Source organism: Vigna unguiculata, chromosome 1 (assembly GCF_004118075.2).
Source record: "Vigna unguiculata cultivar IT97K-499-35 chromosome 1, ASM411807v1, whole genome shotgun sequence".
NCBI lineage: Eukaryota > Viridiplantae > Streptophyta > Magnoliopsida > Fabales > Fabaceae > Vigna > Vigna unguiculata.
Genome location: NC_040279.1, coordinates 2,901,303 through 2,973,391, shown reverse-complemented (window position 1 = coordinate 2,973,391; position 72,089 = coordinate 2,901,303). Strand labels below are relative to the sequence as shown.

Genomic DNA, 72,089 nt, shown 5'->3' with positions numbered 1-72,089 from the left:
ATGAGAAATAATAATAAAGATAATGAGTGAGTTTGTATTTAACTTCTTTTATAAAACATATATAAATAAAAAAATCTTATTAAATTTTTATTTTTTATTATATTTAATTTTATGTTTTATTATTTATTAATATTAAATAATATACTTTATAAAAGATTAAGAATTTATCTAATTTAATTTCCATACATTTCTATTATACATATACAAAATTTTCAAAATTTGGGGCCGTCGCATCCCAACCCTAAAAAATTAGTCCGATGAAATCAGTTCAAAAACTTCAATGTGTTCAATCAATCGCACTATTTTATCTAAATTTTCCCCATAATTATAATAAAAGAGAGCAACAACAGTATGAATATTTTTTATATTTAGAGATATCTAGAAAAATGAAATTATAAATAAAGTACAAAATCAACATGTAGCAACCACCACTTAAAAACTTGTTATTATTTATTTATTTTAAAATTCAGCTAAAAAAGATAAAATAATTGGATAGGGTTGGTCCCATCATGTGATCCATTTCTGATAAAACATGGAAGGTTTTCTTAGGACCACTTTCTGACACACTTTTAAATGTAGTGGGTTTTGGGTTCATGCACATGAGTTTCTATATTTGTATTTATAAGCATTGCTTTATTTATTTTATCTATTTTATCGAAAACCTAATTCTAATACAACTTGGTAGGTCTCCCTCTCAATTATTCTCTGCATAATTTTATTTGTATTAAGCTATTTGGTATGGAAAATAGTGACATGCACATGAGTTTTTCAATTTGTACTCGTATAATGGTATATACAAAACTCTTTAATTTAACCAAATAATTTTGCTTTTACCAAGAAACATTATTTTTCCTTTTTTTAATTGTTATGTATATACTTTTCGTAATTATAAACACAATTTTTTTAATTTTTTATTATTCTTTTATCATTTTTTACAAAACTACTTTGGTGTTAAGCCATAAAAGTGTTATATTTTGTGTTGTAAGTGTTTCTTTTTAATTTAAAAAACTAAAATATGTTTTTATTAGTGTAAAATGAATGAGTGGATTTTTATTTTAATCTTTATAACTTTTCTTGTGGTTGATCCCTCTAAAATGTAAAATTGTCACTTTTGACGTTAACGTTATATGATAAGTAAAAGTACGTGTTGAAAAAAAGTTTAATAATCATTTTATATGATATATGCTAGTATTGTAATATAATACTGGCATGTGTCGATTTAAAAAGGAAAAAAATAAAATTTATAAAAAAATATTATTCATAATGTACATTAGGGATTAAACATCGAGATTTAAATTTTGAAAGAATGAAAATCAATTTAAAATATTTTATAAAAATGAAAATCAAGATTGATATATTTTTAAAAAACAAAAAGAGTCATTTCAATTCTTTTATGAAGACTAAAATCAAAATTAATTAATTTTATAGATATTTAAATATATTTCTATAATAATTAAGATAAGTAAAAAGTTTCTTTATATGTAATTTAAAGTGGTAAATAGAGGAAGTCTATTTAGCAATGTCTAACTTATTTTTTGTTGGAAGGCTGAAGCAAGGGTCTTTACTTGATTTTTTTTCTTCCCGCGCCTCCATCATTACTAACTACAACCCCACATTAAGCATAAAGACTAAAGTATCCTTCTTCATTGTTTCATGTCACCTCTGTGTTATACCATTGTTTTTCCGTTCTCTACTGGAAAGGAAAAAGAATAAGAAAGAGAAAGTTCATTCTAAAACCCATTACATTATATGTATTTCAAAAAGCATGTTTAGGAAAACTTATTCTGAAAAGTATAATATATATTTCAAAAATATCACATTTTGTTCTAAATTTTTTGTTTCAGTATCTAGAAATACTACTCCAGAAATAATATCTAAAAATTCTATCATACTTTGAAAATTATAAAAAAACATGTTTCGGGACATTTTCAAAATAGATAGTCTGAAGTTCTTTTTATGAAAGATAAAATGGCTATATTATAAATGATGAGATGTGTTTAACAATTATGGGAGTGCAGAAAGAAAAGCCCTTTACTTGCTTTATGGATGAACGAACACTACAGAATAGAACTGGGGCTTCTCCGAATGGCATTTTTGAAAATAAGGTAAGATAGTGAGGATATTAATTTGGTGGTAGTTGCGTAAATTAGAAAAAGTAGTAATGTTATTTTGAATAAAACATCAAGTGAGACGTGTGAAATGGCGAAAAGCCTATAAAAAAAGTTGTTAACACATGGCAAAGTACGATGCTTCTTTTATATATACTAGTATTTTTACCCGTGCAATGCACGGGATATCGAATTTTGTAATTTTTACAGGATATCGAATTTTAAAATTAAAAATTACAGTATATTTATTAAATTAATTTAAAATTATAAAAATATAATTAAATTTAATATAAATTTTATTTTATAAAATTCAAAAATAATATTTTAATTGATTTTATAATAAAAATGTATTTAAGTTATTTATATATATTTTTAATAAAATGTATTATATATAATTATTTTGAATAATATATTAAGATTTAGATAATTAAAATTAAGAAATCAAATTTAATTTTGAATGAAATATTGAGTAAAAAATGTAGAAAAATATAATAGTTGTTTCTCTAATAATAAAAATGATGGACGATATAGAAATGGTTGAGTAGACTTAATAAATATACAAACATTAGACGATACAAAAAATGTGAAAAGTAAGCGATATAAAGCTACAAATGATAGATCGTGCATATAAATGTAATGTTTAATTAGTCAGATAGTACTCACTCTCTTTATATGTGTCAGTTTGGTACTCACTTTTAAAAATGTGTCAATCGAATCCCAACTTTTGAAAAAATGTCTCAATTAGGTTCCTTTCACTCTTGTAAGTCATTTTAAATATCGATACCATTAATGGCGTTAATATTTTTTTTCTCAAAGGGACCTAATTGAGACATATTTTCCAAAGTTAGGACCCAATTGACACCTTTATAAAAGTGGGTATGAAACTAACATATCCAAACAAAAGTGAGTATTATCCGACTAATTACACCTAAATATAAATAGTAGATTCTTTAAAGATACAAATGTTAGACTGCAAACAAAATATAAATAGTAAACAATCAAAACTTACAAAATGTAAACTATGTAGACAAATATAAATAGTACACTATGCAAAAATACAAAGGTTAGACGTTGGTAGACTCTTCTATTGGAGTCCTTTTTTTACAATTTTTTTGGATTTTGAATTTCAAATTTTAACTTTGCTCCCATATTTCATAGCTTTTAAAATTTAGAATTTAAATTCAAACTTTATTACTATATATTTTGAATTTCAAATTTGACAATATATATCCTAATTTAGAAAAAAAATATTGAAAATTGACATTATTAGTGATTTTTATATCTTTAAAAATTTTAAGAATGTATAATTTTAACTTGTAATGATATACCAATGTCTATGTTATAAAAATTATTTTTTAAATTATTGTTTAAGTTTGTGTAAAATGTCAAAAAATATGTGAAAAATATTTAAAAATTCATATTTAAATTTTAATATTATTTATTTATTATTTTACACTATATTTTAATTATTTTTACTATTATTATTATATTAGGACTAATATGTTAATATATTATTATATTATTAAGAACCATAAATCTTTTGTTCCTAAATATTATTTTACTTGTTTATTTTCTATATCATATTTTTAACTTTTATTGTTTTTAATTGTGAATATTAATGTATTTCCATTAAATTTTTTTAATTTATCATTTTTCAGATTTTGATAATATATAAAATACGAACCTTTCTTATAAGTTAAAAATATTTGAAAGTTGTTTAGAGACATTATAAGAATCTATTGAAAAACCTACACTAATTTACAATTTTTTTAATGTTAAAATTTAAATTTTATTGGTATATTTTTTGTTTAATTAGTCAAATAGTACCACTTTCATTCTAAAGTTTCAGTTTGGTAATTGCTTTTAGAGAAAATGTTACTGTATATACTTCGAATTCCAATTTTCACAATATATGAATTTTAATTTTGCAATAATATTGAAATTGAAATAGTTAATTATTTCCATATCTTTAAAAGTTTAAAAAATTTATAATTTTTAATTTTTACCTTATATTTTAATTATATTAATATTATTATATTTTATATTTACATTGTTACATATTATTATATTTTATAATATATTATTATATCATTATGGGTCATCAAATTTTTTGAATATTTGAATTTATATATTTTTATCAGAAATATTAAAGTATTTATTACAAAAATTAACTTTTTGTATATATTTTTCATTTTAAATGTTAAATTTAATTTTTTTTATCACATTCTATTTCTTTTACTGTCCGTTACGATTTCAAATTTGAATCCAAAATTTATTAATATTATTATATGTATTATGATTAATTTTTCACAACTTAAAAACGATATTATTTTCAATGAATTAATTTTGAAATTTATTCTAAAAACACACGGAAGGAATATATTACCTAATATTATCTACTGCTTGATGTTTACAAAAATCAACTATAAGAAAAGTTCAGTTTCGAAGGACATTAAATGAAAAAAAATAGTTTCCAATGTAAATTCAATATAATTTAATATTATATAAAAATATAAAATGATAATATTACATTAATCCTACATAAATATAAATTTATTCTTAAATTAATATTTAAATTTAATCATAAATTGATATAAAGTTAAGAATACAACCATAATCAGTATTATTAGATCAATCTGTTTTCAAACACGGTAATAGAAGAAGATTTTGGTTTCCAATGCAATATTTTAAAACTATAATTGATATCAAGTTAAGAATACAACCATAATAAGTAATATTAGATCAATCGGTTTTCAAGCACATTAATAGAGAAGATTTTGCATTTTGTATTAATCATTAGCGATAAATAAAGAAGCATATAACATCTCAAAAAATAACATGATGATATAAAAATTTATATTTTTTATATACTTAAAATTGATAAATAATATTTTTCGTGAATGTCTTAAACTCTAATTATGTGTTTGATTGATACTTCATGATTCATTGAGTCCCACAAATCATGATTGTTGTTGTTCATAATAAATAGTCATAATTCAAAATGAAAAATTCTTGGAAGACAAAAAGTTTTCCATTTATTCTGTATATTTTTGACATTTATATTGAAAGACGTAAGTGTTGATTTATAAAGTTTATTCAATAAGCTACGTTAAAATTTAAGAAGATTTTGAAAACTGTATAAAGCTCTCTTAAAAAAGGTAGGTAGATGTTTAAAATATTTTCCATTTAAAATTTTAATACAATAAATTCATATATAACATTGCAATGAGAAACACAAAAAGTTGTTGGTTTCTAATATTTAATGTTATTTAATGACAAAGACATTCATCTTTGAGAAGCCGTAAAAATATATCTTGGAAGTAGGTTGGAAGAAACTGAAAAGTTCGAGGTTGAAAAAATATAGCTTGGAAGTAGTGTTGGAAAAAACTGGAAGATTGTTTTAATTCTTAACATCTTTATATTTTTGGAAGATGAAAAGTAGATTTTGAAAAATATAAATATATTTTTCAGTAAGCTAGGTAAAAAAAACAAAGTCTTAATTTTTAATTTGGTAATTAAATATATTTAAGGTAAGTAATTTTAAGAAACTATTAACTGATCAGATTTTAAGAAAAGTGCAATATGTAATGACTATTTTTAAAATAAATTAATAAAATACATAATTTTTCTGTAGAAGAGGAGAAAATATTAATACTTATATAAAAAATATTTGTTAGTTATAAATCTTTCTTCTACTTTGAACTTTTTAAAAGTCTATGTTATCATTAATGAGATAAATTCATGAAGTCAGAACTTTATTTTAATTTTGTTTGTTCAAAAATTTAAAAACTTGGATTATGCCTTTATAATTTGTATTTATTATAAAAATAAAATTTCACTATAAAAATTCTGAAATAGTAAATATTATCTTATCAAATAAGATTTAATATTATATTTTAAAGTATTCACTCTCGATTCTACAAAACATTTGAGTCATGTAATATCCGTAAATTCCACACAAAATCCTAATTAATTTATTATATTACGTTCTTTAATTAGATTTATTTTATAAAAATTAGCTACTTCTCCAAGAAACTTTGTAAAAGTTTCTAAAGTTGTTATTTTATCATATTTACTTCAAAATATTAATTATGAAGACCACCAATGATGTATATTTTGGGACAATGCACATTAGAACTCAAAACAGTATTGTTAGCTTTGCAATTGTATATAATTATATATTAGATTATATACTATTAGAGATTTTGGTCATTCAAAATGACTTTTACTCTATGGGAATGTGAGAAGATTTTTGGACCCCGTATAAAAGTTTTTCAAGAAGGTATGTAGATTTTTTAAAATATTTTCCATTTAAAATTATAATACAATAAATTCAAATATAACATTGTATTGAGACACTAAAAAAGTTGTTGGTTTCTTCATAATTAATGCTAATTGATTATAAAAATGTGTTGGAAGAGACAAATTTTTATCTTGAAAGTAGTGTTGAAAGAAACTGAAAAGTTGTTTTTATTCTCCTAAACATCTTTTAATTTCTGGAAGATGAAAAGTATTTTTTGAAAAGTATTAAAAGCATATCTAGCAAGCCAAGTAAAAAAAAGTTTTAATTTTTAATTTGGTAAATAAATGTATTTAAAGTAAATAATTTTATTTGCATTTTTTATTAATAAGAAATTATTAATTAATCAGATTCAAAAAAGTGTAATATGTAATATTATTTTTAAAACAAAAATTAAAAAAAGAACTAATTTTGTCTATAAAAAAGGAGAAACTATTAATATTTATATAAAAATATTTGGTAGTTATCATTATGTATTCTTTTAATTTTAAATTATAAATATTTTTTGTACTCTGAAATTTTTAAGACGTGGGACTGGAATGAGGAATCAAACAAATATATTTCATTCATGGATTTAACTTATTAAACTTTAATAAATATTTATTGAAGCATGAGCTTTATTTCAATTTTGTTTGTTGAAAAATTTAGAAAATTTAGATTTTACCTCGATTTGCATTTATTTTAAAAATAAATTGTAACTTATGATTTCCATTTACTTCACTATTATAATTCTTAAACAGTAAATAGTAAATATTATTGTATCAAATAACATGAAAATTATATTTGAAAGTATTCACTCTCAAAACTACGAAACATTTCAGTAAATATCGTGTAATATTTTGTAAATTCCACACCAAATCCTAATTAATTTATTGTATTACCATTTTTAGTTTAATTTATTTTAAAAACAATAGTTACTTTCTCTAAAAAACTTTTTAAAGGTTCCTAAAATGTCATCTTATGATACTTACTGCTCCAAAACATTAATTATGAAGACCACCAATTATGTTTTTTTGGGACATGACATTCTCTTACTATAATAAATGAATGTTGTATATTCCAATACATGTCTGGAAATCTGATCTACACATATGAACCCATATGAGTATCCTTTAAAGAAGATAAGTTGTAAATTGTAGACGTAACAGCGTTCTTTGAGTGTGAAGAGAGGTACCGGTAATCAAAGCGTGTTAGTGATAATAATATTACGTAGAGCAATCATGATTATCGTCTTGAGAAGTGTTAACTCTGGACAGTGCAATTAATTTTATCTTGAGAAGTGAAAACCATAATGAAGAGAAATTTAAAAAAATGAAACGCTCCTTGGTTGGCGATTTAGTATTTAATATTGGAATATGAAAACATTTAATAATTAAAACGTGTAGCAGATGATGTAGCAGTTTAGTCATCATTATCTCGAGCAGTGCGAAATTTAATGCAATTGAATACTGATTGACACGTTGTCATCATTATCTCGAGCAGTGCGAAATTTAATGCATTTGAATACTGATTGACACCTTGATTTGGAGATCATTCGAACCACTTTTTGAAGGCATTGAAATACAAAAAGTTTTTTAAACGATCATTTTAAATTTATTTTTCCATAAAAATTGATCTTGAATTCTTCTGAGTATGAAAATGGTGAAAAATATTTTAATTATTTTATAACTTATATTATTTTAATAAAAATAATTAATAAGTAATAGTTATTGTATTTCACTAACATTTAAATTTCCAATTTATATGGAATGGTAATTAATGTTAATTAATTCAATTTCTAATTAAAAATAATTTATATTTACTAAAATTTATATTGACTAAAATGAAGTCGAACAAAATCTAATACAAAAAAGGAAAATACATATAATAAAAGAGAATAAAATATAACTTTTATATTGAGATATATAATAACTGCATACAAAATAAGAGTCCAATTGAAATCTTTATATATATATATATATATATATATATATATATATATATATATATATATATAAGAAGTTCAAACAAAATTACATACAAAATTTTCAACTTTAATACCAAAAAAATGGATAAAGAACCTTGATATCTCTGCTTGTTCTTTCACTTTCAACTTCAAAAAACAATTCAGGGTGATCCTCTGCAGAGAGTTGATGATCTCCATAGAAAGATCTTAGTTGGTTCCAGCCTTGGGTAATCATTGGAGTGTGAATATCCATGTTGTAAGTAACATGGTGAACATTACTTTGGTAATCAACAACAGTCCATTTAGCAGCAAGGTCCTTCCAATAGCGTATTATGAACACTCTGTCAACGTGTCCAAAGTCCTTAAAAGATTAGCAAGTTAAGAATAAAGAAATAAATAAATATAAATAAAAAAAATAAATGAGTTTGAATAAAAAAATATACCTGGTCTTTCAAAAACATAGAAATGAATCTGCCAACCATTTCTGAAGAAAGTATGGATTGTGGTGTGGGCATGGATTCCATTGCAGGAGAATAGGTTGGTGATGAAGTAAAATTGTAAGAGAAGAAAATGGGTAACAGTAGAAAAATCAGATGTCTGACTTTGAATTGGTAAACATAGGGAACATATATATAAAAAGAATAGGAGAAGTCATAGCTGTTGGAAGTATCCGTACATACTGGAAAGTCTGAACTGGTAAAAGTACAGGTTAATAAATACGAATTAAAAAATAATACGTTAAAAAAAAAGAATTATGAAGCGTCGTAAAAGTATAAGAAGAATTATTTAATGTAATTTACTAATGTTGATTTTTTTCAAGAAGGGGTATTTAATATTGGAATAGAATAAAGTTTAATAATTATAACGTGTGGCAGATGATGGAGTAGTTTATTCATCATTATCTCGAGCAGTGCGAAATTTAATGCGTTTGAATACTGATTCACAGGTTGATTTGGAAAAAATTCGAAGCAGTATTTGAAGGGGTTGGAATACAAAACGTTTTGTAAACGAAATGGTTTTGATGGAGTAAACGGTGATTGAAAAAATGTGAAGAACTCTTTGAAAAATGTCCGAATAAAAACAAAAATTGGGTAAAAATAAAGAGATTTGGTGATACAGTGCATTATTAAAAAATACCATTAATGAAAAAAAATGACACAAACAGAGTTTAAGGTAGAAAAATGAAGAAGATGAAGGGTTTGCTTGTAAAAGGTGGAAAAATACAGATAAATTGGTAAAGAAAAAGGTATTTTGATACAAATTACTTACCAGTTAAGTTGTACAGCGAAAAAGACTCGTGCATGACTTTGAAATCTTGATTTGAAGCTTGTATCAAGAAGAAAAACAGTTAGATCAAGGTAGATAAACAGAAAAAATAGTTAGATTAACTCTTTTTGGTGTAGAACTTTGAAAAAATATAGTGTATGATGAACTCTTTGAAAAATGTCCAAATAAAAACGTAAATCGGGTAACAATAAAGAGATCTACTGATAGAATGCATTATTAAAAAAATACCATGAACGAAAAAAAAAATGACACCAAGAGAGTTGAAGGTAGAAAAATGAAGAAGATGAACGGGTTGCTTGTAAAAGGTAGAAAAATACAAATAAATTGGTAAATAAAAAGGTAGATTTTGATACAAATTACTTACCAGTTAAGTTGTACAGCGAAAAAGACTCTTGAATCAGTTTGAAATCTTGATTTGAAGCCTGTAAACAGAAGAAAAATATAAGAAACAATTAGATCAAAGTACATAAACGCCAAAAATAGTTAGATAAAAAGTTTTTATAAACCTGATGTTAAATCTGTCGCAGTGAACCATATTAGACATGTAGATACCCTAGAAAATACCATCATCGGAAAAAAATAGTTAGATATGAGAAAATAAAAGAAGAATATGAGTTGTTCGCTTGAGAAAGGTCAAAATGAAAACGAAATCTGCGTAATAAAACCATATGTCGTAGTGAACCATATTAGTCCTGTACAAAAACGAAACAAATAGTTAGATCTGACAAAATATAAGAAGAAAATGAGTTGTTCGGTTGAGAAAACTCAAAATAAAATCGACTTCTGGATTTAAACCTGTAAAAAAACGCATGAAAAACTTAGATCTGACAAAATATAAGAAGAAAAATAGATGTTCGGTTGAGAAAACTCAATAAAAACGACTTCTGGGTTTAAACCTGTAAAAAAACGCATGAAAAAGATAGATCTGACAAAAAATAAGAAGAAAATGAGTTGTTCGCTTTAGAAAACTCAAAATAAAATCGACTTCTATGTTCTTACCTGTAAAAAAGCGCATGAAAAAGTTAGATCTGACAAAATATAAGAAGAAAATGAATTGTTCGCTTGAGAAACTCAAAATAAAATCGACTTCTAGGTTCTTACCTGTAAAAAAACGCATGAAAAAGTTAGATCTGACAAAATATAAGAAGAAAATGAAATGCTTGCTTGAGAAAAATCAAAATAAATACAACTTCTGGGTTTAAACCTCTGAAAAAAAACGAATGAAAAAGATAGATCTGACAAAAAATAAGAAGAAATGAGTTGTTCGGTTCTAAATAAAATCGACTTCTGGTTTTAAACCTGTAAAAAAACGCATCAAAAAGTTAGATATCAGAAAATATAAGAAGAAGATGAGTTGTTCGGTTGAGAAAACTCAAAATAAATTCGACTTCTGGGTTAAAACCTGTAAAAAACGCATGAAAAAGTTAAATCTCACAAAATATAAGAAGAAAATGAGTTGTTCGGTTGAAAAAACTCAAAATAAAATCGACTTTTGGGGTTAAACCTGTAAAAAAAGGTATGAGAAAGTTAGATCTGACAAAATATAAGAACAAAAATAGATGTTAGATTCATAAAAATCAAAATAAAAACGACTTCTGGGTTTAAACCTGTAAAAAAACGCTTGAAAAAGTTAGATCTGAAAAAATATAAGAAGATGAACGGTTTGCTTGCTTGAGAAAGGTGATATATTCAGATCTTCTCATTTGAAACCGCTGAAAAGAGGAAGATGAAGAGGTGTTGTCCGTGCGTGAGAAAAACAGAGAAAAGAGGAAGGTTGAGAAGAAGCTGAAGAGTGTAGACTGGGAAAGACAGGAGAAGAAAAGAGAGAGAGAGAAACGAAGAGTGTAGACTGGGAAAGACAGGGGAAGAAAAGAGAGAGAGAGAAACTTTTTGAACCTGATAATTTGAGCATTTTGAATTTTTTTTTAAAAGCTGTAAATTCTGGTTGATTGACACGTTAGCAAATTTACCTTTTGTAGAATGAAAAATTTGAATTCAAGTGGATCAGATATATTATTTTATAGAGAAAGTTTCCATTTGTTAGTTTAGAATTGTATATAGTATTAGATGTAATAGAAAAAGTAGTAGTATTATTTGGGACAAAGCACTAAGTAAGATGCGTGAAATGATGAAAAATTCAGAAAAAAAGTTGTTCAGAGATTGACACGTGACAAAATACAATATTTATGTCGATATCCAGTATACTTGATCGGTGCTTTTAAGAAATAAACTAAAATTTAAAAATCAATAAATGTGAATATCTGATAAAAATATTAATCGTATATGAATATTCAGTATACATAAAAAATAATTTTAGATGTATATCGAATATTAATATACGTTTTATATATCACAGTGATCAAAATTTGTTAAATTCAAATATGTAAATTCCGTGTGTTTATAAAACAATATTATTCTTGACCGATTTTAATATCTTTATTATCGCCACCTACTTAAAAAAGAGGGTATAACGATAATTAGACCGAGTCTTTGAAAATGAAGAATAAGGGGTTGGAAGAAGCTACCATAGAACTTGATTCCATGTAAGAAGGTGCCAACTTTCAAGAACATGCATAACAAATTTATTTTGTTCCCTTGACCTACCTCATTAATATTCCTAATTGTTCTACGAAAATAATAGAATTTTATTCCATTTTACGAAGTTATTCTATAATAGGTTTTTTTTTTTAAAAGATAGATGCATACAGAATACCAAATACTGCATGATACTGAATTGATGTCTTAGCAATAAGGTTCCAATTCAAGAAAACATAGACAACACAATTTTATTAGCAATAGATGATTGGGAGAAGTAGAAAACAGTGCTTTAAAAGTTGTCATTTTATCATCTCTGAATTCTACTAATTTATAATTGAATTAAATATAGTTAAGACTCCACACTGAAAAATGTTCTATTACAGATAGATTTTTGAAAACTTTTAGTTTTTATTATTAATTATACTTAATTTAGTGTTAGAAATGAAAAGTATTAATATATTTATTATCATAAGTAATACATAGAAGTGATACCACTTTGATAATTAGCTTTGGTGAATATTTTTTTTATAATTTTATTTTTGTTCTATTATTTCTTCTATCTAACAATTGTGGCAATTGCTTTATATTACACAACATAATTGCAGATATATACACTTAAGATAATAAGAGTATTTTTGCCAGTTTTCAATAAATAATTAAGATAATTACATTTAATTTACTTTATTTTTTACTATCTTATAAACCATAGGTTTTAATCGAAATTTGTTAATAATTATTAAGTTAAGTTTAATAAAGTATTATTAAAAAATATAAGTTTATATTATATAACAAACTATAAAATTATGCTAAAAATAATAGTAATGTATTTAGGAGGTTTGTTTAGGGAAAAGAGAAATAAGTGGTGATAGGATGAATCGGAATGTGGTCACAAAATCGTGTAGAAGATTTGGTTTCAGCATTGGAAAGGCGAGGGAATCTAATGTGGCCTCTACTATATATCTAAGAAAATGTTAGTATAATGAAGTTACTGAATTAGAGGTTTTTTGATCTTTTTGTTGTTGTTTGTGTTTTGGTCCGTGATAACTTTTGCATTGATTGATGATTGACGTTGGCAGTCAGAAATTATTATTCTTCCTCTCCAAGTCAAGCTATTTTGAATGTTGCCTGCTGCTGAAGCATAATTGTGGTTATTTTCTCCGTGCATCCTTCTACCTTTTGACAAATGTTTGAATTTTTTTTACTATTGCTTCTTTTCCTTCATGAATCGATCTTCTTCTCCAAGAAAAGTTATTTTCAATCTTCTTCCTCCACAAAAAGGCAATTTTACAGAATCAGAACAAAACCTTTCGGCCTCAAGGTTAGTTCTCCTTCTTGGCTTTTTTTTTCTTATTGTTTGAAAGACATTTTCAGATTTGCTTTTACTTTTTCTTCATGAAAGCTTTAATTTTTTTGAGCTTTTTTGTGTTTAAGATGGTTTCTCTGTCCATCTTCTTATTCTTCTTCACGAAGGTTTGAATTTTTTTTATTATGTTCTTCTTCTTCTTCTTCTTCTTCATGCATCATTCTTCTTTGTGTATCCTTCTCCTTCTTCGTGAAAGGTTCTATTTCAACTGAACTTTGTTTCTATTTCGTCTATGCAGGTCTCCTTCATCAAAGGGTATTTTTCTACTTTTTATTCAGTGAAATATATCCAGACATCCTTGTTGTTCTTAGATCTTGTTGTTCTTCTTCTATTTTTTTAACTGAACTTTGTTTCTATTTTGTCTCTGCAGGTCTCCTTCATCAAAGGGTATTATTCTACTTTTTATTCGACGATATATATCCAGACATCCTTGCTGTTCTTAGATCTTGAGTCGACTTTCTTTTGGGTCTACGGAGGTTTGTTGGGTATTTTTTTTCTAATGTTATTGTCGGGTTAGTTGGGTATATTTTTATGTTTTTGTTCTATACTTAGGGGTTTGCTAAATTTTGTTGTAAAATGCTTTGGTTTGTGTTTGCTATGGATGTCGTTGATGAATTTTTTGTTTGCTTTGTATGATAGTCTAAAACAAGCATTAGCTTTCAATCCTATTGACTTGAAGTTTGAGTTGAGTTTCTTCTAGGTCCGCAGAGATATAACCTCAAGACCCTGTTATGAGATTTCCTGCAGTGATTACTGATTTTTTTGGGTGCTTTTTTCCTTCTTTTGTGTTAACCTGAATCTTCAAGGTAGGTTTTTCATAATCTTCATTTTGGAAGAAGGTTTTTTCGTAGCTTTGTATGTTTTAGATGTTATCTTCGTATGTTATATTATTTTGTTGGTTTTGTTACTATGGAGTGGTACATTTAATATTTGCGTATACTTTTGTCTTGGTTTTGTACAAGATGAAGATGAGCATAACAGAGTGCCACTCATTGAAATTGTTTCTTGCTTTTGTAGATTAGAGGATACACATTTTATTTTAACAATGACGCGTGGATACACATTTTATTTTAATATAATATACATGTATTTATATCAACATGTGGTTTTATTTAAAAATGTTAACATCAATTTCATGTTGTATTATTTTATACGGGACAATATTACACAATATGTCTACATTTTACTTTAGTAACGACGTCCCGTGGATACACATATTATTTTAATATAATATACTTGTGTTTATATCTACATGTATTTCTTTTTAAAAAATTTAACATCAATTTCATGTTATGTATATTTTGTATGGGACCATATTACACAATATGTCTACATTTTACTTTAGCAATAACATGTGCATATGCATTTCATTTTAATGTAATGTACATGTGTTTCTATTTAAAAATGTAACATCAATTTCATGTTATATTTATTTTGTGCGGGACTATATTACATAATATGACTACATCCTACCTTTAGCAACGACCCATGCATACTCATCTCATTTTAATATAATATACATGTGTTTGTATCTATATGTGTTTTTACTTAAAAATTTTAACACCAATTTCATGTTGTGTTATTTTATAAGAGACAATATTACACAGTAGGTCTACATTTTACTTTAACAACGACCCGTGGATACATATTTTATTTTAATATAATATACATGTTTATATCTTTTTGTGTTTCTATTTAATAATTTTAATATCAATTTCATGTTATATATATTTTGTACGGGATCATATTACACCATATGTCTACATTTTACTTTAATAATGACTCATACATACACATTTCAATTTAAGATAACATTCAAGTGTTTATATGTACATGTGTTTCTACTTAAACATGTATACATATAAACATGAAACACAAGTGTTTAAATACATATAAATTAAATAAACATGAACATCAATTTCATGTTGTATTTAATTTATACGGGACGATATTATATAATATGTCTACATTTTATTTTAATGATGACTCATGAATATGCATCTTATTTTAGTATAATATAATATGCATGTTTTTATTTATATCTACATGTGTTTATATTTAAAATCTTTAACATCAATTTCATGTTATATATATACGGGATCATATAACATCATACGTCTACAATTTACTTTAATAACAATCCGTAAATATGTATTTCATTTTAATATAACATGTTTATATGTACAAGTGTTTCTATTCAAAATATTTATATATATACATTTCAATATAATTTAATAATAATAATATTATTATTATTATTATTATTATTATTAATATTATTATTATAAATTGTTATAATTAATTAAATCAATAATATATTTAAATAATAAAATTAATTATTATATGCAATTAAATCAATAATAATAATAATTTAAATAATTGATTTATATAATTACAACAAAATTTCTGTTTTAAAAATTACAAAACACAAAACTAAAAAACATGATGCACGCATCTCCTACTAGTTTCTAGGAAATTAGATAGGGGGCTTCTCCCTGCACCTCCAATAGTTCTTCTGTACCCCCAAAAAATGACTCTTATACCCTTATTTAGTGAAAGAGTGGGTGAAAGTGAGTGGGACGCAGTAAATTTCATTTACTGCGTCGCCAACGTCCTGCACCCCCAAAACCTTATTTCTTCTACTCCCGTTTCGTTTGTTCTCCATGCCAGTATCGATTTTCATTTAAAATTTTGCTCTCATTCTCTTGTCCGTGGTCCCTAAGAGTTTTAATTTTTTACAAAACAGATTACAGAATCCATTTCACAGTGTTATGAAACGGATTCTGTAATCCGTTTCGTAAAAAAAATTGCAATTTTTTTTACGAAACGGATTACAGAAGCCGTTTCATAACACTGTGAAACGGATTCTGTAATCCGTTGCGTAAAAATTTTGCAATTTTTTTGAAACGGAATACAGATTCCGTTTCCCATACATTCTGCTTTTCTCGTTCATTACAAAATTACACCTCACCCCATTACTTTTAAACCTTACTTCTGTGTACTAACCATATCTATAATAAAATAAAATAAAAATTAATAAATAAAAAAGAATCACCTAAAACGGATTTCACATTCGCTGAAAAACCAAACAACACATCCCAAAACAAAACGGATTCCAGATTCCGTTTCAGCACTCTGGAAAACGGCCCACAATCCATTTCACCTAAAATAAAATAAAAAGAAAAGTTTTTTATGGGAAACGGATTTCTAAAAAAAAAAATTCTGGGAAACGGATTACACAATCCGTTTCCTTAAAAAAAAAAATAGACACTCAGACACTCACTCACAACACACGTAACTTCACCGCACCATGCACTGCTCACTCTTTCTCTTCTCACTGCGGCACCTCACCTGCATAACACCACGCATACTAACACTTATCGCTCATTTCCCAACACACACCGCACCATGCACTCACATCACCACACCCCACTCTCTCACATTGACACACCTAAATCGTCATGGTACTCACCTAACTAATACTCAACCTCACAATTACTCACACCTTATGGCACCCACCAGCTTCACCATACACACCACATTCACTCAAACTTCACTCTCCTCCCTGCACCTACACTACACACACCGCTAAACTCACTTGTCACTCATTCCCCACACCGAACGCACCCTCACACTAACACTCACACATAACCCACACACCTGCACCATGCACCACGCACACCACCTGCAACACACACAATCACGCCACACACTCTCTTCACTGCATCATGCACACTCAATTCATGTAACACACACATTTTTTTTCTTCTCTCGCTGCACACACCGCACTCCCTCCACTCTCACAACCACTCACACGTATCTCAACTGCACCTCACTCCCTCACGCACCCTGCACCAATACACACCTCACCATTCACGTACCTGCACAACACTCTTCACACACACCTCACTGCACTCACATCTCTGCACCTACGGCACACGAATCTCACAAAACACACACTAACCACACTGCACTCTCTCACCTGCACCCAACACCCGCACCTTTTTTCTCACCTCATCGCACACAGGCTTTTTTGTAAAAAGGGGTCACCTCTTTTTACACCATATAACCATTTCTGCTCAACATGTGATGCACGTTGAATCGCAGGTGAGCATGTAGTTCATACTGGTGAACCATGGTCCAGTGAACTCACCAGTGCCACCGTGTTGCTTCAAAACCTGAGTTGAATAATCATGGGCACGCCACAAATTGCAAAGAACTTGTGGTAGCATCCCAACAAAAGGGTATTCAGTGAAGATGGGGTGCGTGCAACATCTTCTGAGATAAATGCAGAAGAGTGCATGGTGCGGTGAAGGTGTGTTGTGAGTGAGTGTCTGAGTGTATTTTTTTTTTGAAGGAAACGGATTGTGTAATCCGTTTCCTAGAATATTTTTTTTAAGGAAACGGATTGTGTAATCCATTTCCCATAAAAAACTTTTTTTTTATTTTATTTTAGGTGAAACGGATTATGGAAGCCGTTTTTCAGAGTGCTGAAACGGAACCTGGAATCCATTTTGTTTTAGGATGTGTTGTTTGGTTTTTCAGCGAATGTGAAATCCGTTTTGGGCGATTCTTTTTTATTTATTAATTTTTATTTTATTTTATTATAGATATGGTTAGGACACAGAAGTAAGGTTTAAAAGTAATGGGGTGAGGTGTAATTTTGTAATGAACGAGAAAAGCAAAATGTATGGGAAACGGAATCTGTATTCCGTTTCAAAAAAAATTGCAAATTTTTTTACGCAACGGATTACAGAATCCGTTTCATAACACTGTGAAATGGATTCTGTAATCCGTTTTGTAAAAAATTAAAACTCTCAGAGAGCACGAACCAGAGAGAATGAGAGCAAAATTTTAAATGAAAATCGATACTGGCATGGAGAACAAACGAAACAGGAGTAGAAGAAATAAGGTTTTGGGGGTGCAGGACGTTGGCAATGCAGTAAATGAAATTTACTGCGTCCCACTCACTTTCACCCACTCTCTCAATAAATAAGGATATAATAGTCATTTTTGGAGGTACAGAAGAGCTATTGGAGGTGCAGGGAGAAGCCCCCAATTAGATAACCATGTTTGGTAATTTTTGCATGAACCCAATAAGTTTTGAGTGCAATGGGCTTGATGGGCTTGAAAAGCCCAATAGAGTAAAATTCGGGGAGGACAGTTAAAACTTTATAGGGGGCTTCTCCCTGCACCTCCAAAGAAATCTCCTGTACCCCAAAACCTACTTTATTTCCAACGTTGCCCTTGGTTAAAAAAATTTTTACTGTGGTGTGTGTGTCTTTTCTCAATTTCACCGCGCATCCCAAATACCCCTGCACCCCTCACACCCCTCACCACACTGCACCCCCAAAACCCTCTACCCACACTGCACCCCCACACCTTCTCCCTCACAAAGCTTCCTTCTCCCCACTGCACCCCACAAATCATCCTTCTCCCCCACTGCACCACTCATTCTCCCTCTTCTCCAACAAACCCTTCTGGGATAATGGGTATTCCATAATTTAGTGTTTACATTTTGGAATGAAAAAGACTGAGTATAGGGTTAGAAAGTGGCACTTTGTTTAATTTTTTTTTTCTGAAACGGATTGTGTAATCCGTTTCAGTTTTTTTTTTTTTTTTAATAAAACGGATTTTGGAATCCGTTTGTTTATTTTTTTTTTCTGAAACGGATTGTGTAATCCGTTTCAGTTTTTTTTTATTTTTTTTTAGGAAACGGATTTTGGAATCCGTTTCTTTATTTTTTATTTTTTTTTGAAACGGATTGTGTAATCCGTTTCATTTTTTTTTTAAAAAAACAAATTTTGGAATCCGTTTCACGTTTAGAAAAACTTTGGTTTCTATTTCATGTTCAAGTGTTTGGACTTTGGACTTATGTGTTGGACAAAACATCCATACAAATAAGGAGCGGAAATTTCAATTCAATTCTGATAATTATGATACATATCCAATGATACGAAAATCATAATTTATACGAAACGGAATAAGGAATCCGTTTCAAAACTGTATGAAACGGATTCTGTACTCCGTTTCTAAAAAAATTTGCAATTTTTTTTATGAAACGGAATACAGAATCCGTTTCTGTATGTATGAAACGGATTCTGTATTCCGTTTCATAAAAAAATTTGCAAATTTTTTTATGAAACGGAATACAGAATCCGTTTCTGTATGTAAATTTTTTTATGAAACGGAATACAGAATCCGTTTCATACATACAGAAACAGATTCTGTATTCCATTTCATAAATTATGAAACGGAATACAGAATCCGTTTCTATATGTAAATATTTTTATGAAACGGAATACAGAATCCGTTTCATACATACAGAAACGGATTCTGTATTCCGTTTCGCATGCATTTTGATTTTTTTTATTTAAACGTATTTCGTTTTGCAAATTTTTTTATGAAACGGAATACAGAATCCGTTTCATAAAAAAATTTGCAAATTTTTTTATGAAACGGAATACAACATCCGTTTCATACAGTTTTGAAACGGATTCTGTATTCCGTTTCTCATACATCTTGAATTCCAAATAATCCCTTCAAACAATCCCATACACCTTTGGAACGCGTTTTGGGGGGTGCAGGGATGTTGACGCAGTAAATGAAATTTACTGTGTCCGTACACACTTTCACCAATTCTCATAAATTATTAAATAAGGGCAGAAATGTAAATTTTGGAGGTACAGGAGATTTCTTGGAGGTGCAGGGAGAAGGCCCCAACTTTATAATAGGAAAACAAAATGACACGGAGCATAGAGTCAACATCAAATGTCCCAACTTCATTTCACATAATTTCATCGCATCATCGGATGCACAACCCATGTGGGGGCACATCGCATCCACCACGATCACCACGTATACCAACGAAAAACGACGTCGTTTTCCTCCCGCATCTTCAACCCTACCGCCGTCCCCATGATCCCGCGCCCTCCCCCCATATGCTGACCAACGCCGCCGTCGCCGCCTCCTCCTGGCTCCGCCGCCGCCGGATCCGCTACTTCTTCCTCTTCCTCTGCTCCCCGCTTCTCCTCCTTCTCCTCTGCGCCGCCCTCCCCTTCCTCTGCGCAGCCGAGCTCTGCCTCCGCCTCCGCCTCTGGCGGAAGCTCCTCCGCCGCGACTCCGCCGCCGCCGATCGTCTCCGCCGCTGCGAGGAAGGGTTCTGCGAGGAGCAGCCGCAGGAGAAGGGCCTCTTGCATCGGTACCTCGAAGATCAGCTTTTTCTCGTCGGATCCATGTACGAGTGCGGCGACGATGACGATAACAACTGTAACGACGAAGTAGAAGCTTCTAGAAGCGTTGAAGATGTTGTAAGGTTAGGTAGTTCCACTGCTAGAAACCCTCTCTTGAGATGATCGCACAGTGAAACAAAGGAAAGAAAAAAATAAACTTATTTTTTACATTTTGTGTGTATATAAATGTTTAATATTGTTCATTGTTTTTACTTTTTATAGGAAAAAAATTGATTGAGATTCTGGGAACAAGTTGTGTCTCTTTTCTTTTCAATGTTTTATCAGTTTTCTTTTACAATTTTCCTTCAATTGAATCTCTAAAAAGGATGATTTTTTGAAGATTGAGTAACAATGTCACTGCCATTAATGCAAACTACTAAAGCTTTGAAAAAATCTGGTGCCACCTGTGTTCAAATTTGTGGTTTTCCTTAATTAACAAAAAATTAATCAATAGTGGACAATGAAATGAAATAGTATATTTTATTTTTACCTTTTAAATATAAATTGCCTTAAACTTTTTCACACATAAATACAAGTCATGCATGAATTTTTTAATAAACAATTGAATGATAAAATAAAATAAAATAATTTAATTTTGTTGACAAGATAAATCAATTTATGTAATATTTTTTGAAAAATCTCTGTTTTTTTTTTATGTTGGGTTATATATTTGAATTAAAATCATAAAGTAGTTATATTTTTATTTTTGTAAGGACATCTTAACATGTTTGTTTTAAATTTCAATGAAAAATGATGTTTCTTTAAATTACCTCTATATTTCAACTTTAGAAAAAATAACGTTGGTAAGAACATTGTTTCTGCACATTAATTTGAATCAAAGATAGATAGAAAAACTTATTTGAGCATTTCTCAACCCTTTTTTTTCTTTCTAACCAAATTAACGAAAAAATTTCCTTCCATTTTTAATTAATTCATATGATTTTTTATTCAGGAACTTCAAGTTCAAGGATGAAATGGAGTATACTTAAATAAGAATTTAGCACCCCTAAATGTGTTTTTGGACTTTTTTTTATAATGTTCGTGAGAATGGTATAAAAAATATTATATTTTTGACTCAAAAAGAATTTTTTTATGTACGCATTAATTATTTCTAGCTCTATTCTTAATTTAAAGAATTCACATCGGTAAAAAAGTAAAGGTTTAAATAGTTTTTTGGTCCTCATTTTTTTGTAGTGTTTGATGTAGATGATTCTCATTTTGACAGAATGTTTAAAATGGTCCTCATTTTTATTGAATGTTTAAAATGGTTATTATTTTCGCAATTCGTGTTTTATTTGGTCCTTTTCTGTGACGTCATTTAAATCATTAACGGAACATTCGGTAAAAATGATGATCATTTTAAACATTGTGTCAAAATGAGGACCATTTGTAACAAACACTATAAAAATGAGGACCAACAAAGTATTTAAGCCAAAAGTAAAAAATAAAGATTACAAGAAATTAAGAAAATTACGAAAATTTGATAAACAAATTTCTTTAATCTAATCTTTAACTAAACTAGAGTGAAATCATCATTGTTCTTTCAATATTAAAATTTTAATATTTGAAATTAATTGAGTGATTGATGTATAACTTAACCGTTATTAAATAGGATCAAGCTATTAAATGTTGATTCATATTCAAACTACAAGCACCATTCATAATCACGTAAGCAACTTAAAATTTGGAATTGATGAGAGAAAGAAACATGCGCATTCACAAAGTAAATAATGATAAAAAAAAAAAAAAAACTTGAATTCTAACCGCGTTTTTTGAAAGAGTTTAGCCTTCGTTTCAACTAATGATGGATTCAAGCTTAGAAAAACATACAAAGAATGAAAGAAAATGAGAAAAAAAGGATGTTGCACATTTAGATCAAGATTGAAAATGTAATTAATTATAGAAATGATAAAGTGACTCCATTTTTTTATCCCTTTCCTTACTTCTCGAGTTGGGAGGTAGATGTGACGGGTGGGATGACTTTTATTTTTGAAATTAATATAATTTTTAAAAAAAATTTGAGGCAGACGTGACTTTTATTTTTTATTAAAAATTCTTTTTAAGAAAGACACTCTGACATAGTGGTGGGAATTGAAGGGATGGAGACAGTTGTTTTCGTTGCGCAGACCACTCCATATGAAGAAAGGGGAAAGGAAGAAAGGATTTGTCTGTGACCAAATCTCTACTTGTTTAAATCAACTACACTTCTTCAATGTCATTCAAGTGAAATCGAAGAAAGGGCAAAGGAGAAGACGAACCTTGCAGAATCCCATTTCGTTTAAAGATTTCTTTTGTGGTTGTAGCGGCGTTAGGGTTTTCAGTGCTTTTCGTTGTTCGATTCAACCCGATGGTTGGCAAGTTGGGTTTATTTTTCGTTTCTGTAATACGCAAACACGTCAGAGTTTTTTTTTATTTGAAATCATCGTTGTGGATTTTTGGGTTAAGGAAGTGAGATTTTGTTTTGCTTTTGTTGGCCCTGAAATAAGGCCATTGAGACTGCAATGCTTGGTTGATATACCTTGGTCATTGAGAGAGATGATTGTACATAACTTATGAGTTAGGGCTAGGGTAATTATCTTAAACCAAATGTGAGTTTTATATATCTTTTTCTGTTTGGTCTTCACTATTTATACATTATTGATGTTTAATGTAGGTACTATTGGAGTTGAAAATGGTTATTTAGAATCAAAAGTTAGTCCTGGGAGTGATTCTTTAAAGGCAAAATTGATATTTATATTATGCAGGTCGATTACCGCAACACTATAATCTTCATTGTTAAATTTTAATAACATATGAACATCTTTTTAATTACAAATGATGCTTGTTTCATACTAATGAAGTTTTTTTGTGGTATGTATGGTTTAAAATTTCCAATTTTCCTTTGTTTAAAACAAAGTTCTTCTTTCATTGTCAAATTGAGACAAAAATAAATTCTATGGTGATCAATAATTGTGTGGATCAATAATTGTTTTTTCTGTCATCATTGCATGAGAAGAAGGACATTTAGCTTATGGTTTTGTTAGAGAAGTCTGACCTTGTTCTAGTAAGCATGATAGGTAACATAAGTTGTAGATTGATTACTTAAAAATAGAACTAGGTCATTATTTTGGTATGATTGTGAGAGTGGGATGATTGAATGGCTTGGTGAAAATGAATAACACTTAATTTGTGTGTTTTGCTGTCAAGTATAGTGTTTTTGTAATATACTTTATAGTTAATATGTTTGTCATGTGATTTAGAAAGATGATTTGGTGGGTGCTTTATGTTGAGGTAAGTCACATTAAGTGATTATGTGATAAGTGTTTTTGTGCACGAGTGGTAGTTGTTCAAAGTCAGAAGAATTGCGTTGAAGGAAGTTTGAGTGTTGACATTGTGTTGACCTAAGTTATGCATTCAAGTGATAAATATGAGTGCACTCAGTGAGGGAAGTGGTTTCAGTATTGACCGCAAGGTAAGATATATTTTGGAATTCAATTTTTGAATTTTGTTATATGATTAAAAATGGCATAAATTTATTTGTTTGTTTGATGTTCCAGATTTGTTTTAGGCATTCATGCCAAATAAAATTGATTGGTAGTTTGAATAAGAAGTTAACAAAGGAACAAAAGTCATTTATTCGAGGAACACCATTTGGATGGTTGATTGAGTTGAAAGAGTCTATGAAGATATCTAGGAATCTTTTGAGTCTGTTAATTAGTAGGTGGGTGGAAAGGTTGAGGGTTTCACAAGAGTATAAAAGTTGTTGAATTTACCTATTTAGATGTATGTTTTGGTCTGAGTTTCAGAGTGGTGGGTGAGAACATTGATTTATACCGGGAAGGGTTAAATAGTGATTGTAAGAAGTTTTTTAGAGTTGACAAACTTGTTCATATTGAAATGGTATATGATTACCTATTAAAACATATTAAAGAGCTTTGTTTAGAGGATTTTTGTAAGCTTTATGTTTTGTTAGCAATTTTTTAGTTTTTGTTGCTCAATCATAGTGGAAGCATTTTTTTTTTCCATTTTGTTCAACGTTGTTGATGACCTTGGTAGTATAGGGAAATATAATTGGGGTCGAGTGGTGTATGAGTATTTGGTTGGGAGCATTTGTGAAGCTAAAATGTTCTTGAAGGACAAATAAAGTACCAAACACTTCCATGTAGTTGGATGTGTTTATTTGTTACAAGTAATGTATGTTCAATTCATTTGAAACTCATTTGAAGACTTCAAAATATTTGGTGATGATTTGTGACTGATTTTTATTACAATTTTTTAGTTATAGTCTTTTGACCATTTTCTAATTCCAAACTCAAAGGAACTTCGTCCAACGACCAAGTTCCCTATAGTCTTGCATTGGATGGAAATGAAAGCAGGGGACGATGTAATTAAAAAGAGTTTGACAAATACCGTAGCAGACTGAGTTTTTTGGTATGATATTAATTTTTTTGAATTGTATCATCTGTACTTATTGATGGTTGTTGTGAAATGTTGTAGGTTGTTTCAGATGTTGCTGCCTCTGTAGAAGAGTTGACCAATTCCTTTGTTAAAGAAGGTTTTGAGGTATATGGACGTCAAACTAAGGGTAGTAGAAAAGTTGACTTACTGAAAGCTGTTGAACATCAAGAAAGCGTGCTAGGAGAATTGCAAAAAGAACTTTTATACTTGAATGGAATGATAAGTGAGAGGAAGAGCCAACGCCATAAGCATGAGGGCGAACATAATTTTTGTGAGTGGGGTGAACCAAGTTTTAGTGAGAGAGAAGCAAAGAATTTTGGTTAGAGGGCTACTAATGTGCATATACCCCAAAGACTTTACTGAATTTGGCGATTTTGGTGAGATGGATCATGTTGACAAGGCTGATTTTGTTGATAATACCATGGATCAAGTTGCCCAAGAAGAAAATGTTCCAAATGAGGAAGCAGAGCAATCACAAGAGAACAACATGTATGCGCGATGAAAGGATGATACATGAATGTGTGTCAAGAGTTTTGCAATAAGAACTTCTTTTGCAACGTATAACAGGAGGAAGTGCCATAAATAGTTGATTTAGAAAAATTATGTTTGGTGTAGTTAGAATTTATATTGCTAACTTTGATATTTTTTAAATGTAAACTTTATGAAACTGATTTATGGGAAGTTATTCTTTGCCTTATTGATTGATTTATGAAATTCTGAGTGATTTATGTAAAGTTATTGTTTGGCTTATTGAGTGTTTGTGTGGGATATAATTGTTGGTTTATGGAAAAGTATGGTGGTGGATATAAATGAATGTTGTTGATCCTCATTTGGATTGAGTGATTTGTTTTGAATTATTCAACCATATTACTATGTCTATGATAAATGTAATAGAAAAATATTACTAAATCTAATAAATCATGTAATGTCACATGCTTACAAAAAATGCAGCACATGTCATCACTTGTGTGCACACAAGTCATCAGCAAAAAATCAAACAGTTTTAATCAACTTGGTTATGCAACAACATGAAACACATATCTACAAATTTGTACAGATGCACCAAAGTTAATCACCACATTCACAAGTTATCACTACTAAAACATGAATGTTTCAAAAATTGAGTGATACCACATGCTTGCAAAAAATGCAGCAAAGGTCATCATTTGTGTGCACACAGGTCATTCGCAAAAAATCAATCAATTTTAATCAACTTGGTTATGAAACAACATGAAACACATATTTAGAAATGAACACAGATGCACCAAAGATAATCACCACACTCACAAGTTGTCACTGCTATAACATGAAAGTTCTAATAATTGAGTGATACCACATACTTGCAAAAAATGCAGCATATGTCATCAGCAAAAAATTAGACAGTTTTAATCAACTTGGTTATGCAACAATATGAAACACATATCTACAAATTTGTACAGATGCACCAAAGTTAATCACCACATTCACAAGTTGTCACTACTATAAAATGCAGCAAAGGTCATCGCTTGTGTGCACATAGGCCATCACCAAAAAATGCAAACAGTTATGATCAATCTATTCAGAAAACTAGTATTCACACACCTATCAAAGTACTTGGTTCATAAAAAAAAAAACTTCAACTTCGACTAATTTCACATCCAAAGTAAACCTAACCAACTCCATCACAGAAAGATACTCACATAAATACAACAAACGAAAGCCCTAAAATCAACAATCATCTAGTTTAAATGGAAAAAAACAAAACTTTGGGTGTTTTAAACACTAAAACACACCCTAATGCAACAAATAGTAAACAAATTCTCCATACCTCCAATGTCGTACAACCACCATCGTTCTTAGAGCTGCAACCTTTGAAAACAATGCCCAAACACCCCAAACCCAATGGAGGAGCCGCTTCACCTCACTGATTGAAGAAATTGCAATGCAACTCCTTGTCGTGCTCTTCGTGACATACAAAATGCCTTCGTCAACAACAACTTCACATTTTCTCCCTCACGTCGTTTCATGCTCTATGAGAGAGACAAACAACCTTCGTCAACAAAACCAAAAACTCTTCTCCCTAACCCTTTCAAGCTTTGCCCGCGAGAGACAATTTGAAAAACTTATTCACCTCTTGTCCCTAACTCTTTTTACGTCTTCATTTTCTATCTTCCTTCGTAAAAACCCTTACAAAATTTGCACAAAAACTTTCATTGATGGTGAAAAGAGAAAGAGAGTATGTGTGCGCGGGAAAGAAACAGAGAAAGACTCCAGAGAAAGTGAAAGTGGGAAAGTCGGGTTGTTCACTTCCCACCACTACCGGCCTCAGCATTTTTTATAAAAAAATGCACTAATTTCAAAAATAAAAGCCACCTCACCTAGTCACGTTTGTGTGCTAGCTCAAAAAGTAATGGAAGGATTCAAAAAATGGAGTCACTTTATCATTTTTCATTAACTATATGTTTCTACAAATAACTTTTCCCTATTATTTTCATTTTAGGAATAATATTTAAAATGGTACAATTGACTCTCATTTAGATATAATTTAAGTAAGTTGTATCCAAATTAAGATGAAAAACTAAAAAATGTACTTAAAATACATGACATGCAACTTCAAGAGTAATTTTAGTCTGGAAATACTAGAAAAAATTAATAATTAAGTCCATTCAAGTTCAATAATTCTACCCTTAACTAATGTTAAGAACACCTAAATCATAAATCAATTATATGCAAACAAATTGCAAATATATATCCAAGAAATGTTTCATCACTTTTGCATATCTTGTCATTTTGTTTACGTGATGATTTTTTTTTCTTTTTTTTCGTGAAAGATAATGCAAAGAAACAACAAGATGAGGAATAATTTGTTATATCAGGATCATTCAATGTGAAATTATATATATATTCAATAATAACTTTTTGATAAATATTTTGTTCATAAAGTTGAAAAACTTATTAGAGTAATTTTTTATTTTTTTTTTTTGAAAGTTGCAAAAATAAAATAATAAAGTTTTAGAGTTTTTTTTTTATCAAAAGTTATTATTTGTCAAAATTTATCGACCAAAACTTTGTCAAAGTATATTTTTATTATATATTTTCCTACTTTAACTATCAATTGGGCAAAAATCTGAGTTTGAAATTTGTAACTTCATTTGCCAACCTGTGGAATTAACTCTTGACAGGTTATTGATTCCTGTACTGCCATAATTACTAACTGTACACTCTTACTAATACAAAGACTAAACTACCCTTTTATCCCAGCTTCCATCATCGCTGTTTCTACAAAGGAAAAAGAAGAGAGTGAGAACGCTGTAAAGAAGGAAAAAAATAAAGACAATATGAGAAAAAAACAAAACTCATTCCGAAAAACTCTTTTTAAAATGCATTTTATATACTATGGGAAATACTTTCCGCAACGCGTTTCATGTGAGGTGTTTCAGAAAACTATTTTGTGGCTTTTTTTGTTTCGAAAAATTTGTTCCTAAAGTTCTATTTTGGAAAACTTATTTCAGAATACATTTCATATGTAAGATGGAAAGCACATTCACAAAGGATAAAATTGTAGTTTTGTAAATTTGGGTGTGTGTAAAAGCATTTTGGGGGTACAGAAAGTAAAATCCATCTTGATATAGCTACCGAATATTTTCTAGAAAGGTTGGGCCCATTATCTGTATTTACGGCATAGACTACGGAGTCTTTACTTTGAACATTCTCTTCGTTGTTTTTTATATTTTAATCAAGGTAATTAGAAAAGGCTTTGTGAAGAAATTGATGGTTTGAATCTCTTGAACTTTTTATGACCTTAAAATCGAAAAAAATGACATTTTTATAGTGATTAGAAGAAAATTATGTTTTACAAGTCAAACTCTTACCATTATGACCAGGGAAATCAGGCGGCAGGTAGGGTACGGTAATATTACCTTACTCACAAAATAAATATTTATCTCGTATCCGTACCTATATTTGTGTGTATGTATTTGTTATGTGGGTACTGACATATTTTTTTAATATCCACTAGTATTTGCGGGTATTTACAAACGAAAATTTTAATATTAATAATATATTTTAATCATAAATTCAAATAAAAATGCAATACATAACATTTATAAATTTTGAGCAAAGTGCAAATAACCCATTTAAATAATATTGAATAACCGTTTACAAAGAAATTAAGATTTTTTAAAACCAATTTATAAAAAATAACATTTTCAATTTCAATGTTTTAATGTTTTAATTATGTTTTTTTAATTTAAATTAAAATATAGCAGATACAGGTATCCATGGGTACGGATACTATGATACCCGTACCCGTCCCGTTAATATGCGGGTATAAAAAATACTCGTACCCATTACGTACAGATATCCATTTACAATATACATTTTCTACCTATTACGAATTTTATCCGCGGATACATGTGGATCAAAGAGGATAAAAAAGGCTTTTCTAGAGTTTTAAATGTTATTAGAAAATTCTTCATGAATTAAAACTCTTTTAACATTCAAGAAGAAAAGATAACAACTAAAAACAATACATTTTTTGAAAAAATAAGACGTACCCTAGCCCTATTTTAAAATACTGAGAAAGATCATTTGGCTAAATAAAGTAATGAATTACATATTTTTTTCACCAATTATGTGCAAGTTTTACTTTTAATAACAAAACAAATTACTCCTTGTTATAATCAATCACACATCGAGATACTCGAGTATAGAGTAAGTTCTAAGCTTTTGGAAAACAAGTAGATATTATAATCAATTGCAAAATCTATGTAAGTGAGTAAGTGATTACATGGTGTAGTATTGGATTTCATGAAAAACATGCTTTCTAAACTAATAAATTACACGCATTGCGTAACAATTAAACAAATATATATATATATATATATATATATATATATATATATATATATATATATATATTTTCAAATTTGTTAAAATAATAGATTACATTGAAAAACATTTGATTACAGAAGTTTAAATTGGTTTATGGAAAACTTATATCAACAAGAGGAAAGTAATAATATGGACAAATTAATCGATTATAAAAAGTTCTTATTCAAAATATAAGATAACCTTATTTGTAGTAAAAGTAAATACTTGAAAAAGTCTTGAATAAGATAACGTTACGTATGTAGAATGTTAAGGTAGAAATGTTTGAGATTTAAAAAAAGCTTTTCCAACATGAAATTTATAGAAAAGGAGTTTATTTTGAGTTTGACGTTTCTTCATGTTTAGTCTTTCCTGTTTATTTCTTACAAAATGTTATTTGTTCTTACAAGTATTGAAGTGATATCAGAAGACTGATATTTTTCTCATTACTTCTATTTTCTTCCTTTTCCCTTATCTTATATATATATATATATATATATATATATATATATATATATATATATATATATATATATATATATATATATATATATATATATATATATATATATAAAATTTTTATCTTGGTTGTCTGTAACTATAATCTTTAAAGTTTGTTGAGATTCAGGTATACCAATTTTTGTTATATTTATAACACTTCAGTGAGGTTTTTAATTGAATGAGTCTACATTATGACCAGCGGCTCCCTCGTTTTTTTTTTTTTTGAATTTTTTTTATATATATTTATATATTTTTTAAAATTATATTATATATTATTTATATTAAAATTATATTATGGAAAATTATAATAAAAGATAAAATAAAATTTTTTAATAGAGACATTAATCTATAAAAGAGATTAGGGTTTTTTTTCTGACTATAAGATTTTTCCATCATGTAAATTATCATGAAAGTATGTGAAGAGAGATAAATACAAAGGTTGGGAAATAGAGGTTGAAAACACATAGATTGAGATTCATGTATACATTCTTGCATGATCTATCACAAATCAAGGTTAGTATCTTATTATGATTTATGTATGTTAATTTATGATTCTTTTTAGGATGTTTCTTCCAAATTAAGTTTATCCCAAATTAATATAACCTCTAATTATGATTTTAGGGATTCTTTTATGAAATTGGTATGAACCCTAATTATAATTTTTCCTAAATTATTATAATCCTTAATTATGAAATTTAGGGATTTTGTGTTTTTCGCTACCTATGGTAATTTTTTCTTAAGTTTTGAATTTATACAATATTGCTTATTTAATTAAAGTAGTATGAGTTTTGTTATGTTTTGCATTGTGATAATTGTGATTTGTGAATATAAATTTTATTTTTTCTAAATATGTAAGAGGTGATAAATTTATATTAGAAAGATTATGATAAAAAGTAAAAAAATTGATTCCTTTTTTTCAAAGAGGAAGGTTTGTGATGAAGATGAAAAAGAAATGCATTTACGTTAACTAAGCTTGAGAAATTTAATAAGAACCAAGAATTTAAGACAATATAAAACAAATCTCTAAAGTTATCAGAGTTACATAGAATTTAACAATTCAATAGAATGTGATATGGAAAAAACGACATCAAATTTGACAATACCACCAAATCAAATTGATGAGATACGAATGACTTATCTAAAATGGTATTCATGAATTGGTATCATGATATAATAGCGAATGATAATAATATTTTTTTGAATTCTACTATTATATGTGTTTGTTATAAGAAGAGGAAATGAAGAGAAAAAAATGAATAGTTTTTCTTCTAAAAAAAATTATATATAACAAATCTAATTTGGCCCCCCTACAATTTTAGTCCAAGTTCCGCCACTGATTATGACTCAAGTCTTTAGATTATGTGATCAACTTTTAATCATTTGATTATTTGCTTGATCCATATTACCTTTGAGAGGTTGAGATGTTATTACCACTTTTTTTTTTTCCATATCATTTTGTTGGAAGTTCCACATGACTAGAGATAAGGCAATTTCATAATATATAAGTGAGGTGTAAACCTCACCTTACAAACCAGTTTTGTGGGGTTGAGTTAAGCTTATAATTCACTTCTAACATGGTATCAGAGCCATTGTTTAAAAAAAAATAAAATTAAAGCTTATCCTAACGAACTTTCTTGGACATTTTGTACCGCCCGCTATCTCGGACCGCTATCGGACCATCCATTTCTAGTCCCATGCACAAGATGAATTGTTGGAAGTCCCACATCGACTAGAGATGAGGTTGTAAACAATGAATTGACCCATTTGGTTAAACTAAATTGGTTTGAATCAAAATTCTAGTCAAGTTAGCTGGAATTCAAGTTAGGTTGAGTTGGTTTGAGTCTAAGTTGAATAGAGTTAGCATGAGTAAGGTCAAGCTTAATTCACCTAGATCCAAGTCAAATATCAAGTTTAGTCAGAACAGACCTTAGTTGAGTCGACCTGTTAAGTTGGCTTGGGTCCAAGTCTTGAGTCATTATAAGCTGAATTCAAGCCGAGTCAGACTAAGTTAAGGTTGAGCAAGTCGACCCAAGTAGAGGTTCAGGATGACAAATAAACCCGCCTCATGGGTATTCCCGAATCCGTCCATGTTTTGACGAGGAATCCCTGCATTAATTGAATATGGGTATGGGAATGGGAATGAGCATGCAGAATACCTGACTTTTTTAATTGGGTATGGGGATGAGGATTTACATATATGCCTCGTCCTTGTCCCTATACCTGCCATAATACTGATTATTGTCATATCCTTGTCCATAGGGATGATAATGGGTCGGGTCAAGCACAAATAGTGCCTACCTGCAACTCGACCCGCAAAAAAATATTCACCTACGACCAGCCCATTTACCCATTGGGTATCCGTTTAAAAAATACCTGTGAATTTTTTTAAAACCTACAGGTACTCGTGGATTCATACCCGCAAATATTTAAAAAAGATATATATTTTGTAATTTTTTTAAAATAAAATTATTAAAAAAATATATAAATTAAAATTTAATTTTAATTCAATATGACTTAATAAACTATAAATTTAATTAAATTTAACTCAATAAAATATAAATTAAATTTCAATTTCAATTTTTTGCGGGTAACGAGTACCTACGGGTACAAGTAGTATGATACCCGCACTCAACCCGTTTATAGCGAGTATTAAAATATCCACTACCCGTTACCTACTAGTACTATCTATCCGTCACAGATTTTATCCGCGGACACAAATATTTTCGCCATCCCTATTCGTCCTTGCTTAAATTTTTAAAATACTGAGAGTCTATTAAGTTTAGTGTGTAGTGTGTGTAGTATTTTAATAATTTAAACAAAAATGAGGTTATGCCAAACACATGCATATTATACTAGCAACTCTCAAACCTAGTTCCTCCTACTTCTCTTCCTTTATGTTAGATGCTCTTTTTTTTAACAACTTGTATAATCCAGATTGTATCAACACATCTTTTACTTGAGTTTGCCAGCCAAAGTTGATCCTTTCATCAAATTTCTCTATTTTACACTTGACAGCACTTGCAAATGTCATTGCAACAAAAGATGATTCTCTAACCAGGATTTAATTTTTTCTGATGTGGAAGATCAGACTAAGCTGCAACCACACAGTGAAGATACTTGGACCAAAATTTTAATGGTGCCGAATTAGACTTTTCATACATAAAATTGTTTTTTTTTTTAATTAAAAAAAACTTCATTTTGTCTACTAAAACAAATACACATAATAGTAGAATCCAAAAAGATATAAATATAATTCACTATCATATCATAAATGAACCGTAAAAAATTATCATTAAATGTCAAAAATTATCTAATATGAAATAAATTAAAGTAGTTGAAGTAGTATCCAACATTAGTTGTAGATGATATATAAATTTAAATGTAATATTAAATTTCATATAATAATATATAAATATAATATTAAAATATATATAAAAAATAAAATGAAAAAAGTTTGGGGGAGTGGTGGCTCCCCTTTGTCCTAACCAATGATTGTTCCTGCAACCACAAAACATATTAAGAACAAATCCTACCAAACCTTAGACTCTTGATATCACTTGTTGGGACAACGACATTGTTTACCACAAACTCACCTCACACAATCAGGGGAAATAATAACAACACAATCAACACAAAAATAAAATGTGAAAACTCTAAATGCGGAAAAAAACCATAACCAAGAATAATACTATCTCAAAATTCTTACAACACTAGACAAAACTCTCAAACCTCCTAATTAAGTACACCCACACTTCCAAAGCAATAATTTAGCCTAAATCTCACAACACTCTAGTACAAGAAGAAAAAAGTCAAATAAGCTTAAAGTGTCTTTGACTTGGGGTAAGAAACACCATAAACTTTAAATCCATTAAATAACCTCCATCATTTATTTTACGACATATACTAAGTGATACGAGACTTACAAGATGTATTTTGGTTGACCTAACACGGTATAGGAATAAATATTTAAGTAATATACATATTGAAATCTTATCTTATTTATACTACTTTAATACAGTTTTACTTGAATACGTTTAGACAATTATGCTAATACATAATTAACGCTTAATTATCTTATTGCTTATTTAATAAAGATTGCTTTTAAGATTTAGACATGTTAAGAGAGTTGTTGAATAATACCATATCAATTTATGAACAATACACGCGTGAAAGAATGAAGTACCGAGTTTTGTCTTTTCAGGTATTGTGAAGTGCATAGTGAAATCATTATACAATATTTGTGATTTTCTTTCATCTAAACATTTATAAAAATTTGCTAGAGTTCGATTGTTCTATGATTTATTGTGGTAATATTAATGTAATACAGTATTACAATTGGTGATTTTCCTTTTCCCATTTTTTATATTTTATTAATCTGTAAATACTTTCTATTATAACTGTGACAGCTTCTTTAAATATTATTGACTAAGTTTTACAGGGTTGAATCAATTATTTAAAAAAGACGATGATATTTATTTGAAAAATCAATTAATCTCAATAAAAAAGAACATATTTTATTCAAGATTCTCATTACAAAAGATCCAAGGGACAAATGATTTTTTTTTTAATAACCATCCATTCAACCCAAATTGTATTGAATATTACATATTTGGATGGGGAAAAGAAAACAAACAACTAAATTTGTACAGTAGAAAGACATGTACACCAATCAAATGTCAAAGGAAAAAATAACAAGCTACTGCAACTTATTTTTTGTTTTGTTCTAATTCATTTTCTCACACTGCATATTTGGTAGATTGAAATTTGGAATTATTCTCAACTTTATATTGATAGGTCAATTTATTGCATTGGTGTAAGATGATAACCACTTATCCATTGAACCATTCAAACAAAAGTATCATCTTGTTTAAATAAATTTCTTGGAGAACTTTAAAGGAGAAAAGTAAGAACCTTTTTAAAACTAAAATTAATTAATAAAATATAAGGTAGCTTATAAAAGTTCTTTTATAAGATATTTATAAAAGCTCTTCCGTGTAGTTTCACTATATTTTTACCTTTTAATTTATATAAGTTAATTTTAATTTAGGCAAAATTTCATTTTAATATTTTTATGTTAGAAATTCAAATTGATAAATAAATCAAAGGAATAGTTTGGTTGTTCAAAATAAAAACATAAAAGTTATTTGAAATATTTTAAATTTGAATGTTGTTGTTTGATTAATCGTTTAAAATTAGTATTACTATAGTTGTTATATTTTATTTAAACAAATCATTTAATGTATTTTCTAAAGAGATGTATATTTTCTTTTTCTGATATAATTAGAAGGTTTGATCCTCCTAGCACGTGGATCCATTTTTGGAATACAAGTAAATTTTAGTTGTGAATCCATGTTTAAACAGAAGATTAAACCTCATAGACATTTGCTAAGGAACGTAAATGTCAAATCACGTCATAATAATCTTCTCTAAGAAAAACGTATAGTTTATGTAAAAAGAAACGTGATGTGTTAATAAAGAAACGTGATGTGTTATTTTATTTTATTTTTTATGAATAAAGGAAAAGTCTTGGCCATAAAAATTTAATATAAAATGAATAATAAATATATAATTAATTTTTAAAATAGTTATTAAAAATAAAATTGAAAAAGATAAAATATATGCATATAAAAATTTTTAAAATAATAATTTAAGATAACTTTTTTTTAAAATAACAAATAATTAAGTTTTAAAAAATTAAAAGATAGAACTGGAATAACGAAATATGAACAGAAAAAAATATATATCTTCATATATTGTTATAGATAATATAAAAGTCATTCACATAAAGATTATAAATATTTTACATATTTAATGAAATGAAATGAAAAAATTAATTAAAAGTACTCACAAAATAATTGAAACTTAATTAAATTTAATGAGGCATAACAAAGTCTTTATCATTACCAGTAATTAGTCAATTTAAATAGGACAGTCTTTAATGTTAATAAATTTCAAGATTGAGAAGTGTTCAAAAGTTACAAGTAACATTGTAATCTTAGAAAAAAAAAAAGAGAAAAATCATGTGAGCAGCTTTCTCTCTAGTATATATACATAAATGTAACATTAAATATTTATGCTTATATTTAAAATAGGATTAAATATATTTTTAGTTTTTCATGTTTAAGGTAAAATTTGAAATTAGTTCATCTTTAAAATTTTTGACTAATTTAGTCATTCATCTTTAAAAATACATGAATTTAGTCATTTTAACCAAATTTTATTATGTTTATCTAACGTTTCAAGCGCATTTCATGATAGTATTTGAATTGTTTATACCATTTGAGACATTTTCGCTTTAATGTTAACTCAAATATTATCATAAAATGCGTTTAAAATGTCAAATAAACTTAATAAAATTTGATAAGAATGACTAAATTCACACATTTCTAAAAATAAAAGACCAAGTTGGTATAAAGTCTCAAACATGGACGAATTCCAAAATTTAGTGAAACTTGAAGAAAAAAAACATATTTAACCCTTTAAAATATGTTATTATATAATACCGTTTTTTTTTTAAACTTTAGTTTTATATTTTCTGTCAATTAACTTTAGTCCTTATACGATTAAATTAATTTGTTTAGTGCCCATACTTTTAAAAATTACATATTCTCATTTAAATATTTTTTCTAACAATTTAATAATAAAATTATATTCAAAACTTGTTCGAAATTAACTAATGTTCATAAAAATCATAAAGACCCAATTCCATACATAAATTGAAGAGACAGTTATCTATTCCGATGTAAACCATTGATTATATACATTTATTGATTTTTTTATTTTAAGCTATGCTAATTAATTATCTCACTGTTCTTCCATTATTTTAAACTAGGAATCTTTTAGAGGAACCTATTTATATTATTATTATTATTATTATTATTATAATTATAATTATAATGCAATATAATATAAAATAATATAATTTTGTTGTAGGATAATACCCTTTCTAACTCAACGTGGTCCTTCAGAAATTTTCGCGCTTGTCCATCACATGTTTCGTTTTATTTTTTTTCTTACTTTTCAGTTTTCTATATAACAATTCGCTCCTCATTGTTTATGTTCACCGTTCATAGCTTCCTCCGCCTCCAGTTTGTTTTCTCTCACCGTTCCCACGTGAGTCACTTTTCCTTTTCGCTTTCTGCATTTCTCCCTTTATCCATCGTTTCTCTTTCTCCTTTAACGCAAACAAATTTGCTTCGTTGTAGATCGAAACGAGGTCTTTTGAGCTGTTAGCGGCGCAGGAAAACTTGCAGCAGCTATGGATTTGGCATCCAATCTCGGTGGCAAGATTGAAAAGGAGGAAGTTCTCTCCGCCGTTGAGAAGTATATATGATTCTCTCTTTTCTTTATTTTTTTCTTTCTTTTAGTTGCTTGTGCATGGAATTTTGTGGTTGCATTGTGATTTCAGACTCCGAGAATACTTTTTGTTGTCTTCAAAACGAGGTTTCTGTGTTACTTTCTTCCTACTTGTACAATGGCGCAGTGTTTTAGGGATACTGTACTGTAGAGGATTTAAGTACAGTGATAATCGTTAATTAGAAAGTTAATTAGAAAATCAACGGTTGATTATAATTGTCGGAATTATTGATTTTTTGATCAGCTTTTGGGAATGAGGAGTCAAATCCACTGTTGCACGTGTTTGGGAATCTTTTTGGTGCTTTGATCTGGTTTAAAGGAACTTGTTGCGTGATTGTAGGGTGCGAAAATTTTTGGACTATATTTAGTTTATAAAAAAGCAAAATAGTTGGTTTCGGTGAATTTTTTATTTATTAAAATAAAATACAAAAAAATGTAATTATTCGGATGGAAAGATATTGAATCTGATAATACAGGGGTTGAGTAATCTATAACTGTGAATATTAGGGATCAATTAATTTGAAGAAAATAGAAATGCTAGCAGATGGGGAGTCATGAATTTTTTTAATATGAAGAAAATAGTTGTGATTTTGTTTATGGCAATGACAGAAAAACAACAGTCCACAATTCTCTGGTTCGATCTGATGTAACATGATCGCGGTGTGCATTTGTATAAAAAAATATTAAAATGTGGGGGTGGGACTGAAAGCTTTGTGGTCTTGCGTGGAATGTCTTGGACTTTATTGAAAGTGAATCATATCCGGGCCCACCTGTCTCTTTTAGCTCGTGATTTTCACCTAAAGTAACAGCAACTTGATAGTGATACAGGTTTAACGAAACTTAAAAATGGTTTCAGATTTCTTGCAGCTAAGCAAATATCTCTGATAACTACGAATGTACTAGGTGAAATGAAATTCAGCAATTGCTTCAAAATTTTACTAGCTATTCTATATTTGTTTCGGAGTTCAATTTTTTTTGGCTTGGATCAAAATTGAGAAGAGAATGAACTTTGAGAGATTTACCTTCGCGTTAACGTGAACAGTGTATCTGAAGTTTCGATTTTGTACATTTAAGTCTGTTTTATTATTTTTATTATATTTAGAATAATGAATACTTACACAACTTTGATTTGTAAAAAGGTAAGGAATTTTAGTACTATGGATTGCAACTATATGTTGGTTGGCCACACTTAAATTCATGAGCTGGTATGAGAATTTTATATTTAGGCTATTTATTTATATATATGGACGAGTAATCAGGGATGGCTATGTTATTTTATATAATTACACAGCTACATGTGGGCATGCCCATAGGCATACCCATTGTTGTATAACCATATGAGTTTGTTGTAAACCATTGTAGCTGGTACATATGGCTAAGAAAAAAATTATGGCTGTTGTCATGCATGATAATTTCTCATTTTCTTACGGAGCTTATAAATTTTTTGATCTTATGATTCAGGTATGAGAAGTATCATGTTTGCTATGGTGGTCAAGAGGAAGAGAGGAAAGCTAACTATAGTGATATGGTGAGAGATATTAATATTGACAACCTTTAACTTCTATAGCTCTAATTTTCTTTTTTAGATGCATACGGTATGCCTGGCCTCATTTTTTCTTTTTTTCTGCTCACTCTTTCTCCAAATGGGAAACAATTTTTTTTTCTTGAAATACTAAGAGATTCTAATCCTAGAAGATGCTAACAAAAAACTTTTTGTTTATATGGAAACTTGGAAAACTTCACAATTTTTGTGTACCGGTCTAATTTATAGGAGGCAATAAGTGATGCTCTGTGACTTCACTTGTGAAGTAATAGAGATGTGTTTTTGTCTCCATTATAGTCAATTTGATTATCTGCAAAAACGTTGATTAAATCTGCATTTGTCTTTAGGTGAATAAGTACTATGATCTTGTTACCAGCTTTTACGAGTTTGGCTGGGGGGAATCTTTCCATTTTGCGCCCAGGTTTCCATTTACTTAATTTTGCACTAACAAAATTGAAGAATTTTCTATTACATTAATCATGTTGATAATTTTCTTATCTTGCAGATGGAATGGGGAATCTCTTCGAGAGAGCATCAAGCGACATGAACACTTCCTTGCTTTGCAACTTCGACTCCAGCCAGGGCAGAAGGTTTTCCTATGTTCAATATAGCAAATAAGCAAGGTGATATCTTATTTACAGTAATTTATTATTAAAACTTAATGAGCTTTTATAATTTATTTTAGGTTTTGGATGTTGGATGTGGAATTGGGGGACCATTAAGAGAAATTTCTCGATTCAGGTTAACAAGATTAACTTCATTTAGGCTTCTTTTCCTTTAACTTTCCCTGTGTTACATTTTCTGGCTAACAAAATCAAGTGATACCTGGGCAGCTCAACTTCAATTACTGGGTTGAATAATAATGAGTACCAGATAACAAGAGGAAAGGTATGTTTTCGGAAATTAAGTTCATTGAAAATAACAATTATGAGGTGTAGATTGTTAATGCATTGGCATAGTTATTTTTACCTTTATTTCGATCATCATATCTTGTTGTTATAAACTTATAGTACACTGTCACTGTTGGTTATGCTTATTCTAACAAAACATCGATGCATTATTTAAGTGTTAATTTTGCTTAATGTACTTGAAAGTCATCTTTTGTTAATTTATTATGCATAATCTGCCATGTTAATTGTTGAAAGCCTTTTGGATGAAGGATTTATTTTTGGATTCTCAATATGTTTTGAAAGACGATAGCACATTAAATTAAAAGTTCTACACACTTTGATCACCGACAGATTTTTGCTAATTAACAGGAACTCAATCGCATTGCGGGAGTGGACAAGACTTGCAATTTTATCAAGGTTGATTTTTGTATATCAATTATTTTCCTTATTGGGAGTATGAGGGCTTTTATTTCAGAACTTATTGTTTCGGTTTATAAAATTGCTCTGCTCCAATTATAAATGTTATGAATATATTGCCTTATTTATTGTTGAAAAAATTTATAATCAAATGATGACGATATCTTAGCTAAAATGATATTGTAAATTAAGCATAACCATACATGTTGATGAAGGCGGATATTGGTTTGAAAAGATAGTTGACATGATCATCGTATTTGATAATGCAGGCTGACTTCATGAAAATGCCAATCCCAGACAACACTTTTGATGCAGTATATGCGATTGAAGCCACTTGCCATGCACCAGATGCTGTATGTGACAGTATCCTGTACTCTCTAATGGGTTTCACGCGCTAATTTCGCCCCATCCCTACTACAACTTTCTATCTCCCCCATTTACGTATAAATTGTGAAGTACTATGAAGCAACTTTAATGTGGTCTGCATGATAGCATGGAGTGCATGTGTTAATTGTGAATCTATAAAATGGTGTCTATAATTTTGTATTGGCTGACTCTTATTTCTCGTGCCATGGAATTATGTATAGTATGGATGCTATAAAGAGATTTTTAGAGTGTTAAAGCCTGGTCAATATTTTGCTGCTTATGAATGGTGTATGACCGATAGTTTTGATCCCCAAAACCCAGAACACCAAAAAGTCAAGGTATGTTACAGCGGTGTAGATTGAACTAAGATTGAGGTCTATTTATTAGGCCCTGTTGAAACCTCTTGGTTTGTAATCAAATCGATAAAATTCCTGGTTGCAGGCAGAAATTGAGATTGGTGATGGGCTTCCTGACATTAGATTGACCACTAAGTGTATTGAAGCTCTGAAGCAAGCAGGTTTTGAGGTGAACATCATTTTCTTCTTTGTCACCTTTCACTAGTATTGGCTTTTGTATATCCAATAGTTGAACCTAACTTGTTAAAGGGGATTCTCTCCTTTTCTGTGTGAAAGATAATATGGGAGAAAGATCTAGCAGCTGACTCTCCTCTTCCATGGTACTTGCCTTTAGACAAAAGTCATTTCTCGCTGAGTAGCTTCCGTCTAACTGCCGTTGGGCGACTTTTCACAAAAAACATGGTATTGCTATTGAACATCATCTGTAAATTTTTTTACTTGGTATTGTCTATGATTACTTATAGAGTTCTGTAATTTGATTGTATGTTGAGAATTTTAGGATTGGTAAATCTAATTACTCATTCAACATTGGTTGGGGCCAACAAATTAATATCTGCAGGTCAAGGTTCTGGAGTATGTTGGACTGGCTCCAAAGGGTAGTCTAAGGGTTCAAGATTTCCTAGAGAAGGCTGCGGAGGGACTAGTTGAAGGAGGAAAGTAAGTTTTGCACTTTCTCATGATATCACTCTTTCTATTCTACCCATGCATATGAAATTTATGAATATAAAAATGAGAATGCTCCTAGCCAGCATGATGTACAGTTCTCATCTGTTGCAATTTCAGATTCTGAAGGTCTCTTATCTGAGTCCTTGAGAGAAATACTGATTAATGAATTAGAAGATTGAACATCAATATATTTTTCTGGAGCAGAGGAATCTGAAATATGACTTTCTTTTTGTTTCTTTTCCAGGAAAGAGATTTTCACACCAATGTACTTCTTCTTGGCCCGGAAGCCTGATTCAGACAGTAACTAAGGTGGTTGTACAAATAGGTCGATGTTGTTTACAGAGATTGTGGTCGGGTGAATCGGTTGTTTTTGTCCTTGTGGCCTTAGTTTCCTGCTGTTTCGAGTTGCTTGTTTTTGTTTAGGTTACCAAAACTTTTGCTGTTTGTTCGATTAAGCAGTGTATTTTGTTCTTTTATTCTGTTTAAAAGTAAAAATTTAAATACACTCATTAGTCTTCTTACTTTTATTCTTTCATTTTAGTCTTCCAAGTTTTTTTAGTTCATTAAGCCTCTAATTATCTATATCTATATATAAACTATAACAATAGATAAATAGTACTATTTTTTTGATGTAATATATTTTGTATATTCTATTTTATTACTGTAAATTTTCTATTATTTTTCTTCTACAATCATGTTTATATTTTTCAAATCAGTTATATTCTTGAGTTACACCACAACCTCTCCACTCTATTATTTAATTACTAAGCTGGTTTGTAAAACTCATGTAACACTTTCCACATGTCCTTACTCGTGTAACACTTTCCATAGGCCCACCAATGGCTGAACTCGTTCAACAATAACAAGAAAAACACAAAGCATAAGAATGAAAGGAAGCAACTGTAATATAAGAGAGGGTTCTATCACATACACAGTTCTTTATATATACAAGTAAAGAAGTATAATATCACAACTTTGAAGACAGTTAAAGAAGCTTTATAGTAGACATTCTTCTGGGCTCTTCTTCCCACAATCATGATTTTAGAGCCAATAAACTATATGTACTTAGACTAAAATCCATCCGATGGAATCTCAACCTGAATCATGACCTTTACAAACCGGTAAATCATTTTTGAAATTGGGAGGCACTCCAAGGATTGGATTTCTCTCAAAGAAATTAACAGGCTTCAAATCAAAACTTGATGACACAGTGGGCATTATAGGGTAGTCCTCTTGACATGGTATGTGATGAAATCCTATTGTGTACCACAGAACTATGTCCTTATTCTCAATTCCACGATCCCTGCATATTAAACATCAAACACTTTCACAAATCAATATGATGAAAGGTAGAATTAGCATTGAACCATGACTTAAGAAAGGTAGAATCATGAAAAGAATGTGTGACCTGTTGGACCACACTTGAAGAGTATCATCTCCTTTGCTCTGATAAACGAATAAGCCACCAGCCCATTGCTCACTCTTGTTGTAAGGGGTGACCCATATTTGATTATTGGTAAAGGCTGCCCTTTTCTGTGGTGGGTCTTCTGGATCCAGCAAGCTACCTGCTGTGGCACCTGGAACCAATTTGTACCCAACAGGGTTCCCTACCCTTGTTTTCTTCAATGGATTCACCACATGATACTCAGATGGCTCATACAGTTGAAGTCTTATTTGAGCATCTTTCTCTGTCTTTGCCACTTTTTTAACTGCTTTCAAATAACTCTTTCTGGGTGATTCTCCCGGAGCCGTCTCTTGCATCTTTAAGTTTATCTGAACAAATGAATTGTCTGACCCATCAACATCCATGTCTAGGTAATACGTGATAAAATGGTCATGGATTACACCAATAAGGTTTTCGCTCAAAAGGGTTCCATAAAGATATTCTTTTTCAGGAACTTGGTCCATGTTCTCATAGGTAGTTCCTTTCACCATTAAGATACCACTCAGTCCAACCTGCATCAGACAAATGCCTATATATTAGGATAATCCATCTTACCCTAGACCATCATTATTTGCTGTCTCATTCGCTATTCTAAATGTCTCATTACTGATTTTTACGATATTTTCATTGTTTATGTATCCATATGTTCCCAAAACTTTTCAAGTGAATATGAAGTGGAGTGGGTGCTCGTGTGCATAAACTTTTCAAGGATTTTGGATCACATCAAATTTTGATATGTCTGCATAGGTCATGGGACTGTCAATCCTAAACAAGAATGTGTAGAATTAAAATTGAATTTTCCTCACTAACCTTTGCTCTGATTAGCCCATCGGTTTGAAATTCCCAATCCATGATGTAGTCATAGTTTCCCAAGGCTGCTGCCATCCTAACCACTAGTGTCACCTTTGGCCTTGCTTCTGTAACCTGTCACCGCAGCACGTACCCAAATAAAGTTAAGAGATAAAATCTGTTGAATTATTTATAGATCAAACAATCTTTATTCCCAACTAATGAACAACAGCTCAAAAATAGTCAAAATTCATAATTTTAAGTGTCCATGTCAATCTATAATTAGAAACTAAACAATACATGAGGTTTGCTTTGAACAGTGTGTTTGGATTATAAGGTCATTAATGTCCACTATGTCAAACCAAACACACACACAAACACACTTTGGTTTAAGCTTGGTATGAGAGAAAAGCTTACCTTGAGGCCAGTAATGGGGCATTCAGCATGTCTCCAAGCAATATCACCAGCATAACTCTCAAAAATGCAAATCATGTTGGGTTGGAGATAAGGTGTTCCATCATAAGATGCAAACACACCATCCATGTAGTGAGCATTTCGTGGACAATCATTCAGAGGGTTCAACGGCTTTGACTGCAACCCATACTCACCAGCATCCATGTATGTCCTAAAGTACCAACCTTCTGTGGGGTCCATGTAGGGCACAAATAGCTCAGATACGAACCCTTTGTACATTACATTTCTCAGCATTGATGTGTCAGGGTCCCTCACCTTGACCTGTGAAATTATGATCCCTGCCCTTGGGTCAGGTCTGAGGTGAAATTCCCAGTTTGCCCATTTCACCATGTGCCCATCAACACTAAAGCTTGGACCTTTTGGTTGCTCCAAGGATATTGGATTCAGGAGCCTCATCTCCCCACTCAGCTTCTGAATGGAGTAACGGTAATCAGTGTTGGCACCACTAGCCACAGGGATGTTTTGGCCATCATCTGAAACAGCTACCACCTCTTTTCTATCAATGTCAACCAAAGCAGTGACACCCTCGATTGGTTTCATGTAAAAGTTCACAGTGCCTTCTTTGGAATAGCACTGTACCTTCATCAACCTTCTATTCTCCTCCTCCGGTTTCTCATACCACCCTGAAGACAACGCCAAGCACACCAGGTCTGCTAAATTCACACCACGTTTGGTGAACGAGTTGTTGAACTCAGGGCACCTGAGGGGAGCCTCTAGAACCCCGAATTGGTCCTCTAGAGTAACCATGGGGTACCCAGAAACCAAATCGGTTTCATTTTCATGGCTCGTGACATGGCCAGTTTCGAGGTCCACAGTGAGAACATGAGAGACCCTCTTGACAACTGCAACCACGGAAGCCTTCCTTGGCAAGGGTGGATCACCCTTTTTCCATTTGAGGACTAGTTTTTTGTCTGGTTCTTCAAGGACCACAGAGTTTAGAGTGTAGCTGGACGAGGACTTGAAGAGAGGGTGAGAAGAGAGGATGGTTCTGACCCTGTTGAACTCTTGGATTGTTAGAGGGTCAAGAGGGTGTTGAGGAGTTTCTGATTCAAGGTGATGATAGGTAGGGGATGATGAGTAGAAGGTGTTGTTTGGGGTGTACCATCTTGAGTAAAATTTAGAGTTTGGAAGTGATGGAAGGTGAAGCCATGTGAGAAGTAAAACTAGAGCCAGAAGAAGCACGAAGCGCCATGAGTTTCTGGCTTCCATGTATGGATAGATAGATTGATAAAATGGGTATATTTGGTTTGAAAGAAGAATTATTAAAAATAATGAAAACTTTGAGCTGAATGCATTTATTGGACATGCTCATGTTTATGGAGTCAGGCAGTTAGAAGACGATGAAAGTTTGAGTCCAGGTGTCTGCAACAATGATATATGATAATGATATTTGCATATTAGAATTCCGTATACCGACACTTGACGTATAAGTCATATTTATTTATTTTAAATTAAGAAACAGAAAAAACAAATACATGGCTATAAGTTACATAAGTAATTAAAATATAAAAACTTTAAATAATACTTAACAGTTTTATAAATAATAAAATAATTGACTCACAAATTATTGAAAACATTGATTAAATAAGAAAGTTGATTTGTTTTAATACTATGTAAATATATTAGTAATGAAAAAAAATTGAATGAATAAAATTTGTGTTTATAAAAGTACGAGATTAAAAGATTTATATTGTTACTTTTAATACATGTGCTTATACATTAAGTCACGAGATCTTATTCCCACGCAAAACGAATTAAATAATTAATTAACACCACAATGTTATACACAAGACTTGAATCAAGTCCAATCAAGTCCTTTCATATAATCAAGTACTTTCAACCAATTGAGCTAGTATTATTCCTTATCTTCTCTTTCCACCTTAATTAACTTAGAGATTCTCGCCCTCACATTTATTAAATATTTATTTATTTTTCTCGGGTCTTACACATTGTGGGGAGAAACGCTTAAGATTGCAGTTTATCTCTTGAATAGGATACCAAGTAAGTAGTTAGCATAATCCCTTATGTGTTATGGACTGGTAAAAGGCCAAGCCTAAAGCATTTACGCATTTGGGCTTATCTAGCTAAGGCACATCCTTATAGGTCGCACGAAAGCAAGTTGGAATCAAGGACTGCTAGCTGTTATTAGTAGGCTATCCTGAACGCCTTTAGGGCTATATATTTTACAATCCCACTATTAAATCATGTTTTGAGACAAGAAATGCAATATTTCTTGATGATGTTGAGTTTGGGAAGGAATAGAACATAAGGAATGTTGTCTTTGAGGAGGAACCTGTTGTTGACAGTGATCAAGTCCCTATGCTTATTACCATTCTAGTACCTACCTCAGTAATAGATGACAATGATGGATTCATTCCTGACATTGTTCCAGCTTAAGATGTAACACCCCATATGGATATTACTAGATAAAACTGATTTTTCACAAAATATACTTTAAGAAAATCAGACATTACAATAAATTCCCAAGCACAGGAAATTTCAAACTTGTCTCGCTATAATCCATTCGTACTGTCTCATCTTTATTACAAGTTCATAATGGATAAAACATCATAATGTCTATTACAAAAGGTAGGAAAGCATAACATAAAGAAAATCCCCCATCGGTAGCCCCGCTCTGTTGCTAAGCATCAGCATGATCACCTGAATTCACGTCTGCTCCCACGTAACAAGTCACGTGATCATCACCAAACACAAACACACAAACAAGCAAGGGTGAGCTGAAAAGAAAAATAATACAAACAATGAAATAATAAGAAATGACCCTCACCCAGTCCAACTTAATAAATTTTAGGTTATTTATCTTTCTATAACATTATACTCCAATCTCATAACCTATATGAGAAAGATCCATACACAACCTTGGTCCTTAGGGATTATCATGCTCTCACGAACCTGCCCGCTCGTGGTCCAACTCTACGGACCTCCCCGCCCGTAGTCCAACTCTACGAACCTGCCCGCTCGTAGTCCAACATGCGTGAACACCTACTATGAACCTCCCCGCTCATAGTAGCCTCAAGTGTGAGCACGGAACATACGAACCTCCCCGCTCGTATCCCCACACAGGAGTACAACAGATACGGACCTCCCCGCCCGCATCAATCACGCATCTCAAATCTCCGTTACGAACCTCCCCGCTCGTAACTAATCCAGCATATCCCTAACCAAGCTTCTGAGAAAAGGAAATAAAACGTCCATGCAAATCCATCTGCAAAGGACCCCTGCCACTGAACTCCCGCCTGGCGCCTCTCCCGAGACCGCTAGGCGAAACCCGCTCCAGGCCGCCTGGCGGTGTCTTTCTACCGCCGGGCGCCTGTCCTCACCATCATCTCTGTTGCGTGACTTACCGCCTGGCGGGGCTTCTCCCACCGCTGGGCGCCACACCAGTAAGGACACTCCCCTACTGGTTTATACACTTGCACAGATTTTCATGCACATTCAACTATTAAATATCACATCCAAATCACTAACTACCAATGTTTACAATACTACAAATCATCAACTCATCCAACTCACAAACATTCTATCCAAGTAAGCACTCAATCATGATCATTGGAAGTTAAACGTACACATATCAGTCCCCAACTTGCACATGCGGTACTATGACCCGAATACCACTATCAACATTCCTTCTTTTCTTTAAAAGGATACTACTCTCATATCATACATTCCCAACAGACAGTTTATAGCAATACTCACCACCCAAATTATTCACATGCTCTATTTCAATTTTAATATGACACTTTAACCATTGTCAACATATCATACATTTCATAAAAATACAACTGCATACTAGCATTCTGAACACGCATACGATGGTACCAAAACAGTCTTGCCAATATATTTATTCGATTATCTCAAGTCCGCATAATTTAGTTCATGCATTAACCCATCCCCACTAGGTGACTCTTACATCACACAAGTACCCCCATTTTTATATTCAAAATCATTCCCCAACACCCACACAAAAAAATCTGTGATTTTCTACTGCACACTCTAACCCACTGAGCACGCCAATCACCACTGGCCACTTAATACCGCCTGGCGGCACATAGGTTACCGCCGGGCGGCACATCAGAACCCTGAAAATCCCAGATTTCCCGCATCTGCAGAAAACCCTATTACCCCTAAATTTCCAATTCAATTTCTCATCGCAGACTTAACCACATGCATTCGTTTAAGTAGCACACACAGGTCATTTTATGCACTCTAATTGAGACTTTCAATAACACATTGCTACTTCCTCTACATTCTAAATAGAAATCAACATACACCATAGCATTCATACAACCAATACACACTGATCGAATTTCCACACACCCGTTAAGTCAACATTCAATCATGTCAATGAAGCAGCATCAGTATTATATAATTACAGCAGTGCAACCATATCACAAAACATCAAAATAAGTCAAAATAGGCGGTTCCAGTGCGCGCCGCCTGGCGGGTCTCCCATGACCGTCGGGCGGTTCATCACAAAACCCAGAAAATCATCAACGCTGGAGGTGTCGCCTGGCGGAGCATTCTCAGCCGCCGGGCGGTTTCTGGACAGATGCCCAGATTTTACAAACAGGCACGCGAAATGAAGGGAAAACTCAACTATCATGACTTAGAATCATTCCAGACAAATAAACGATCATTAAACAAGCATGAACAGCTCCCCTTACCTCTGATCCTCGCTCCAATTGAAATTTAATGAATTGTGCTTGTTGTCCAAGGCCCCCTCTATAGGTATCTTCTTCAATTCCTTCAACCCTCACTCACTCCCCCTAGAGCACGAAAATTCCCAATCTCTTCTCTGTTTTCCTTTGCTATCACTCACTCTCACTCTTGGCCTTCTCACACACTCCTTTCCCCCTCCCCAACTCAGCCCAATTTAATAAATTAAAAGAAAAAAAACGAATTAAATTTATTTTTAAGTCTTATAACCATTATTCTTGTTTAGTGCACTTAAACTAACACCCCTCTGTTTTCTCATGGAATTCCTATAGTTTTTCAGATTTTCCATCACCTGGCAAAAACAAAAACATAGATAAAATCCCTTTCCTTTAACCCAAGGTTCGAACCCATGACCTCCCAACTACCAAGTTCATGCACAACCACCAAACTAATTCATGTTCCTTGTCTAGGATTTATCAAAGAACTCTCTTATGGTAGTCTCAACCCCTCATTTCTTATACTCTATTAATTATTAATTTTTATGAATTTCTTGGATCTCACATTACTCCCAACTCAAAAGAATTTTCGTCCTCGAAAATTTCACTTACCAGGAAATAATTGTGGATATGATTCCTTCATGAGGTCCTCCATTTCCCACGTTGCTTCTTGTGTTGCCTCATCCCAAAGAACCTTTACCGTCCGGATCTCCTTCCCTCTCAGATTCTTGACCTAAGAGTCCACTATGCTTACTGGTCTCACGTCCAGAGTCAGATCATCCCTGAACTGGACATCATCCGTCTCTAACACATGGCTGGGATCCGCAATGTATTTACGCAACTGAGACACGTGAAACACATTGTGTAAGTTAGCTAGATGTGGCGGCAACGCAATTTCATAGGCTACCAGTCCAATCCTTCTGTTAATCTGATATGGCCCTATGAACTTCGGCGTTAACTTTCTGGATTTGATTGCTCTCCCAATGCCTGTAGTCGGGGTGACTCGGAGGAATACATGATCCCCCGCTTGGAATTCTAGCGGCCTCCTCCTTTTATCTGCATACGACTTCTGTCTACTCTGAGTCGCACGCATCCTATCCTGAATTAGTTTGACTTTTTCCGTCGTCCGTTGCAACAACTCCGGCCCAATAGTCACTGACTCCCCATCCTTATACCAACATAGTGGGGTTCTACATCTCCTCCCATATAATGCCTCGTAGGGCGCCATTCCAATGCTTGAGTGGTAACTGTTATTGTAAGTAAATTCCACCAAAGGAAGTACTTCACTCCAACTACCCAAATGATCCAATACACATGCCCGAAGCAGATCCTCTAGCGACTGAATCGTTCTTTCTGATTGACCATCCGTCTGAGGATGATATGCAGAACTCATTCTCAGTTGAGTTCCCAGCGCTGCCTGTAAACATTGCCAGAACCGCGAGGTGAATCTCGGGTCACGATCTGACACTATACTTGCTGGAACCCCATGTAATCTTACAATCTCCCGGATGTATAACTCTGCGAGTTTATCCATTGACATCCTCAGATTGATTGGTAAAAAGTGCTCACATTTGGTAAGTCTATCAACTATTACCCAAATGGCATCATGCCCTTTTACAGATCGAGGCAGGTGAGTCACAAAATCCATAGAGATACCATCCCACTTCCACTGGGGTATCTCTAGTGGTTCTAGGGTACCTCCTGGCCTTTGGTGCTCAATTTTAGCCTTCTGACACACTAAACAGGCTGCCACAAAATCCGCCACATCGGTTTTCATCCCAGGCCACTAGAATGACTCCTTAAGATCCTTATACATTTTCGTCATACCCGGATGGATACTGAGGCGGCTCTTATGTCCCTCATCCAGAACTCTCCTTCTCATCCTCCAATTCCCTGGCACACAAACCCGATCTCGAAATCTTAAGATGCCATCAGCCCCATCTTGAATTCCTTTCCTTTCTCTGTACCCAACCATCCAACAATCCGTTGTAATTCAGCATCATACACCTGCCCCTCTCGGATCTCCTCAAGGAAGGTGTTTGTAACTGTTAACATACTGCACCGGATATGATCAGAATCCAGTTGTAAACCCAAATTCATATCGCGCAATTTCTCTATTAGTTCCAATTCTTTCATCATCAGTGAAGACATATGCACCCGTTTCCTGCTCAAGGCATCGGCTACTACATTAGCCTTGCCTGGATGGTAGAGGAGTTCAAAATCGTAATCTTTAAGGTACTCCATCCATCTCCTTTGCCTCATATTAAGTTCTTTCTGATCAAATAAATACCTTAAGTTCTTATGATCGCTAAAGACTCGGAATTGGGAGCCATATAAGTAATGTCTCCAAGTCTTAAGAGCAAAAACTACCGCAGCCAGTTCCAGATCATGGGTGGGATAATTCTTCTCGTGGATCTTCAACTGTCGAGAAGCATACGCTACCGCCCTTTTCTCTTGCATTAACACACATCCCAACCCCTGGTATGACGCATCGTAGTATACTTCAAATGCTTGAGTTGTATCGGGAATAGCCAGGACTGGAGCCGTGGTTAGTCTCTTCTTCATCTCTTCAAAACATGCCTCACATTGTTCCGTCCATGAGAAAGGTTTGTCCTTTCGCGTGAGTTGCGTTAAAGGACTTACCATTTTGGAGAATCCTTCTATAAATCGCCGGTAGTACCCGGCCAATCCCAGAAAACTCCTCACCTCTGTCACCGTCTGCGGTCGTTCCCATTTCAACACAGCTTCTATCTTTGCAGGGTCGACTGCGATACCATGAGCTGAGATTACATGCCCAAGGAATTGGACCTCGCTCAGCCAGAACTCACATTTTGATAACTTCCCATATAATTGATGTGCCCTGAGTATTTCCAACACCACCCTCAGATGCTCAGCGTGTTCATCCCGATCTCTGGAGTAAATGAGGATGTCATCGATAAACACGACAACGAACTTATCCAGACACTGTCGGAATATCCGATTCATATAATCCATGAATACCGCTGGAGCATTTGTCACCCCAAACGGCATCACGACATATTCATAATGTCCATAACGAGACCGGAATGCCGTCTTTTGTACGTCCTCAGGCTTGACCAAGATCTGATGATACCCAGATCTCAAGTCAATCTTTGAGAACACCCCAGCCCCTCGCAGCTGATCCAATAGATCATCTATCCGCGGTAACGGGTACTTGTTCTTAATTGTGAGTTTGTTTAACTGACGATAGTCGACGCATAGTCTGGAACTCCCGTCTTTCTTCTTAACCAGTAGTACTGGGGCTCCCCATGGTGATGCACTTGGCCTGATGAATTTCTTCCCTAACAGATCTTCTATCTGCTTTTTGAGTTCTGTTAATTCAGCTGGTGCCATTCTATAAGGAGCGACAGACACCGGGCCTGCCCCAGGGATGAGGTCGATAGTGAAATCCACATCCCTGCTTGGGGGTAATCCAGGAACTTCGTCAGGAAACACATCCGCAAAATCAGCCACCACAAATATGTTACGGATCTGCTCTTCACTACTCTTTTTCTCTGACTGAGCTATCATCATGAAACAGGTAGCTCCCTCTCTCAATTCTTTCATAGCTTCTTGAGATGAAATCAATTTTACCCCTTTAGTTTCTGGGAATATCAATCTGCGCCGTCCACAATCCATTACCACATGGTGATTGGACAGCCAGTCCATCCCCAATATCACATCTGAATCCTCCAACGGCAAGCAGATTAGGTTCACCTTGAACCTACGGCCCGCCACTTCGATCGAGCATCCATCACAACTAGTACTTGTTATAACTTGCCCAGACGTCGGTGTCGAGACTACTAGCTCGCACCCCAAGTCATGAACCTCTAATCCCAACCTCCCCACACATGCATTGGAAATAAAAGAATGTGAAGCTCCCGAATCAAAAAGCACCCATACATTCTGACCCATCATTACACACGTATCTTGTATAAGATTACCTGATCGATTTGCCTCGGCGCTAGTCAGCGCAAACACTCTCCCTGCTGCTCTTGGCCTCTCTGTAGAAGGCAATTGCGGTCGTGGCTCTGCGACCGTTTTCTTGTTGGGACACCTGTCCGCAAAGTGGCCAGGTTGATCACACACATAACATTTCCGCCATCCTCCACTACTCCCTGCATTACGAGTAAATCTGGGGCAGTCTCTTTTTAAATGTGCTCCCCCACACTGGAAACACTTCAACCCGTGTGACGACGTCTGAGGTCGATCATAGGGCTTCTTCTGTTGTCTAGCCTCCACAACATTTCTCTGCGGTCTGGCTACTCGACTAGGCCCCATCTCTAACTGTTCCACACTTTTTGCTTGTTCCACTAAGAGAGGAAACTCTCGGATCCTGAGTGGCACCAGAACCCTGAGCAGTTCATGTCGTAGACCCCTCTCAAATTTTCGACAACGCCATTCCTCTGTGATATTCTGTGAGTAAAACCGTGCCAGATATTCAAATCGGTTAACGTAAGCCTGTACAGTCATATTGCCCTGCTGTAAGGTCAAGAACTCAGCCTCCCTCTCATGTTTAGCACTATCTGGAAAATACTTTTCCAGAAATCTCTTTTTGAAATTCTCCCAGCTCACTTCCTCCTCCCTAGTTCCCATCTGTTGCTGCATGCCAACCCACCAGTATTCTGCATCACTCACCAAGAGAAAGGTGGCATAGGCCAGTTTCTGTTAATCTGAGCAGCCTAGTACACGGAATATCTTCTCGCACTCCCTGATCCACGCATATGCGTCATCAGGAGTAGCCTTGCCATTGAATTTGGCTGGTTTGTGCCTCATGAAATCGTCCATGCTGACAGGTCGTGGTGCAGGTTGTGGTAGCACCACCTGTTGCGGCTGCATAGCGTCAACCAATCGGTGAATAGCATGGGCAATTTCATCAGCTGAGTTATTGGCACCAATTCTTCTACCCCTTCCACCAGCCATTTCCTAGTTTCTGGTACATAGGTATCATACACCATTATAAGTTACCTTTGGAAATGCATCAGCAATACACATCATGCAATAACACATATCTCAACAACTCTTACAATTCAGTCAATTTACACTAATCTCACAATCGTAATAAGCTCACTTCCCCAAGGCCCATAAATCATTTTGAAATCATATGCTCTGATACCAAATGTAACACCCCATATGGATATTACTAGATAAAACTGATTTTTCACAAAATATACTTTAAGAAAATCAGACATTACAATAAATTCCCAAGCGCAGGAAATTTCAAACTTGTCTCGCTATAATCCATTCGTACTGTCTCATCTTTATTACAAGTTCATAATGGATAAAACATCATAATGTCTATTACAAAAGGTAGGAAAGCATAACATAAAGAAAATCCCCCATCGGTAGCCCCGCTCTGTTGCTAAGCATCAGCATGATCACCTGAATTCACGTCTGCTCCCACGTAACAAGTCACGTGATCATCGCCAAACACAAACACACAAACAAGCAAGGGTGAGCTGAAAAGAAAAATAATACAAACAATGAAATAATAAGAAATGACCCTCACCCAGTCCAACTTAATCAATTTTAGGTTATTTACCTTTCTATAACATTATACTCCAATCTCATAACCTATATGAGAAAGATCCATACACAACCTTGGTCCTTAGGGATTATCATGCTCCCACGAACCTGCCCGCTCGTGGTCCAACTCTACGGACCTCCCCGCCCGTAGTCCAACTCTACGAACCTGCCCGCTCGTAGTCCAACATGCGTGAACACCTACTATGAACCTCCCCGCTCATAGTAGCCTCAAGTGTGAGCACGGAACATACGAACCTCCCCGCTCGTATCCCCACACAAGAGTACAACAGATACGGACCTCCCCGCCCGCATCAATCACGCATCTCAAATCTCCGTTACGAACCTCCCCGCTCGTAACTAATCCAGCATATCCCTAACCAAGCTTCTGAGAAAAGGAAATAAAACGTCCATGCAAATCCATCTGCAAAGGACCCCTGCCACTGAACTCCCGCCTGGCGCCTCTCCCGAGACCGCTAGGCGAAACCCGCTCCAGGCCGCCTGGCGGTGTCTTTCTACCGCCGGGCGCCTGTCCTCACCATCATCTCTGTTGCGTGACTTACCGCCTGGCGGGGCTTCTCCCACCGCTGGGCGCCACACCAGTAAGGACACTCCCCTACTGGTTTATACACTTGCACAGATTTTCATGCACATTCAACTATTAAATATCACATCCAAATCACTAACTACCAATGTTTACAATACTACAAATCATCAACTCATCCAACTCACAAACATTCTATCCAAGTAAGCACTCAATCATGATCATTGGAAGTTAAACGTACACATATCAGTCCCCAACTTGCACATGCGGTACTATGACCCGAATACCACTATCAACATTCCTTCTTTTCTTTAAAAGGATACTACTCTCATATCATACATTCCCAACAGACAGTTTATAGCAATACTCACCACCCAAATTATTCACATGCTCTATTTCAATTTTAATATGACACTTTAACCATTGTCAACATATCATACATTTCATAAAAATACAACTGCATACTAGCATTCTGAACACGCATACGATGGTACCAAAACAGTCTTGCCAATATATTTATTCGATTATCTCAAGTCCGCATAATTTAGTTCATGCATTAACCCATCCCCACTAGGTGACTCTTACATCACACAAGTACCCCCATTTTTATATTCAAAATCATTCCCCAACACCCACACAAAAAAATCTGTGATTTTCTACTGCACACTCTAACCCACTGAGCACGCCAATCACCACTGGCCACTTAATACCGCCTGGCGGCACATAGGTTACCGCCGGGCGGCACATCAGAACCCTGAAAATCCCAGATTTCCCGCATCTGCAGAAAACCCTATTACCTCTAAATTTCCAATTCAATTTCTCATCGCAGACTTAACCACATGCATTCGTTTAAGTAGCACACACAGGTCATTTTATGCACTCTAATTGAGACTTTCAATAACACATTGCTACTTCCTCTACATTCTAAATAGAAATCAACATACACCATAGCATTCATACAACCAATACACACTGATCGGATTTCCACACACCCGTTAAGTCAACATTCAATCATGTCAATGAAGCAGCATCAGTATTATATAATTACAGCAGTGCAACCATATCACAAAACATCAAAATAAGTCAAAATAGGCGGTTCCAGTGCGCGCCGCCTGGCGGGTCTCCCATGACCGTCGGGCGGTTCATCACAAAACCCAGAAAATCATCAACGCTGGAGGTGTCGCCTGGCGGAGCATTCTCAGCCGCCGGGCGGTTTCTGGACAGATGCCCAGATTTTACAAACAGGCACGCGAAATGAAGGGAAAACTCAACTATCATGACTTAGAATCATTCCAGACAAATAAACGATCATTAAACAAGCATGAACAGCTCCTCTTACCTCTGATCCTCGCTCCAATTGAAATTTAATGAATTGTGCTTGTTGTCCAAGGCCCCCTCTATAGGTATCTTTTTCAATTCCTTCAACCCTCACTCACTCCCCCTAGAGCACGAAAATTCCCAATCTCTTCTCTGTTTTCCTTTGCTATCACTCACTCTCACTCTTGGCCTTCTCACACACTCCTTTCCCCCTCCCCAACTCAGCCCAATTTAATAAATTAAAAGAAAAAAAACGAATTAAATTTATTTTTAAGTCTTATAACCATTATTCTTGTTTAGTGCACTTAAACTGACACCCCTCTGTTTTCTCATGGAATTCCTATAGTTTTTCAGATTTTCCATCACCTGGCAAAAACAAAAACATAGATAAAATCCCTTTCCTTTAACCCAAGGTTCGAACCCATGACCTCCCAACTACCAAGTTCATGCACAACCACCAAACTAATTCATGTTCCTTGTCTAGGATTTATCAAAGAACTCTCTTATGGTAGTCTCAACCCCTCATTTCTTATACTCTATTAATTATTAATTTTTATGAATTTCTTGGATCTCACATAAGACAATGTTGAGGTTCTCACTCAAATACCAATAGAACAAGCTCAACAACCTCAAGAAGTGGCATTAGAAGATCCACTAGAGAGAGGAGAAATGCAATTCAAGAGGATTATATTGTGTTTCTCCAAGAACATGAGGATGACATTGGTTTAACAATGGATGATCTAATCAAATTTTGTTAAGCTATGCATAGTTTTAACTCTAAAAAGTGGATTGATGCCATGAAGGATGAGATGAAGTCTACGTAAGAGAATAACATTTGGGATCTTGTTGAATTACTTGAAGGTGTGAAACCCATTGGTTGTAAGTGGATATTTAAAATCAAGAGGGACTCAAAAGGTAATATCGAGAGATATAAGGCTCGTTTAGTTGTTAAAGGCTTCACTCAAAAAGAAGGCATTGATTATAAAGAAACCTTTTCTCTAGTTCTTCAAAGGATTCTTTTAGAATAACAATTGCACTAGTAGCTCATTATGATTTAAAGCTCCATCAAATGAATGTTAAGATCTTGTTTCTAAATAATGACAATGAAGAAACAATTTATATGATGCAACCAGAAAATTTTATATATGACGACTAATAAGTGTAAAGAATAAGTAAATTTTTCTTATGAAATTGACAATTATCATGTATCAAATGAAGCTATTTATATATAAAACAAACCTCCTTAAGCTCAAAATAAAAAATGAGGTATTGAGAAGTAGAATTTTATGAATTGTAATGATATTTTGCTATTTTGCAGTAAATATAAAAGAAAATATCAAGTATGCAACTGAGCCACAATACTTGAGTTGAGCCACAAAAGTAGACAAGACAAGACAACATATTTTGACTTTCTAGTTGAGCACAACAAATGAAATTGAGACTCATGAGGAAACCTTCTTTGCAAGGAAATTTGGAGCACAAAATCATGAGACTGAGTAGCCAAGAAAACCCTCCCAAGAGGGAACTGTCACGTGCTAAGCACCAGGACAAAGGGCTGAGTTGAGAAGGACACCCACTTGTGAAGAAACCCCTATATGGTTGAGCACCATTCAAAAATTCCTATAAATAAAAACCTCATGTCTTCATTCTAGGAGGCACAAGGGAAATGCTCTAAGTGTAAATCTTATCTGTAGATGCTATTGGAATTACATTGTAATATTCTATGAGTAGTTGAACTCCCTTATGTCTAGTTTTGATGTAATCAATTCTGACTATATATACTTCTACTTCTTGGATATTTATCTTTGCTTTCATTCAATTATTTGTGGTTCGATTTATGCTTAATGATGACTTGATAACTCATCTATTTAATAGGTTTGGATTGAGTTTGGAAACTGGTCTCAAACTATGGTCCAATCAAATCATCATACTTGTACTAGATGATTTATTGCATGCTAGAAGGGATGATGGATGAAAGGGTCTTGCACATGACAATGATTCATTCTACGAGTCTTCCACATTAAAGCAAGGATTCATTCTACCAGGAGTTGAGGAATCACACTAGGTTTGAAGTCCTTAGGTTCTAGTGATTCAGGGATGAACCTAAATTTACATAGAAAGAGTACTCCCAGGATATTGGATAATTTGTATGGTAAGTAAACAAGATGATAGTGGTTTAGTAGAAGAAGGTGAGATGAAATTAATTCATAGCCTATACTTCACTCAATCTATCTAATTCCTACTATCTATTTTTACTTGCACTCTTTATCAAAATCAAAAACCCAAAAATTAAACTACCAATGTACTTGCTAAATCCTTGTGGATATGACACTTGTTGATACTACTATGCACCAGTGCACTTGCTGGGAAATGGTTATTGTGAAACAGTCATCAGTGACTCTGAGTCAATGGTATGCAAACTAAAGAAATCCATCTATGGTCTCAAATAAGCTTCTCGTCAATGGTATTACAAATTTCAACAAGTTATTACCTCATATGGTTTTGAGGTAAATATAGTTAATGATTGTGTTTATCATAAATTCAGTGGGAGTAAATATATATTATTGGTTTTATATGTCGATGATATACTGCTTTCTAGTAGCGATACAAGCTTATTGCATGAAACTTGGACAAAGAATTTTGAAATGAAAGTTCTTGGTGAAGCCTCTTTTGTATTAGGTATTAAGACACTAAGAGATCATTCTCATGTTGTCCAAAGGTTATCACACAAGAGTTATATCGATAAAGTTTTGGACATATTAGGCATGAGAGATAGTAAACTAGGAGATACCTTTATAGCTAAGGGAGACAAATTTAGCCTCAAATAGTGCCCTGATAATGACGTCGAAAGAAATGAGATGCAAAAGATACTCTATGCTTTGGCTGTGGGCAGTCTAATGTATGTTCAAGTATGTATTCGTCCTGACATATCATTTGTAGTGGTTGTTTTGGGAAGATACTTGAGTAATCCTTCGATGCAACATTGGAAGGCAGTAAATCATGTAATGTGTTATTTAAAGAGAATAAAAGGGCATATGCTCTCTTATCAAAAGTCTAACAGTTTAGAGATCATTGGATACTCTAACTCTGATTATTTGGATATGAAGACAGCAAACACTCAACATCTTGATATATCTGTATGTTGGCCAGAAGATCTATCTCTTGGAAGTAGGTTAAACAAACTATCATAACTTCTTCAACCATGGTTGCGGAGTTCATTGCTTGTTTTGAGGAATCGAACCATGAAATATGACTGTGAAATTTTATCACTAATTTACATGTGGTTGATTGCATTGAAAGACCATTGTAAATATATTCTGATAATAACTCTATGATTCTCTATTCCAAATAATAAGTCTTTCATGAGCACATTGTTCATATGGGTGTAACTCCTTATAGTACCTTAGTTTACTCATTTATGTCAAATATCTTCTTTAATTATTTGTTTTCCAAATATTTATATTATTTGGATTTTCTGCACGAATAAAGTTAATGTTCATAATTCTATTGTGATAATGTTTGGTGCAAAAAATATATATATATATATATATATATATATATATATATATATATATATATATATATATATATATATATATATATATATATATATATATATATATATATATATATTACGTTTTGTTTAGATCTCTATAAAGATTTTTTTTTTTTGGGAATAGTTGGGAATAGATATGACTAGGATCACATTACATGTTATTTTCATGTAATATAAATCCATAAATGAATATGAAGTCCAAATGGAAGATGTTAAAAATTTTATTTTTTAACGTGGGTTATACATATTATTTATTTATTATATATATATATATATATATATATATATATATATATATATATATATATATATATAAGTTTTTTAATGTATGATATTTTTGACCTTTGATGTTTGTTCAAACACTGACGTCGTACAGGGTGACGTCAAAATAATGTCAGAAAACAGAATAACGTCACTTAACGTCGGGGCAGTAGGGGTCCGACATTATCCAACGTCGGGGCCAAAAGTAGCAGACGTCAATTTTCGCGCTAAATGGAGCCATAAAACAGAGCAATTTGACTTCTGTTGGGCTTTGACAGACGTTAAATAACGTCAGTCATGGTAAGCTCAAACGTTAAATAACATCTGTCAGAGCACCACCAGACGTCAAAAATGCTATATATTTTTTTTAAATTTGGTTGTTTTTACAACATTCCCACACCTGAAAATCAGCAAATTTCTAGAACAGTTTCATAATAATTTCAGCACAATTCTGGAGTTACAATTATATCTAATAACACTTAAGTTTCAACATATATTCTAAACTAATATACACAATTCCCATGAATCTTCTTGCTTGTTACACTAAACATTACAAATAAAATAAACACATATCAAAGTCATAAGTTGACATACAAAAATTAATAACTTTAAACTAAATGAGTTCTAACCTTTTGATATAATACTTTAAGTTGTTGGCCTCTAGACTTACCCACAATTCTAATGAAATTTTGGAAACATAAAACATATGTTAGTTTTTATAACTAAGTAGATACACAGGTTAGGATTGAAAAAAAGCAATACTTATTCTTGTAACATGTTTTTCAAAGCAGGTGGAATCTTCCTATGGCATAAATAAAACCATACAACTGTGCATTGTCTTGGAATGATGACACATAGTTGCCAATGATAGCTACCATAAATCACAAGTACTTCATAATAATACTTCATAAAATATTACTAGCAAAAATACCTACGCATCAATGTATGGCGCAAAGTAGATATCTCTATTTGACTCAACCATCTATGTTTGCAAATAAAGTTTGATGTGGTCATGTGAGTTTCCTGAAAGTTGAATGGTTTGAGGTTCAATGAATCCATAGACGGACGATCGACCTTGGTCCACAATGATCCATAATAAATCTACATACATAAAATAAAAATTAATGCAACAATAATATTAAAAAATCAAATACAATTAGTCCAATTTTACAAATAACAATAAATATAATTTTATTTCGTAATTTTATAAATATTATTATAAAAATTCAATTAAAAAAAGAAATAGGCCAAAAAAACTAAAAAAAATAGTCTAAGATAAAAATTATAATTGCAAATAAAAAAATACAACCAATTATATACATACAATGAAAAAGAGATAACAAACAAAATAATCTCAAAACGATGCAAATGGGGATGAAAACACATAATATTCGGTTGAAAACGCCTAAAATCAATCCACAATCAAATCCCAACCAGTTTGGTGGTGAAAAATGTTCGAAGTTCACCTAGAGGAGGTCGGAATAATGGTCACCATCGGGAAGGATCGCGAAACACTGCAAATGGGGATGAAAACGAAAAATATTCGGTTCAAAACGCCTAAAATCAATCCATAATCAAATCCCAACAACTTTGGTGGTGAAAAACGTTCGAAAATTACCTGGAAGAGCTCAGAATGGTGGTCACTGGTAGAGAAGCTTCGCAAAAAAATGGTGGCGCGACGAAACAGTTAGGGTTTCTACGTTTCGCGTAGAGAAAACCCAAAAATTTACGTCAGGACTGCATGGTCAGACGTTAATTAACGTTGGTACAGAGGGGATTAGACGTTAAATTAAGTTGGGGCAGAATGGGTCAGACGTTAAATTAAGTCGGGGACAGAGAGCTCAGACGTTAATTTTTACATAACGTCGGGGTCTGTGGGTCAGACGTTAAATTATGTCTCTGTTGGAATGGGCAGACGTTAAAAAAGTCAAATAATTCACAAAAATGACACCGGTCATTTTTAATGTGGGACTTTTTCTGGACGGACGTTATATGGGTGACGTTATAGGGCTTTTTTGTGTTAGTGATGTATTAGTTATTTACATTTAGTTGAGTTGAATAGAAGTGATCTAATTTTAGTGGATCTTTATACCACGCGTGGTGAAACTAAAATTGACATGGGCTTAAATGAATGAAAACTAGTTTGGCTCGTTAAAAGTTAATGAGAATCCTAACAGGTTTAAAATCAGAAGGATGATCATGGTCTACAAAATGCCAGATTAAAAACATACGTTTCTTTGTCTCCCATCGTAGAAACATTAGGGATATCAAGTCATATTTAGGATTATGTTAATTTGGCTAAGAGGATGGCTGCACCAAAAGACCATCCTTCTACAACCTTTAGTCAATACCAAAATGGAAACAGTTATGCTTATCCATGCTTGTTTGTCTTTATTGCTTATTAATAAAGATGGGAAACATTACTCCAAAATATAAGTAGCGTACAGAATAAAAATAAGATTACGTACAAACTGATAAAATTTATTTCGACCAATGGTAGACATTCTTGTGGGGTCTTCTTCCTACAATCATGATTGTTGAGCCAATAATGGAATCTCAAGCTGAATCATGAGCTTCAGAAGCCGGTAAATCTTCCTCAAAATTGGGAGGCACTGCAAGGATCGAATTTCTCTCAAAGAAATTAACAGGCTTCAAATCAAAACTTGATGACACAGTAGGCATTATAGGATAGTCCTCTTGACATGGTATGTGATGAAATCCTATTGTGTACCACAGAACTATGTCCTTATTCTCAATTCCTCGATCCCTGCATATTAAACATCAAACACTTTCACAAATCAATATGATGAAAGGTAGAATTAGCATTGAACCATGACTTAAGAAAGGTAGAATCATGAAAAGAATGTGTGACCTGTTGGACCACACTTGAAGAGTATCATCTCCTTTGCTCTGGTAAGCTAATAAGCCACCAGCCCATTGTTCACTCTTGTTGTATGGAGTGACCCATATTTGATTGTTGGTAAAAGCTGCTCTTTTCTGTGGTAGGTCTTCTGGATCCAGCAAGCTACCTACTGTGGCACCTGGAACCAATTTGTACCCAACAGGGTTCCCTACCTTTGTTTTCTTCAATGGATTCACCACATGAAACTCATATGGCTCATACAGTTGAAGTCTTATTTGAGCATCTTTCTCTGTCTTTGCCACTTTTCTAACTGCTTTCAAATAACTCTTTCTGGGTGATTCTCCTGGAGCCGTCTCTTGCCTCTTTAAGTTTACCTTACCAAATGAATTGTCTGACCCATCAACATCCATGTCTAGGTAATACGTGATAAAATGGTCATGGATTACACCGATAAGGTTTTCGCTCAAAAGGGTTCCATAAAGATATTCTTTTTCAGGAACTTGGTCCATGTTCTCATAGGTAGTTCCTTTCACCATTAAGATACCACTCAGTCCAACCTGCATAAGACAAATGCATAAAAGTTTCAAATTTTGATTGATTATGTCTCATGTGACTGCCAATTTTCTTCGCTAACCTTTGCTCTGATTAGCCCATCGGTTTGAAATTCCCAATCCATGATGTAGTCATAGTTTTGCAGCATTGCTGCCATCCTAACCACTAGTGTCACCTTTGGCCTTGTTTCTGAAACCTGTCAGTCACCACAGCACGTACCCAAACAAACAAAGTTAAGAGATAAAACAATTTTTATTCACAATTAACGAACAACAGCTCCAAAATAGTCAAAGTTCATAATTTTAAGTGTCCATCCATAATTAGAAACTAAAGTACATGGGGATTTGCTTCTAACAGTGTGTTTGGATTATAAGGTCTTTAACGTTCATTGATTCAAACCAAACACACTCACTCACTCACACACACACTCTAGTATGAGGTTTGCATGAGAGAAATGCTTACGTTGAGGCTAGCGACGGTGGCTTCAGCATGTCTCCAAGCAATGTCACCAGCATAACTCTCAAAGATGCAAATCATGTTGGGTTGGAGATAAGGTGTTCCATCATAAGATGCAAACACACCATCCATGTAGTAAGCATTTCGTGGACAATCATTCAGAGGGTTGAACTGTTGGAAAAAACTCACACACACTAGAAGAATATGCAATGTAACTCATTGTGGTATTTTTCATTGATGGAGAATACGCTATTATATAGCCAATTACAAACCAAATAATAACAAATCAAACTAAATCTTTATCTAATCTAATCTTATCTAATACCCCATAATATCAAACTAAATCTTATATATTCTAACTAACTAAAATAACAACTAACTTAAATCTAATTAACCAAATATAAAATACCCTATCACTTTGCTAAATAAAAACAACTCTATAATCTAAAATATAATCTAAATATCATCTAACAAAATTAAAGATTATCTAACAAGATTAAAGATTATCCAACAAAACTCCCCCATAATCTTAAATCTTTTTCTTCTCTCGTCCTGAACAATCTTCTATCTCCATAGCCGACTTGCTTGATCTTCTCTTTATCCAACTTGATCTTCTCTTTATCCGACTTGATCTTCTCTTTGACCGACTTCATCTTAACCTTGGCTGACTTACCCTTTGTTGGGTTCTTTGTGATCTTTGTGGCCGACTTGCCATTAACCGGGATCCTCTGAATAGGCCCAGCTCTCTTTAAGAGATCGGAAAATTTCCATGCCTTCACACCAAACTTATCATCCATTCCAAGTCGCCAATTCTCATCTTGCACCTCCAGTACAACTCTCAGATCCTTCTCGACACGCAACTGCTCTTGCAAACTTAACACTTCTTGTTCATCTTCTTCAAGATCCGAGTTGTCCACACTCCACGACCTATCCGAGCTATCTGCATGTCTTGACCACCTCTCCATGCTACTGGACTGATTTATGACATTCAACCTTCTTGCCGACTTCTCCACTTGTTTGTGCTCATCCCTCTAGCTACATCCCATCATCAACAACACTGCTTCTTCTTTAACTTCTTCGGCAAGATTGGTTGTCTCTTCTATTTCTGATCGCACTGCTTTAATTTTCTTACTTGTATCTTTCTCCACCATGTCGTTTTGAACAGATCTCATGTTGCCTTCACTGTCCACATGTTTCAAACACCTTTTCTGCAGGATGCTCAACTCCAATTTGTACATCCTATTTTTCTCCTTTTCTACCCGGGCTGCTAGCCGACCGTGCTTGTCCTTCAAGTACAGTACCTGGTTCTTTATTATAATCGAGTTTCCTTTCTCCACTATCTGACCTATGCTCAAAATATTACTCTTCAGCTCAGGAACATAGTAGACATCCCTGATTTCTCCAATCCGTCCATCCTTCTGCATGTGCCTGATTGTTCCACGCCCTTTTATCACCATCTTGGAATCATCTCCACATGACACTAATCCGGCCTCCACCTTGGTGAGTTCGCTGAAGAAACTCTCATCTCCACACATGTGATTGCTCGCTCCAGTGTCCAGATACCAAACCGAGTTTAAACAACCTGGACTAAGCTCGTCACCTAATCTCCTTTCCTTCACATGGCTTGAACTCCACTCAGCTTCCGATTTACCGTTCTTGAGTTCGGCATCTGAGTTTTGCATCATCATTAAAATCCCTATCTCTTCCTCGTCGTCTTCCTCTGTGAGAAGATTTTTCTCCTTTTTTTCCGATTGACAATATTTTGCTATATGACCGATCTTGCCACAGTTGTAGCAATATGCCGATCTGCATTCTCTTGCGTAATGGCCGTACTTGCCACACCTAAAGCATTCCACTTCTGACTTAGACCAATCTCCTTGGCCCCTTTCTTGACCACGACCATGCCAATTCTGCTGCCTAGTCTGATCTGTGCTCTCTTCAACATTATCTCGGTCACATCCACCTCGACCTTGTCTACCTCGACCTTGGCCACCTCGTCCTCTTCCACCTCGTCCTCTGCCTCCAGGACCTCGGCTCTGAGTATTCCGAGTTTCATCCAAATCAAGTTGCGCTTTTAGTGCTTGATCACGTGGTTCGTGCTTCTTCCCTTTCCTTTGTTCATGGGCCTCCAATGACCCGGCAAGTTCTTCCACAGAGAGAATTGACAGGTCCTTCGACTCTTCGATGGCGCATACAATGCTCTCGAAATCATCTGTCAATGATCTCAAGATTTTCTCCGCAACCCGGCTTGCCGGCATTGGCTCTCCGTTCCTGCCGAGTTGGTTGGCCACCTTCTCTACCCGAGTTATGTACTCGGCTGCCTGCTCTTTATCTTCCATCTTCAGCCCTTCAAACTCTCCTCTGAGAGCTTGAAGTCGGACTTGTCTGACCCGATCGTTCCCTCTGTATGCAACCTCCAGAATATCCCATGCTTCCTTTGAAGATGCAACGTTTGCAATCTTCTCAAAGCCTGACTCGTCCACAGCGTTGTACAAAAAATACAAAGCCGACTTGTCTTTCACTCGCGTCTTCTTCAACGCAGCAATCTGGGCCACTGTCTGATTTGCATCCTCCGCGGGTTCTTCGTATCCGCTCTCCACTATATCCCAAATGTCTTGGGATCCCAGAAGGGTCTTCATCTGCAGACACCAATTATCATAATTGGTTTTCTTCGTCAATTGCGGCACCGTCATACCGTTCACAACCTTTGCCATCTCTCCTCTTTTTTTTTTCTCCCAAAGCACTTAAGCGCACACTTGTTTTCACTCACACACACACTCTCTCTCTCTCTCTCCACTCGGTACTCAGAGCATAAAGCTCTGATACCACTTTGTTGGAAAAAACTCACACACACTAGAAGAATATGCAATGTAACTCATTGTGGTATTTTTCATTGATGGAGAATACGCTATTATATAGCCAATTACAAACCAAATAATAACAAATCAAACTAAATCTTTATCTAATCTAATCTTATCTAATACCCCATAATATCAAACTAAATCTTATATATTCTAACTAACTAAAATAACAACTAACTTAAATCTAATTAACCAAATATAAAATACCCTATCACTTTGCTAAATAAAAACAACTCTATAATCTAAAATATAATCTAAATATCATCTAACAAAATTAAAGATTATCTAACAAGATTAAAGATTATCCAACAAAACTCCCCCATAATCTTAAATCTTTTTCTTCTCTCGTCCTGAACAATCTTCTATCTCCATAGCCGACTTGCTTGATCTTCTCTTTATCCAACTTGATCTTCTCTTTATCCGACTTGATCTTCTCTTTGACCGACTTCATCTTAACCTTGGCTGACTTACCCTTTGTTGGGTTCTTTGTGATCTTTGTGGCCGACTTGCCATTAACCGGGATCCTCTGAATAGGCCCAGCTCTCTTTAAGAGATCGGAAAATTTCCATGCCTTCACACCAAACTTATCATCCATTCCAAGTCGCCAATTCTCATCTTGCACCTCCAGTACAACTCTCAGATCCTTCTCGACACGCAACTGCTCTTGCAAACTTAACACTTCTTGTTCATCTTCTTCAAGATCCGAGTTGTCCACACTCCACGACCTATCCGAGCTATCTGCATGTCTTGACCACCTCTCCATGCTACTGGACTGATTTATGACATTCAACCTTCTTGCCGACTTCTCCACTTGTTTGTGCTCATCCCTCTAGCTACATCCCATCATCAACAACACTGCTTCTTCTTTAACTTCTTCGGCAAGATTGGTTGTCTCTTCTATTTCTGATCGCACTGCTTTAATTTTCTTACTTGTATCTTTCTCCACCATGTCGTTTTGAACAGATCTCATGTTGCCTTCACTGTCTACATGTTTCAAACACCTTTTCTGCAGGATGCTCAACTCCAATTTGTACATCCTATTTTTCTCCTTTTCTACCCGGGCTGCTAGCCGACCGTGCTTGTCCTTCAAGTACAGTACCTGGTTCTTTATTATAATCGAGTTTCCTTTCTCCACTATCTGACCTATGCTCAAAATATTACTCTTCAGCTCAGGAACATAGTAGACATCCCTGATTTCTCCAATCCGTCCATCCTTCTGCATGTGCCTGATTGTTCCACGCCCTTTTATCACCATCTTGGAATCATCTCCACATGACACTAATCCGGCCTCCACCTTGGTGAGTTCGCTGAAGAAACTCTCATCTCCACACATGTGATTGCTCGCTCCAGTGTCCAGATACCAAACCGAGTTTAAACAACCTGGACTAAGCTCGTCACCTAATCTCCTTTCCTTCACATGGCTTGAACTCCACTCAGCTTCCGATTTACCGTTCTTGAGTTCGGCATCTGAGTTTTGCATCATCATTAAAATCCCTATCTCTTCCTCGTCGTCTTCCTCTGTGAGAAGATTTTTCTCCTTTTTTTCCGATTGACAATATTTTGCTATATGACCGATCTTGCCACAGTTGTAGCAATATGCCGATCTGCATTCTCTTGCGTAATGGCCGTACTTGCCACACCTAAAGCATTCCACTTCTGACTTAGACCAATCTCCTTGGCCCCTTTCTTGACCACGACCATGCCAATTCTGCTGCCTAGTCTGATCTGTGCTCTCTTCAACATTATCTCGGTCACATCCACCTCGACCTTGTCTACCTCGACCTTGGCCACCTCGTCCTCTTCCACCTCGTCCTCTGCCTCCAGGACCTCGGCTCTGAGTATTCCGAGTTTCATCCAAATCAAGTTGCGCTTTTAGTGCTTGATCACGTGGTTCGTGCTTCTTCCCTTTCCTTTGTTCATGGGCCTCCAATGACCCGGCAAGTTCTTCCACAGAGAGAACTGACAGGTCCTTCGACTCTTCGATGGCGCATACAATGCTCTCGAAATCATCTGTCAATGATCTCAAGATTTTCTCCGCAACCCGGCTTGCCGGCATTGGCTCTCCGTTCCTGCCGAGTTGGTTGGCCACCTTCTCTACCCGAGTTATGTACTCGGCTGCCTGCTCTTTATCTTCCATCTTCAGCCCTTCAAACTCTCCTCTGAGAGCTTGAAGTCGGACTTGTCTGACCCGATCGTTCCCTCTGTATGCAACCTCCAGAATATCCCATGCTTCCTTTGAAGATGCAACGTTTGCAATCTTCTCAAAGCCTGACTCGTCCACAGCGTTGTACAAAAAATACAAAGCCGACTTGTCTTTCACTCGCGTCTTCTTCAACGCAGCAATCTGGGCCACTGTCTGATTTGCATCCTCCGCGGGTTCTTCGTATCCGCTCTCCACTATATCCCAAATGTCTTGGGATCCCAGAAGGGTCTTCATCTGCAGACACCAATTATCATAATTGGTTTTCTTCGTCAATTGCGGCACCGTCATACCGTTCACAACCTTTGCCATCTCTCCTCTTTTTTTTTTCTCCCAAAGCACTTAAGCGCACACTTGTTTTCACTCACACACACACTCTCTCTCTCTCTCTCCACTCGGTACTCAGAGCATAAAGCTCTGATACCACTTTGTTGGAAAAAACTCACACACACTAGAAGAATATGCAATGTAACTCATTGTGGTATTTTTCATTGATGGAGAATACGCTATTATATAGCCAATTACAAACCAAATAATAACAAATCAAACTAAATCTTTATCTAATCTAATCTTATCTAATACCCCATAATATCAAACTAAATCTTATATATTCTAACTAACTAAAATAACAACTAACTTAAATCTAATTAACCAAATATAAAATACCCTATCACTTTGCTAAATAAAAACAACTCTATAATCTAAAATATAATCTAAATATCATCTAACAAAATTAAAGATTATCTAACAAGATTAAAGATTATCCAACATTAACGGCATTGACTGCAACCCATACTCACCAGCATCTATGTATGTCCTAAAGTACCAACCTTCTGTGGGGTCCATGTAGGGCACAAATAGCTCAGATACGAACCCTTTGTACATTACATTTCTCAGCATTGATGTGTCAGGATCCCTCACCTTGACCTGTGAAATTATGATCCCTGCTCTTGGGTCAGGTCTGAGGTGAAATTCCCAGTTTGCCCACTTCACCATGTGCCCATCAACACTGAAGCTAGGACCTTTTGGTTGCTCCAAGGATATTGGATTCAGCAGCCTCATCTCCCCTCTCAGCTTCTGAATGGAGTAACGGTAATCAGTGTTGGAAGCATTAGCCACAGGGATGTTTTTGCCATCATCTGAAACAGCCAGCACCTCTTTACTATCCATGTCAACCAAAGCAGTGAAACCCTCGATTGGTTTCATGTAGAAGTTGACAATGCCTTCTTTGGAATAGCACGTCACCTTCATCAACCTTCTATTCTCCTCCTCCTCCAGTTTCTCATACCCCCCTGAAGACAGCGACGAGCATACCAGGTCATCTAAATTCAGACCACGTTTGGCGAGCGAGTTGTTGAACTCAGGGCACCTGAGGGTAGCCTCTCGCACCCCGTACAGGTCCTCTTCAGTAACCATGGGGTACCCAGAAACCAAACCGGTTTCATGGCTCGTGACATGGCCGATTTCGAGGTCCACAGTGAAAACATGAGAGACCCTATTGACAACTGCAACCACGGAAGCCTTCCTTGGCAAGGGTGGATCACCCTTTTTCCATTTGAGGACTAGTTTTTTGTCTGGTTCTTCAAGGACCACAGAGTTTAGAGTGTAGCTGGACGAGGACTTGAAGAGAGGGTGAGAAGAGAGGATGGTTCTGACCCTGTTGAACTCTTGGATGGTTAGAGGGTCAAGAGGGTGTTGAGGAGTTTCTGATTCAAGGTGATGATAGGTAGGGGATGATGAGTAGAAGGTGTTCTTTGGGATGTACCATCTTGAGTGAAATTTAGAGTTTGGAAGTGATGGAAGATGAAGCCATGTGAGAAGTAAAACTAGAGCCAGAAGAAGCACGAATCGCCATGAGTTTCTGGCTTCCATGTATGGATAGATAGATTGATAAAATGGGTATATTTGGTTTGGAAGAAGAATTATTAAAAATAATGAAAACTTTGAGCTGAATGCATTTTTAGGACATGCTCATGTTTATGGAGTGAGGAAGGTAGAAGTAGGGGTGGCAATGCGGGCCAACCCGGTCCGTTTAGGCCCGCCCCGCATCAGGCCCATTTAGGACCACCCTGCATCAGGCCCGTTTAGGCCCGTCCCGCATCAGGCCCGTTTAGGCCCGCTCCGCATCAGGCCCGTTTAGGCCCGCCCCACGTCAGGCCCGTTTAGGACTGCCCCGCATCAGGCCCGTTTAGGCCCGTCCCGCATCAGGCCCGTTTAGGCCCACTCCGCATCAGGCCCGTTTAGGCCCGCTCCGCATCAGGCCCGTTTAGGCCCGCTCCGCATCAGGCCCGTTTAGGCCCGCCCCGCATCAGGCATGCACAACTCGGGCTGACCCGGCCCGTCCTGCCCCGCATATTTTATGCAGGCTGAAAACACTGGCCCGCCTCGCATACTTCTTGGCCTGC

At 33.6% G+C, this 72,089-nt stretch overlaps 4 protein-coding genes across 7 annotated transcripts; 2 read left to right on the top strand and 2 right to left on the bottom strand.

Moving 5' to 3' along the window:
- The first annotated feature begins 20,367 nt into the window (after nt 1-20,367).
- On the top strand, nt 20,368-21,011 carry LOC114194157. The gene has a single exon (XM_028084249.1). The coding sequence runs from the start codon at nt 20,483-20,485 to the stop codon at nt 20,894-20,896; it is 414 nt and encodes a 137-aa protein (XP_027940050.1). The 5' UTR covers nt 20,368-20,482; the 3' UTR covers nt 20,897-21,011.
- A 16,507-nt stretch (nt 21,012-37,518) lies between these two features.
- On the top strand, nt 37,519-42,674 carry LOC114165537 (cycloartenol-C-24-methyltransferase). Of its 4 annotated transcripts, XM_028050423.1 has the most exons (14): nt 37,519-37,672; nt 37,765-37,882; nt 39,377-39,443; nt 39,806-39,879; nt 39,964-40,048; nt 40,144-40,199; nt 40,292-40,346; nt 40,718-40,765; nt 41,035-41,118; nt 41,353-41,469; nt 41,573-41,656; nt 41,764-41,889; nt 42,047-42,144; nt 42,398-42,674. In XM_028050423.1, exons 2-14 carry the CDS (start codon nt 37,818-37,820, stop codon nt 42,459-42,461), a joined length of 1,023 nt encoding a protein of 340 aa, XP_027906224.1. In that variant the 5' UTR covers nt 37,519-37,672; nt 37,765-37,817; the 3' UTR covers nt 42,462-42,674. The 4 variants fall into 4 exon arrangements, with proteins under 4 accessions (XP_027906224.1, XP_027907636.1, XP_027906938.1 ...); XM_028051835.1 differs by lacking the exons at nt 37,519-37,672; nt 37,765-37,882 and adding an exon at nt 38,745-38,818; XM_028051137.1 differs by lacking the exons at nt 37,519-37,672; nt 37,765-37,882 and adding an exon at nt 39,098-39,120.
- Nucleotides 42,675-43,040: 366 nt separating this feature from the next.
- LOC114164670 (primary amine oxidase-like) lies at nt 43,041-46,178 on the bottom strand. Its single transcript, XM_028049413.1, has 4 exons — nt 44,804-46,178; nt 44,408-44,521; nt 43,562-44,109; nt 43,041-43,456 (listed from the first exon to the last, which is right to left on the bottom strand). The coding sequence occupies exons 1-4, from the start codon at nt 46,067-46,069 to the stop codon at nt 43,246-43,248; spliced, it is 2,139 nt and encodes a 712-aa protein (XP_027905214.1). The 5' UTR covers nt 46,070-46,178; the 3' UTR covers nt 43,041-43,245.
- A 17,036-nt stretch (nt 46,179-63,214) lies between these two features.
- Nucleotides 63,215-71,612, bottom strand: LOC114164680 (primary amine oxidase-like). The gene is made up of 5 exons (XM_028049427.1): nt 70,454-71,612; nt 64,630-64,807; nt 64,250-64,363; nt 63,625-64,172; nt 63,215-63,519 (listed from the first exon to the last, which is right to left on the bottom strand). Exons 1-5 carry the CDS (start codon nt 71,554-71,556, stop codon nt 63,309-63,311), a joined length of 2,154 nt encoding a protein of 717 aa, XP_027905228.1. The 5' UTR covers nt 71,557-71,612; the 3' UTR covers nt 63,215-63,308.
- Nucleotides 71,613-72,089: the final 477 nt, after the last annotated feature.

Excerpts from the sequence above, each read along its gene's own strand:
- LOC114165537 (XM_028050423.1), top strand. The coding sequence starts at position 37,818 with ATGGATTTGGCATCCAATCTCGGTGGCAAGATTGAAAAGGAGGAAGTT. Across the intron at positions 39,444-39,805 it reads AAGCTAACTATAGTGATATG|GTGAATAAGTACTATGATCT; the intron begins GTGAGAGATATT and ends ATTTGTCTTTAG. Across the intron at positions 40,766-41,034 it reads AGACTTGCAATTTTATCAAG|GCTGACTTCATGAAAATGCC; the intron begins GTTGATTTTTGT and ends TTGATAATGCAG.
- LOC114164670 (XM_028049413.1), bottom strand. The coding sequence starts at position 46,069 with ATGGAAGCCAGAAACTCATGGCGCTTCGTGCTTCTTCTGGCTCTAGTT. Across the intron at positions 44,522-44,803 it reads GCCCCATTACTGGCCTCAAG|GTTACAGAAGCAAGGCCAAA; the intron begins GTAAGCTTTTCT and ends CTGCGGTGACAG. Across the intron at positions 44,110-44,407 it reads ATGGGCTAATCAGAGCAAAG|GTTGGACTGAGTGGTATCTT; the intron begins GTTAGTGAGGAA and ends TGTCTGATGCAG.
- LOC114194157 (XM_028084249.1), top strand. The coding sequence starts at position 20,483 with ATGCTGACCAACGCCGCCGTCGCCGCCTCCTCCTGGCTCCGCCGCCGC.
- LOC114164680 (XM_028049427.1), bottom strand. The coding sequence starts at position 71,556 with ATGGAAGCCAGAAACTCATGGCGATTCGTGCTTCTTCTGGCTCTAGTT. Across the intron at positions 64,364-64,629 it reads CCACCGTCGCTAGCCTCAAC|GTTTCAGAAACAAGGCCAAA; the intron begins GTAAGCATTTCT and ends GGTGACTGACAG. Across the intron at positions 63,520-63,624 it reads CTTCAAGTGTGGTCCAACAG|GGATCGAGGAATTGAGAATA; the intron begins GTCACACATTCT and ends TTTAATATGCAG.